Raw genomic sequence first — 72,089 nt, forward strand, 5'->3', positions numbered from 1 at the left:
GCCCAGGCCGAAAACCAACTTCTGCGCATAGGTCACAAAGTTTCAATCGCACTGTAGGTGCGCGCCCGCACGTGGTATTTTGTGGAAGAGCCACACTCAAGGGGCCAAAGAGCCGCATGTGGCTCGCGAGCCGCAGTTTGCCAACCACGGTTCTAGGAGAAGGAGATCATGTAATGGGGCCACTCAGTTAAAATCTAGCTTTTCACAACACATTGACGGTAGAGGCTCTCTAAGAGGACACTATGGCAGAAAAGCCAGCTCTAATTGGCTCATACATTCCAAATAGTTGATCTCCCTGATATAAAACAAAGTATTCTTGCTGTGCAGACTCAGAGTTGCTGCACACCTATCCTGAGATCGCTGATGCAGCTGAGAACACAGTGCAGGAGTGAGGGCCTTAAAGTACACAAACACACAAAACCAGAATATTTATATTATGAAAAAAGTTAAAATGCATTAGGTATGTCATTTGCACATAACTGATGCAGTTGGCATCCTGGAGGAAGTGGGACCCATGGTGCAGTTGTCCAAGGGATCAAATAAATAAAGTTGCATTGGCCCAGAAATGGGGTGGGAGTGATCTTAGGGGCAGCAGGTCTGCAGCTGTTCCCCAACCAACCCTTTTGCCTATTGTCACAACCCATTGCTTGGGACAAGTCTCCACACCCTATCCCAAGAGTGGGTTATGAGGAGACAAGATGGGGAAAAACCCTGCCGTACCCCTGAGAGATTCCCTCCTACAGAATGTAGTCCTTTTTGGTCTGATTTCTGTCCTCATGTTAATTTTTTCTTTCTGGCAGAGGAAATATTCATACATACTAGTATCCTTCTTTAAAGGGAAAACAGCTTCCCTATTCAGGCCGTTTTCAAAGCTAGAGATCCTGGGGATGGAGACTCAAAGCTTGCAGGGCGGGGGTCTCCCCCAAAGCCCTCACATACATTTGGATAGAGTATGGTTGGAGTTCCTTTGCCCCACCCATTTACTCCCTGCCAAGAAGGAAGAGGAGTGATGCTGTGGAACCCAGCCTGACACACACAGCAATGCCAGCTGCCTCCTACCCATCCTGTCCCCACTTTCTCCATTGTGCCGATTGATGCCTGTTCCTCGAAACTTCCTGATCACAAAAGGACAGCCCCACAAAATGACATGCTCTGGCAGAAGTGGCACATCTTGGGCTGGGGTGTCAACTTTCAACCCTTGGCATGATGATCTACTAGACCTCCTCAGTTGTGGCACCTGTCTCCCTGATTTGCACTTCTGCATATTCTTCTCTTTTGGCCTCCTCTCACTCCCAATACAGAACACCCAACCAGCGCCAGTGTCTCGGATAGATTCATGGCCCCTGGCAGACTTCTTAAAAATGAACTCCGCTGCCTCACCCTCTTCAAGCTCCAGCAGCCCTCCAGGTACAGCTTACTCTGTTGCACAAAGACATCCACTGGTGGGTCCAGCAAGACCCCAGTGCGGGAAGCCAAACCCCATGTGCACATTGAACACGTAGAGATGCAGGGAACGGTGCAGCAGCTGTGGCTCCACTGCTGCCCTGGCCGAGTCATCCAGCGCCTCCTCCAGTACCTTGTCACAGCCACCTGCAAACTGCTGGGCTGACAAGGAGCCCATGGTAGTCTGCTAAGGCCACAGACCTGGGCCCCCGGTCAGTTAGCTGCCGGCCCCAGATAAGTCCGAAGGCCCCTCCTTTCATTTTTATTTCTGGATTATTTTCTAACTACATCCTTAATGGTCAAGGTTTTCACAATGATCTAATAGAATATGTATTTTATGAAGAATTTGACCTTGTCCCTTACAAATATAAATGGATTTTTCTCAACATAGAATTGTGTTAAGGAATAAAAATATTTTTTTCTGAAATTGATCCGTATATGTACAAAATGAAGAGAAAAGAGATAATGCTATTTCTTAGCCTTACTAAAAGTTAGTTTCTATTGCTTCTTTTCAGCAGGTCTGATATTTGAATATAGTTGCAACTCTGACTTAATGGCGTAGATTGGCCTTTTTCACAAAGGACAGACATGTAGTTAGACAGCTGGCTTGACATTTCTTCCCACCTCCAATCAAGGAGATTTTAAAAGATAAATGGTGGACTCTTGGGATCATTATTATCAGAACTAAAATATATATAGCTATGAAGAGGCTATTTTCTTGAAAATTATCTCTAGGTGTTAACATAATTCATGTAGATGCATTTATTATGCTTCATATTCAAATGTGAACCCTTTAAGAGTGTTCATGCAAACATCCAGTTCAGTATTATGGTGTATAAGACACAATTTGAAGAAAAGCATGGGCCTCAATTTTCCTTTTGGGCCCTCTAAAACAATATTATCCAATAAAAATGAAATGGCGGCCACATCTGTAATTTTAAATTTTCCAGTAGCTTCATTTAAAAGTAAAAATTTAATTTCAAGAACATATTTTATTTAACCCAACATAAGTAAAACATTATCATTTCAATATTTAATCAATTTTAAAAATTATTCATGAAATGTTTTACATTCCTACTTCATATTCAGTCTTTGAAATTCAGTGTGCACTTGGATGTACAGCACAGCTCAATTTAGACTGGCCATATTTCAAGTGCTGAGAACTGTTACAAGATAACTGAGGCATATTAAAAACTTTAAGAGTTTATTTAAGCAAAAACAAATTTGAATTAGGCAACATCCAATCTAGCCAACAGGAGCTCTGAGGAGCTGTATAAAGTGAAAGATTTTTATAGGCAGAAGAGAGTGGGATCAAAAAAGTTACACTAGGCAAAAAATTGGGTTGGTTATTGTAAGGTTACTTTCTTTAGGGGTAGCAGGTGTCTATCAGGCAGACTACTTAACCAGTGCTGATCAGTTGATTCCTGGTTGACTGGTATAAGATTCCATTTCTGGAAGGACAGAAACTGTAATTCTCAGTCTGGTAATGTGGGACTTAGTATAAGTGACTCCTTTTGGGGTCTGTTGTCTGTTTTAACAAAGCACACAACTACAGTATTAGACAGTATATCCTTAATGGTATGATCTTTATCAGTAACTTTAAAAAAAACAATTTCAGAATGTGTGTTTATTTTAAGGAATAACAGCTTATTGGCTCTACTTTCTCTACCAATGCCCACATAAAAAAAAAAAATACAAGTAATTTGCCTCCTGTTGCCCGGCTTTAACCTGTCACTACTTTTCTTGAGGGCTACAAAAGTTGCTGGATAATAATTTAGAGCAGGAATAATGGTTCTTTGAGAGTTTAGTTCTAATGCCAGTAAAAGTGTACAATTCATATCAATCATATGGAGGGAGAATAATAAAATTTAATATTTTCTAAATATCTATACAGTTTAATATACCTGAAAGATAGGTATTATGTTCAAATCAGGAAACTGTACAACTACTGTTATTCAGGCTTTCTGAGTATGAATTCAGGGTGGGGGGTGTTTATTTGTTTGATTAGAAGGAAAAAAATAGTATAAAACCACATTTGATTTCATTTATCAAATATTTATAGGCTACTTGAGGAATAACAAATTTATCTGAATATACACTAGAACTTTTAAGGAAAATAAATCTTTAAAAAGGGAAAGAAAAAATCTTCATGGAACTATAAATGATATAATATTGGGACATTCATTTTTTCAATCAAAGAATTTCAGAAAGTTACTTCAAATTTTCGTTGTGTCCTATGCTATATGTTTTAGAACCTATAATTTTTTTATTAGAGACTACTTTTCCAGTGACCTCTAAAGACATTGTTAAATTATTAGTGGTTAATAGGGTTTTATTATAGCTTTGTTTAATGTCATAACAATAATAAACATAATATTTTAGTGCAAAAATGATTAGGTTCCATTTTGGGGGGGGGGAGAATCCCTTCTCCCAGTTTAATTAGTTGAAATGAATATTAAGCAAGCACACATTTTCAAAAGAAAATTCTCCTTTTTAAAATAAGACTATTATGGAATATAGTTTATTCAGCCTTACAATATGCTTCTTGATTGGAATTTTCAAAGCAGAATGGATAAAGGGAAATCAGTTATATCTTTAATTTGTCTCTTTCAATTTGTCTCTTTCATTTGGGGTTTTATATCTTTAGGTCTTTAATTTATTTTTAGTTAATTTTTTATGTGGTATAAAATTGGGGTCTGTCTTCACTCTTTTGCATGTGGATATCTAATTTTCCCAACACCATTAGCCCTTCCCCATTGTGTAGTCTTGACACCCTTGTTGAAGATAATTTGATCATATGCACAAGGGTTTATTTCTGATTTTTCTATTCTTTTCCATTGATCTATATGCCCATCTTTATGCCACCAGCACACCATCTTGATTACTGTCATTTTATACTGTTTTGAAAATAGGAGGTGTGAAGCCTCCAACTATTCTCTACTTTTTCAATATTATTTTGGCTAATGCATGTTTGTGGTACTGCAGACTCTCTGAATCTAGTCTAAGCTATGGTATTCTCTTTTTTCAGAGGCCTCCAACCTGTTTCATGTTCCTGTCAGCATTTAGATTCAAACAAGACTTAATATAGTCTCTTAGCCCACTGAAAAGTCAGAATGTTGGATGTATGTTCCACTCTTTCCTTCCCACCCCATTGAGAAGGTAGGCATTGGGATTCCCTCCACCACCACCACCACCACCACCCCCCCCCCCCAATCATGCGGTACTGTCCTGAGGGGAGTGACTATGGAGAGTAAATGTCACAAATTTTTCTACTGGGCTCAGTGTGGTTCTTCTTGTCTGTGTCTCACCTGAGGTGCAGGATCATCTTGACTGGTTTCTGGATTGCTCAAAAAGGCAATTAGTGTTGTTAAGTTGTTGTTTCTGTGAGTAAAGAAAAGTGTGGGGCTTCCTATTTCACCATCTTGCTGACATCACTCTGATGGGAAGTTTAACATTTTAACTATAATGAAAAATTCCTTTCTAGTGAGTCTCTTACTTATTTAGAGACCCTAGAGAATTATATTTCAGGGATTTCCAAGAGATTGCATTGCTGGCAGCTCTTGGCTGTGCAAAGTGCTGCTCTGTAAAGGACTTTGAAGAGGTGTCCAGGCCTACTGATAAGAGTGAAGTGATCAGTTAGTGATACTTGCCATGAATGTGGCAAGAATCTAGGAAGGAGCTGGTCATAATGAAAGGAGTTAAAGCAGAATTAGGTAGGCAGGAAAAGGAGTGGAAGAAGTAGGAGTCGTGGAGCTAGCTGAAACCGCAAAATGATCTGCAGAAAAACAAGATGGATAGCAGAAAAACAGGGTGTTTTGAAACAAGGATTTTTTTTTCTTGCAAGTGAAAAATAAAATGTTGCAAAAATGCCAGGAACCAAGACACTGGGGGGTAGGGGAAGCCAGGGGAAGGTCAAGGGAAGAGAAAAACAAGGAGACATATGCAATACTCTTTGTAATACTTTAAGCAATAAAAAAAAGGCCAGGAACCAATAAGAGAGCAGCACAGATAGACAAAGAGTGTGCCTTTAGCAGATGTAAGGGGAAGGGCAGAATGCTTCCGAGGCAGCCCATTTGAATCCCCTCCCTGAGCAGGGAGACTGTGTTTGTTTGCAATAAACTCCTGCCTTGTTTGAACTCCTCTGGTCCATGGCTTCATTCTTTGATTCCCTGAGACACGACCCCAGGAAGGATTCCTGCTCACCTGTTCTGGTATCAGTAAATGCCCATAGCTGCTATTCCCATTTCCCACTCTTAACATTCAGCCAACCATAGAATGTTATAATACCTTTATAACATGAGAACATGCTTCTGTTAGATAGGTTGTAGTTCACAGAGAAAACAGTAAGTTTAAAATGGTTTTGTTTTGCTTTGTGTTCGAGGCTTATAAATGATGATAAGACCTAGATAAATTCTATATTCCAGTATTTTGTTTCTCTATAACCAGGATTTTAAAATATGCAGGTATCAGCCCATGAAGGGATTAAAACTAGCAATACTCTTTTAAATAAACTGGAATAAAAGAGAATAAAAATACTAGGGAACCTCATGTGGGTAGGAAGAAACTTTCCTCTAGCTTCAAGGTTCTTTGGCTAGTTTGGTGATGTTATTACGGGCAAAGTCCCTAGTTTAAATTCTTTGAGAGGTAAACGTTTCTCATAAACTTGCAGGGTCTCAGTAGCTTTTAGCTCAAAATAATTCACGAGCCAAAATAGTACATCTTAGGGAAGCCTGATTTGAACCTCTTCAATCACATGTGGCAAGGGTAGGGATTGTTTTGTGATACCCTTTTCAATGCTGTGTGTGTTTGGACTGGATGATGATGTACAATAAATTACTCTGATATGTGGTGACAACATTGTGAAAATCATTGGCATCTTTACTTCTGTGATAAAGCTGTAGCATTTGTTTGAACCGACATTGATCATCTCTAATAAATATCTGAGTATTAAACCAGAACAAATGTCTAGGCCCAAATATATCATGTTACTTTTCTGTCTTAAACCCTAGACCAATTTTATAGGGCAATATATGGTTGATGATGTTTCTTACCCTGGCATATTCCTTTGTTTTAGTTGTTGATTTCTTTGACTATTGGAAACTTCCTTGGAGGCCAAGTCCTATTCCAGTTTTATAATGTATGCTAGGTTGACTAGGAAATTGATCATTGTCCAGTGTTTTACATTTTTATGTTTCCTTCTTTATAATTATAAGCATTGAATATTTTACTGTAGTATTTTAGATTTCCATTTATTTTATGAATCCATGGTTGTTGTATCTTCTGGAACTATTATAGATTGCCATTTCCCATTGTTTTTACAATTTAAATTTATTTGTAATAAATCATGTCTGCTGAAGTTGAATTATAAACTTGTGTATATCCTTGATTTCTATCTTTTCTCATCAGATGTCATTCATTGCCCTAAGTGTTGTCTCTATTCTCCTAAAATATACCATTTTCCCACTTACTTGCATGCAAGGGTATTTTCTGGGGTCTGGGACCTCTGAACCTGCCATGGACCAAGCTGTTGTGGCAATTTTGAAGATATGTTTTATGAATACCTCCCATTTCGCCACCTTATTATCAAAGTCGTTTTGTAGCATTTGTGATTGGGTAAATGTTAAAATATCTCCTTGTTCTAAATTACATTCTCTTACTACTTCTGATTTATACCCAAAATGGCCACACTTCTTCACGTAAGTTAAGATGTTATGCACAACTGTTCCTTGCTAAAATTAAAATGATTCCTGCCTAAAAGTAGCCTTATTAAATATTGAATTAAATCATTCTTAAATTGCTTTTGACCCCCCCTCCCTTTTATCCATATTACTTGCTGAGAACAAAAATTAGAAGCTAATGAGCCCTGGCTCAGTGGTTAGAGTGTCAGCCCTCATAGGTTCGATTTTTGGTCAAGAGCCATGTACCTGGGTTGCAGGTTTGATCTCTCTCTCTCTCTCTCTCTCTCTCTCTCTCTCCCTCTCTCTCTTTCCTGCTCCCTCCCATCTTCCCTCCTTCTTTCCTTCCCACTCTCTAAAAATCAATAGAAAAAATATCCTCAAGTGAGGATTAACAACAACAAAAATTAGAAGCAAAGGAAAATGATTATATCAGGAGAATTAAACTTTTCAATGTCTTTAATTAAAATTAATGTCTTCTTAAATTATTCAGTAATCACATAGTACTCATTTGGAGAATAAGAAATTTAACTTTAAAATGCTAACAGGTGCTCCTTTAGTATTTAATTTATTGATGAAAATTTATTTGTGAAAAGGCACAAACACATATGTATGTGTATATGCACATGGACAATATAATTACTTTAGTCAAATAATCAACTTTATGTGTTTAAAATTTATTTCCAAATTATTTATTGCTATTTCAAAGTCCTCAAGTAGCTTAGGTATGATTTGTACATTGCATTTAAATTTATTCTGTGAAAATGCTTTTTCTAAATATAAAAGCCAAAATTATAAAAGTTGTAAATGGGAAGATGGTGGAAAAGTAGCACAGGAAATCTGCAAAAAAAAAAAATCTTTTTGCTACTCTATGAACTCTTTCAAGGTAATAACAATTCATACTTGTTTCCATACCATTCATCTGTCATGTAATCAGAACCAAGTAATTGCCATCTAAATGCAAGAATATATAACTTAATTTGTGAAATTTTAAAGGGTAAAACTATTTTGCTGGGAGCCAGTCCATCCTTGCTGTTTCAAGGGACCTGGCATATATGGCATACGGTTCTTAATATGTTTGCTCACCTTCTTGGCGCTGTGTTTTAACCAAGGTCACCTCTCCGAGAAAGGTTGAATCCCCAGGTAGGGATTTTCCCCTGAAGTTAGGGAGGGAATAAAACCTCTTAACTAAGTGCCAGGCGGGTAATTAATCATTTTAACTATGAACAATCATGCTTAAGCTACATAATCTTTACTCCCTGGAATGGAGATAAGAAACGCCCTAACCTTTGTAATAGAGATTGATAGGATTGAATCAACTGGTATAAATACAGATGTAACAAGACAGAACTTCAGACACAGAACTGAGAACACAGGGCTTGGAAGACAGGACCAAGAGAGACAGAGCCTAGGCACAGAACCTACACAGAACGTTCTCTAGGGACAGAAGAACTTCGCTGGCGAGAGCATGCCGGAGGATCCTGGACAGGGACTTGCCTCAGAGCCTGGAGGCGGAGCCTGGCGAGAGAGCATGGCAGGGGATCCTGGACTGAACCTGACTGCGGAGATTGGCAGGAGAGCCTGACTAGAACCTGGTGACTGGACCTGCCTGGAGAACCTGGACTGAACCTGGCTGGAGATCTCAGACAGAACCTGGCTGGAGATCCGAAGCAGAACCTCTCTGGAGATCGAGACCAGAACTTGGCTGGAGATCCTGGCTAGGCTGCTGATCAACTGAACGCTGTCTCTGTGTCATTCCTTCTTCGCCGACTCCTTCTACACCTTTGGGGACCCCTGGACCCGCTGGGGTTGGACCCCGGCATATGGCGCCCGAACAGGGACCCCTAGGTAAGCCCCACTCTCGGGATGGATAGGACTCCACCATAGGAAGAGGGTGGATAGTCTTCGCCGACTCTGTCCACACCTTTGGGGACCCCTGGACCTGCTGGGGTTGGACCCCGGCATCTGGCGCCCGAACAGGGTTCCCTTAGGTTAGCCCCCCCGCACTCGGGATGGATAGGACTCCACCATAGGAAAAGGGTGGATAGTCTTCGCCGACTCCGTCCACACCTTTGGGAACCCCTGGAACAGGATTCCCCTAGGTAAGCCCCCTCCATTGAGAACCCCCACACTCAGGACGGATAGGACTCCACCAGGGTGCTACAGACCCCCCTATAGAGGATAAATAGGGTAAGAAGGTGGATAGTACAGAACTTAGATTGAGAAGATGTGCCATACTGAGTCCAAAGAAAGAAGACTCCGTATTGATCTTTTAACACATATGCTTGCTAGCAGAGGAGTTAAGGTTACTCCCAGTCAGATGGAACATTTTATACAAGAAATACGTCCATGCTTTTTTGAGGAAGGAAAGGTGCCGGAAAGGTAAATGTAGAGGCATGGGAGAAGGTAGGCCCAAGGAGCCTTATCCTTAACCCCACTGCAGCCTTTCTACCCTGGGAAAGTGCAGGATTGGCAAGCTCTCCCTGGGATGATAGATCAGGACTCAGGTAATAGCGGAAATCGCCAATCCTACTCTTAAAATGGATATAAGAGAGCATTTGAGGTTTTTCTTTTTAATGCCTGCTTTTAAAAAATAAAAAAGGGGGAATTTGCCGGGAGCTGGTCCATGCTTGCTGTTTCAAGGGACCTGGCATATATGGCATACAGTTCTTAATATGTTTGCTCACCTTCTTGGCGCTGTGTTTTAACCAAGGTCACCTCTCCGAGAAAGGTTGTTTCCCCAGGTAAGAATTTTTCCCTGAAGTCAGGGAGGGGATGAAACTCCTTAACTAAGTGGCAGGCGGGTAGTTAATCACTACAAACAATCATGCTTAAACTACATAATCTTTACTCCCTGGAATGGAGATAAGAAACGCCCTAACCTTTGTAATAGAGATTGATAGGATTGAATCAACTGGTATAAATACAGATGTAACAAGACAGCAAGACTCAGAACTTAGAACAGAATCAAGAAGACAGAACCTACACGGAGCCTAGAGACAGAAGAACTTCTCTGGAGAGAGCATGCCGGAGGATCCTGGAGAGGGACTGGCCTCGGAGCCTAGAGACAGAGCCTAGCGGGAGAACATGGCAAGGGATCCTGGACTGAACCTGACTGCAGAGGTTGGCAAGAGAGCCTGACTAGAACCTGGCTACTGAACCTGGCTAGAGGAACCTGGCTATGATGATCACCCGAAGGCTGCCTCCGTGTCATTCCTTCTTCGCCGACTCCGTCCACACTTTTGGGGACCCCTGGACCTGCTGGGGTTGGACCCCGGCACTATTTTGCAATTTGAAGCAAGAAAATAAGGATATAACTTATTATAATGGGCACTGTTTGATAAATTGCCTCTAGAAATGTAGCCTTGTTTCATCGCCTATATTAGTTTCATAGAGCGGCCATAATAAATTACCACAAAGTGGGTGGCTCAAAACAACTGAAACTTATTGTCTCAAAGTTCTGGAGGCCAGCCTTCTGAAATTAAGGTCTCAGCAGGGTCACACTCCCTCCAAAGGCCCTGAGGGAGAATTTGTCCCTTCCCATTTTCAGCTTCTGTTGGCTACAAGCACCTCTTGTCTCTCTGCCACTCCAGTTTCTGTCTCAGGTTCACATTGCCTGTACCTCATCTGCTTGTGTTTTCTTTTCTATCTCAGATATCCCTCTCCCTTTGTCTTATAAGGAGTTTTATTGTAGTATTAAAGGCTGTTGACCAAGTGCAAATGAATCAGGAGGCTTTGGTTAGCTTTTGAGATAGCATAGAGGGACCCGGAGAGTATTATGCTAAGTGAAATAAGTTAGTCAGAGAGATACAAGTATCACATGATCTCATTCATATGTGGAATCCAAAGAACAAAATAAACAGATGAACAAAATGGATCCAGAGATATAGAAGCATGGAACAGACTGTTGAATCTCAGAGGGAAGGTAGGTGAGGGTGGGTGGGAAGTGATTAACCAAAGAACTTAACTGCATATAAGCAGAATCCATGGACCCAGACAATAGTGTAGTGAAGGCCTGAGTGGGAGGTAGGTGCGGGGTGGAGGGGGTAAATGAGTAGGAAAAAGGAACATCTGTAATACTTACTTTTGACAATAAAGATAAGTTTTAAATAAATAGAATAAATAGATAAAATGATGCAATCATGCCAAAAAAATAAATAAATGATAAAAATTGATTCCAGGGTCTTAGTGTTTGCAAACTGGAACCACAACTAGGCAATACCCAGAGTATTCCAAAGAAGAAAGAAAAGCTAAGCGTTTCTTTGTTACTAGTTCTAGACTACGTTAGCTTCTTTGGCTGCATTTAAAAGTTAAAAAACCTGTGGCTAAATACTGTTCCTATAAATGAGATATTTTCCAATATCTAATACGGAGTAACACTTGGTCTCAAAAATAGAGAATCAGGAATTACTGAATTGAGCAAGATGTTTTAGTTCATACATGATTATTATTTTTTTTAATATATATTTTATTGATTTTTTACAGAGAGGAAGGGAGAGAGATAGAGAGTTAGAAACATCGATGGGAGAGAAACATCGATCAGCCGCCTCCTGCACATCTCCCACTGGGGATGTGCCCGCAGCCCAGGTACATGCCCTTGACCGGAATTGAACCTGGGACCCCTCAGTCCGCAGGCCAACGCTCTATCCACTGAGCCAAACCGGTTTCGGCCATACATGATTATTTTATTATAAAACTCACAAAAGTCATTGAGCTTGAGGAATGATCATTGAGCAAGCAAGTTACCTAAATTTGTTTTTTTCTCTTAGATATGCCATTTAGATCATCCTCTTGGTTAATTTTACATCTGGAATCTTGGAATTATGAGAAATGAACAGTAATCCTGGAAATTTTGTCCTGGATGTTAACAGGGGATTATCACTAAGTGCATTGAAAATGCCAAGTAACTTGCTGCTACTAGAATATTTATCACCTAAGAATTTGGGTCATCCCAGAGTATTATCATTTGAATTATTGACAAGTTTGTAAGTTTCTAAAATTTAAAAATAATTTTAAGTATCTCTTATGTAGTTTTCTTTCCAAATACAAAATATGAAATAAAAACTTACGAAAATATATATGCTAGTTATGATCATAGCTGGGTTCCAAATAAACTGGATATATTTTATTTCTGGCCATATTAATAATTAATTATTGCAATACTCTCCAAGTTATTTGACTTTCTTTTTTTTTTCTTTTTTTTTGTTTATGAAAGCTTTTATTTATTTTTTTTATTAAATTTCTTTTTTTTAATTAAATCTTTATTGTTCAGATTATTACATTTGTTCCTCTTTTTTTTCCCCCCATAACTCCCCTCCTCCCAGTTCCCGCCCCACCCTCCGCCCTCACTCCCCACCCACTGTCCTCATCCATAGGTGCACGATTTTTGTCCAGTCTCTTCCCACATCTCCCACACCCCTTTCCCCCCCAAGAATAGTCAGTCCATTCCCTTTCTATGTCCCTGATTCTATTATAATCACCAGTTCATTCTGTTCATCAGATTATTTATTCACTTGATTCTTAGATTCACTTGTTGATAGATGCATATTTGTTGTTCATAATTTGTATCTTTACCTTTTTCTTCCTCTTCCTCTTCTTAAAGGATACCTTTCAGCATTTCATATAATCCTGGTTTGGTGGTGATGAACTCCTTTAGCTTTTCCTTATCTGTGAAGCTCTTTATCTGACCTTCAATTCTGAATGATAGCTTTGCTGGATAAAGTAATCTTGGTTGTAGGTTCTTGGTATTCATCACTTTGAATATTTCTTGCCACTCCCTTCTGGCCTGCAAAGTTTCTGTTGAGAAATCAGCTGACAGTCGTATGGGTATTCCCTTGTAGGTAACTGAGTTTCTTTCTCTTGCTGTTTTTAAGATTCTCTCTTTATCTTTTGCTCTTGGCATTTTAATTATGATGTGTCTTGGTGTGGTCCTCTTTGGATTCCTTTTGTTTGGGGTTCTCTGCGCTTCTTGGACCTGTAAGTCCATTTCTTTCCCCAGGTGGGGGAAGTTTTCTGTCATTATTTCTTCAAATAGGTTTTCAATATCTTGGTCTCTCTCATCTTCTGGCACCCCTATAATTCTGATGTTGGTACGCTTGAAGCTGTCCCAGAGGCTCCTTACACTATCCTCACATTTTTGGATTCTTTTTTCATTTTGCTTTTCCGGTTGGATGTTTTTTGCTTCCTCGCATTTCAAATCATTGACTTGATTCTTGCGCTCCTCTGGTCTGCTGTCGGGCGTCTGTATAATATTCGTTATTTCAGTCCGTGTGTGCTTAATTTCTAGTTGGTTCCCCAATATAAGATCGAGGGTCTTATTAGTTTTCGTGTGGATCTCATTAAGTTTATCGGCAGCTTCTAAACAGTTCTTGAGAGACCTTAAAAGTGTGGTTCTGAACTCTATTTCTTCCATTGACAATTTTGTCCTGTTTCTTTGTCTCCGCATTTTGTTATGCTTCCTTGGTGCACCCCCTAGTGGTCTTTGTTCGCAGTCTTATAGTTAAATCTTGATTGTTGTAGCTAATACCAGGGAGGGTTTGACCTCCAGGCCAAGTGGCCATGAGAATCAGCTGTGTCAGCAATGAGAGAACTTCTGTCCTCTAGGGAGGTGCTAATCTAGCCTTTGCCTGAGGCTATCCGGCAAATGCCTTTGTGCAGGGCTTGGGCGGGGCGGGTGGGTCTCACGGGATCAACAGGGTGGGCCGGAGAGAGCAGTTATGGCGGTTCTCAGTCCTGTCCCCAGGGGCTCTGCCTCTCTGAGTCCCAGCACCCACTGCAAAGCTCAGAGAGAAAGCTGCACTCGCTCTGACCGAAACCAGACAGTCCCGCTTCTCCCGTTTGAGTCTGGGTCCTTAAAGACTTGCCTGTATCTGGAGCTCAGAGTCTGCGACTCCCTCCCGATTGAAAACAACAACCGGGTCCTCCGCCGCCAGCCCACTCCGCGCACTCCGCACCTCAGAATTTGACTTCAGCACTGTGCCTCCTCTGAGTGTCCGTGTGCGTTTCTCTTTCCTCCTAGTTGTAGGACTTCCACTCAGCCATAGTTCCTGTGGTTCTGGGTGATATCCCTTCCGTTTTTTGGTTTCACTTTTGAAGTAGTTGTTCAAAGCAGCAAACTCCGGCGTTAACCTATGCCGCCATCTTGGTTCTCCTTGACTTTCTTTTTTGTTGTTGTTGTTAACCCTCACCTGAGAATATTTTTCCATTGATTTTTAGAGAGAGTGGAAGAGAGAGGGAAAGACAGAGAGAAACATCGATGTAAGAAACACATGGATTGATTGCCTCCTGCACGAGCCCCGACCAGGGCCAGGACCAGGGAGGAGACTGCAACTAAAGTATGTGCCCTTGACCAGATTCAAACCCTGCACCATGCTCTACCACTGAGCCAAACAAGCTAGGGCTCCAAGTAATTTGATTTTGACACACGAGCCATTATCTTGGGTTCAGGGTCAAAGGAAACTAGTCTTTTCTTGCCTTTCCTGATTTCCTGCCCATATTCCACCCTACTAGATAGTGCTGACAGCTCTGCTCCTCTCTCCTTGTTCTACCCTGTTTTCTCATTCCTTGGTCCCTGTCAGACACTAGAGGCAGTCAATCTACCTCAGTCATTTTTCTTCTCCCTCATGTAAGAACAAGCTCTGAAGATTTAGCATGACTACCTCTGCTTTCAAAGCATATGATATCAAATATTTGCAGTGAATATTACAAACCGCATACTTTAGGATAAACAACAAAATGATAATTGCAATAGATTATTTTCATCGGAGGTTCTTGCAGTAAATTTTGCAGTCCTACTAAATAGATGTGGTCCCACATCTATTAAAATTTTTTATCATTTTTCATGTAATGATTTTAACAAATCTACAACTAATTTATATCTTTTCCATACCTGACTCTTGTCAATGACTGGTGGCCAACAAATAATATCATGATATGATATTAGCTCCCAACTATCCTAATATATTAAATTAGAAATCAATAAATATTATATTGCTAAAATTGGTGTATATGTTTTTATAATATAAAAAATAATATTAAAAGGTATATATAACAGTTCCTCAAATAACATCATTTGATTTAAAATCCTTTTGTTATAATGTTGATGAAATGCCATAGGAAATTAATTCCTGCTTATATCAAATAGCCGACAGTAAAATTCATTTCATTATACATCATTTTACCATAGTTCCAAGAACTTATAACAACATTAAGTGAGGACTTGCTGTACATGCAGGTATCTAAACACTGTATTTTCCTGAATCATATATTTTTCCTGAATCGTGATATTTTAGGACATACTTTACTTGTAACTGAAATTCATCATTGGAGGGAAATATTGTCATACCTTTTATATTATTACTTTTAGAGATGAGTCAAATCTGGGTTCCAATGGAAAACAAATGCAATATATAGCAGATGACACCTTACACTATGTTTTAGCATTCCTAACGGTGGCTTTCTAGTCCATTCATTATCATTATTTTATGAGTTAATCAAACATTATTGAACACCTAACATATACAGTATACTCCAGTATTAGGAAACAACTAAAAATAAAGTTATATGTGAGAAAAAAAAGCTATTTTATTTCACAGAACAAATGTGGGGGATATTGAAATTAATGGTAATGATAATAAAAAATAAAAATATATAGTCATGGTTATGTTTAACTCTAGCTTTGCTTTCATTGCAGAGTATTCATGTTTACATAAGAAAGTATTTAAAAATAATGATTACCCAAAAATAATTCAATAAGTAAGCATGGACTACTTATTAAGGCAAATAAGATAGAAAAAGACTTGTTTCCCTCCAACTTTTTATTATGAAAAAATATATAACCTGGTTATTAGTTTTTTAACTATTGAGATATAGGAGTTCCATATATATTCTGGAGATTAACTTTTTATCAGATAGATGGTTTGCAGATACTTTCTCCCATTCTGTTGGTTGTATTTTCAATTGTTTTTTCCTTTGCCGTACAAAGGATTTTAGTTTGCTATAGTCCCACTTATTTATTTTTGGTTTTGTTCATGCTTTTTTAAATGTCATAACCACAAAATCATTGCAAAGGCCAGTGCCATGAATTTTTTATCCTATGTTTTCTTCTAAGAGTTTTATGATTTCAGGTCTTATGTCTAAGTCTGCAATCCATTTTGAGTTGATATTTGTGTATGATGTAAGATAAGGGTCCAATTTCATTTTTATGTATGAATATTCTGTTTTCTCAAAACCATCTGTTCAAGATATTATCCTTTCCCTATTGTGCATTCTTATCACCTTTGTCCAAAATGAGTTGACTGTATATGTGAATATTTATCTGAGCTCTGTATTCTGTTCCAGCTGGTCTCTATGACTGTCTTTATGCCAGTACCATGTTTTGATTACTGTAACTCTGTAATATATTTTAAAATCAGGAAATGTGATGCCTCAAGCTTTGTTGTTCATTCTCATGGTTGGCTATTCCCAGTGTTTTGTGGTCCCATATGAATTTTGGAATTGTTTTTTCTGTTTCTGTAAAAAATGCCACTGGGACTTTTGATAGTGATTGCATTGAATCTGTAGATCACCTTATACTTAAATAAAAATAGTATTCATGTTTACATAAGAAAGTATTTAAAAATAATAAAAATAATAAACATTATAGATAAAATATGTTTCCCTATTTTAAAAAAATCTTTATTGTTGAAAGTATTACATGTGTCCCCTTGTTCCCCTTCTAGGCCGCCATCACCCCCCTGCCTCCCCTTCATCCCAGCCTTCACCACCCGATTGTCTGTGTCCATGGGTTATGCATACATGCATACAAGTTCTTTGGTTGATCTCTTCCCACCCACTCACCCTCCCCAACCTTCCCTCTAAGTTTCAGCAGGCTGTTCCATGCTTCTATGTCTCTGCATCTATTTTGTTCATCAGTTTATTTTGTTCATTAGATTTCACATATGAGTGAGATCATGTGATACTTGTATCTCTCTGATTGGCTTATGTGTTTCCCTACTGATCTTATGTCTGCATATTCTATCCACTATTGAAAGTGAGATATTGATATAGCCTACTATTATTGTGCTGCTTTCTATTTCTCTCTTCAGTTCTGTCAATATTTGCTTTATATATTTAGACCAGAGGCCCAGTGCATGAAATTTGTGCACTCAGAGGGGATCCCTCAGCCTGGTCTGTGCCCTCTCGCAGTCTGGGAGCCCTCAGGCAATGTCCAACTGCCAGCTTAGGCCCACTCCCCATGGATATCCTTAGCCGGTAGTTGGACATCCTTAGCACTGATGCAGAGGTGGGAGAGACTCCCACCACCATCACTGCACTTGTCATCCGTAAGCCCAGCTTCTGGCTGAGCGGTGCTTCTCCTGTGGGAGTGCACTGACCACCAGGGGGCAGGTCCTGCATTGAGCATCTGTCCCTTGGTGGTCAGTGCATGTCATAGCAACTGGTTGTTCTGTCATTTGGTCAATTTGCATATTAGCCTTTTATTATATAGGACTAGAGGCCCGGTGCACAAAAATTTGTGCACTCGGGGTGGGGAGAGGAGGTCCCTCAGCCCAGCCTGTGCCCTCTCGCAGTCTGGGACCCATCGGGAGATAATGACCTGCTGGCTTAAGCCTGCTCCCGGGTGGCAGAGGGCAGGCCCAATCCCTAGGTGCAGCCCCTGGTGTCCTCAGAGTAGGGCCGATTGGGGAGTTGGGGCACCACCCCCTGTCATGCACAGAGCAGGGCAGATCGGGAGGTTGCGATGCCACCCTCAGTCACGCTCAGGGTAGGGCCAAATGGGGGGTTGGGGCACCGCCCCCTGTCATACTCAAGGCAGGGTCGATGGGGAGGTTGCGGCGCCACCCCCTGTCACACACAGAGCAGGACCCATCAGGGGGTTGGGGAGCTCCCCCCGTCACACACAGAGCAGGACCGATCAGACAGTTGGGGCTCTGGACACTGTCACACCCAGAGCCCGCAGGGCGATCAGGGGTTTGGTCGCTGCCCCCTGTCACACTGATCCCTGCTGGGAGGCCTCTGGGCTCCGCTGATCCCAGGGCTGGGAGGCCTCTCGGCTCCGCTGATCCCGGGCTGGGAGGCCTCTCAGCTTTGCTGACCCGGGGGCCTGGAGGCCTCTCGGCTCTGCTGATCCCGGGCCAGGAGGCCTCTTGGCTCCGCTGATCCCAGAGCCAGGAGGCCTCTTGGCTCTGCTGATCCCCCGGGAGGCCTCTGGGCTCCGCTGATCCCCCGGGAGGCCTCTGGGCTCCGCTGATCCCAGGGCCTGGAGGACTCTCGGCTCCGCTGATCCCTGGCCAGGAGGCCTCTGGGCTCCGCTGATCCCAGGGCCGGGAGGCCTGTCGGCTCCGCTGATCCCCGGGCCCTGAGGCCTCTCTGCCCTGCCGCTTCAGGGCTGTTTGGCTTCGCTCTGCTTGGAGCCTGAGTATGCAAATTAACCGCCATCTTTTAGCTTCTATAATTGAAACACTGTATCTTTTGGAGTTGTTGCTTAAGGAGCTCAGAGCCCCGCAGCTGCAGACGGGGAACCTTGGCTTCCTCCATCGCTGGGGCAACCAAGCCTCCTGTTTTCAGCTGCCTGGCTGCTGGCCGCCATCTTGGCTGTCAGTTAATTTGCATATCTTGCTGATTAGCCAATGGGAAGGGTAGCGGTCAAACGCCAATTACCATGTTTCTCTTTTATTAGTGTAGATGCTCTGAGGTTGAGTGCATAAATATGTGTAAATGTTATGTCTTCCTGGTGTATTGAACCTTTTATCATTATATATTGTCCACTTTTGTTTCATACCAATTTTATATTTAAAGTCTATATTGTCCAATATAACTATAACCACCCCTACTCTCTTTTGTTACCATTTGCATGGCATATCTTTTTCCATTCCTTCACTTTCAGCTATGTGTGTCCTTAAATCTAAAGTGTGTTTCTTGTAGATAGTATATAATCGAGTCTTATATTTTTATCCATTCAGTCTCTCTATGTCTTTTGACTTATGAGCTTAATTCATTTACATTTCAAGTAATTATTCATAAGAAAATATTTACTATTGCCATCTAGTTGATTGTTTTCTGTTAGTGTTATAGTTCTTTGGTCTGTCTTTTCTTAGCTTGCTGACTTCCCTTCTGTTTTGTTCATCGTTATATTGATATGTTTTTATGCCATTCTGGATTTATTTTTTGTAACTTCTATTGGTATTTTTGTGTATAGTTACATTGGGGCTTACATAAAATATCTTACAGTTATAATAATGTATTTTAAGCTGAACAAAATTTAAGTTCAAGCTCAACCATGTAGAAAATTCTACATTGAACTTCTCCATGAACACTTCATGTCATTGTCACAATGTACAACTGTTTATGTTTATCTTTTAACATATTTAGTGATACTAATATTTAATACTTTTGTGTTTGAACTTTTATACTAGAATTAAAAGTGATTTACACGTTAAAATTACAGTGATATAGTATTCTGTGTTTGTCTACATATTTACTTTTACTATTTAATTTTATACTCTTTTATAATATCATGGTGCTGTTTAGTATCCTTTCACTTCACCTGAAAAACTCCCTTTAGCATTTTTTGAAGACAGGTCTAGTGGTATTTAACTCCCATAGCTTTTGTTTGCATGGGAAAGTCCTTATCTCACCTTCATTTTTGTAGAAAACTTTTGCCAAGTATAGTATTCTTGTTTGGTAGTGTTTTTTCTTTAAGCACATTGAATATATGATCCCACTCCCTGGTGGCCTACAAGGTTTCTATTAAAAATTCAGCCCATAGTTTTGTGGGTGGTTCCCATACATGTGATAAGTTACTTTTTCCTTTCTACTTTCACAATTCTCATTTTGTCTTTGACTTTTGAAAATGTTATTATAATGTGTTATGATGTTGATTTCTCTAGATTCATATTATTTGGTGTGTGGGGTTTTTTTTTAATATATTTTATTGATTTTTTACAGAGAGGAAGGGAGAGGGACAGAGAGTTAGAAACATTGATGAGAGAGAAACATTGATCACCTGCCTCCTGCACACAACCCCTACTGGGGATGTGCTTGCAACCAAGGTACATGCCCTTGACCAGAATCGAACTTGGGACCCTTCAGTCCACAGGCCGACGCTCTATCCACTGGGCCAAATCAGTGAGGGCTTGGTGTGTTTTGGAGTGAGTTTTCTGGCCCTTTCTCTCTTCTCCTTCTGAAATATATATATATTTATTGGGTCCCATAAGACCCTTAAGCTTTCTCTACTCTTTTTTAAAAATATTTTTTTATTGATTTTAGAGAGTAAGGGGGAGAAAGAGAGAGAAACATCAATGATGAGAGAGAATCATTGATCGGCTGCCTCCTGCATGCCCCCTACTGGGGATGGAGCCCACAACCCGGGCATGTGCCCTTGACCAGAATAAAACCCAGAACCCTTCAATCCACAGGCCAATGTTCTATCCACTGAGCCAAGCCAGCTGGAGCTCTTTATTGTTTTTAATTCCATTTTGGTTTTGCTCCTATGAATGACAAAATTATTTGCAATGACCTGTCCTTGATGTCCTTGATCTTTTCTTCTGCTTGATATAGTCTGCTACTGAATCACTCCAGTGAATCTTCCAATACAGTTATTGTGTTCTTCAGCTCCATCACTTCTGTTTGGTACATTTTTGTGTTTTCTATATCTTTAGGGAAATTTTTATAATGTTCGTTCATTATTTTTCACCTCAGTATCTTATAACAGTTATTTTGAATTCTATGTCAGGTAAATAATATAACAGTTTATTTAAGGTTGGTTTCTAGACAGTTAACTTATTTCTTTGTTTGGAACATCTTTACCTGATTCTTCAACTTCCTTGACTTTCTGTGTTGGTGTCTACACATGAGACAAAACGTGCACCTGTCCGAAAAATCATGGATTGGCCTCGTACAGAAGATCTCTACCAATCTGCCCAGCCAAAGATTCTGGGGGGCCTCTTCCAATGTCTTACCTCCACAGGAAGAAGCAGGTCGCTGTGGTTTTGCCTCTTCACTCTGCACTTATCCAGGTATTGGATACGTATGACATTACCTGTTCAAACTACCACATGTGTCCCCCCGCTCCCCCTAGCAGCTAGACTACATCATACCTATCAGAGTGCCTAGATTCCAGTTCAGATGCCATATCTAAGATGCAAGTCAAATGCCAGTTCTTTAGGAATCTCTGGAGAAACTGAGGCACAGGACACATGGACAAACTTTTCCCCTAGCCCGGGTGAAGCTGAGAGTTGGGAATATTCATCTGCTCACTCTGCTAAGCAAAGGCGATTATCTTATGGCATCTGTCAGCCTCAGCTATCGCCTGTACTGGACTCATCAGAGCCCCAGAGCTTCTGGAAAGACAGAAGCCAGTCTCTGGGGAGCCTGCTAAGAAAAGCTGGAGTCCTGTACAGGTAAACCAAGCCTTTTCCTCTCCTGGGTGGAGCTGAGAGATAGGGAGTCTCTACCTAATTGTATAGTAATGCACCAGGGGAAGGGAATCCAGTGAGTGAGTGTCCTGAATCTCCCCACTGGCTTTCGAGGGTCCCTGGGATGTAGGAGCCTTTCAATTAGTTTATAGATTTCTCACAAAGATAATTTGTTTATTACGTGTTGCTGATTTGGTGCGAGAGGAATGAGAGTCTAGGATTTCCTACTGTACCATCTTGTTGACATCACTTCTTGACACTTGTGGTTGTTTGTGGGGTTTTTTATGAAATATTTTTAAAGATTCAAAAATTTCCTGCATTTAACATCTTAAATATATCCCATTTCACTAATCCAGTAGCTTGTTGCAGTTAATTTCTTGCCAATGGTATTTATATTTATTTCCTTGAAACCATGGAAGATATAATTCCAGTGAGTTTATATAAATTTTTGGTAAAAATAAATGATTTTTAACTGAATAGTGGTACCATACTACCTCAATTAATCCTCACTAGTGTCCTCTCATATATAGTTATAGAAGAAGACCTTGAAGCCAGAGAGGCAAAACTACTTAAACCACATGGCTAGTAAGTGGTAGAACTAGAATAAAATATGAGTTTTTGTAGTAATTGAGCTTTCCAATGAAATAGATGGGCCCCTATATGTAATTATAGACTGAAAAACAGAGAGCTAAAGATAGAGAAAGACCCACACATTGAGAAATTTTTTTCATATTTGCTAAGTTGCAAGAGTATATGGAATGTAATTTTTTCTTACTTGCTTTTCAATATTTTTATGATAGAGCCAATAGTGAAATTAATTTACACACCTAATGGATGGTAGGTATACTTAATTTTAAATATATATATATATATATATATATATATATATATATATATATATATTCAAGCTAATGTTGCTATAAAAATAAAGTTTAATTTTTCTTTATATTTCATAATAATTATCAAAGTTTATTGAGTATCAAGTGCTATGTTTTACAAAGATTGCATTACACTGCTAAATTGAAATTTCATTTTCTGGAAAGTTATCTGAAAAAAATGCATTAGAAAAAAATATAATTGAGTTTTCAAACATTTATCACTCATTTTGCAAATGTTGATATTAAATATTATATTATGCCCATTGCAGCATTTTTATTACAGCAAATACTTTAGCTCTCATTATGTTCTTATTGAGTTTCTGGCTTCTTTCACAATTCCTAAAATGGCACCTTAATCTAATATCATACAGTCTCAAAGTATTTCAACTAATCATATTCACACCCTGAATGCATATGTGATAGGAGGATAAGTAAAACTTCATTGCACAATAAAAAAGCATGTTTTACATTTGTGCTTAGAATCAGTTTATTTCTTCTGATTTTATCAAGCCCAAAATTTAGTTTCACAGTACTTTTATGTGTACCATGGGGTAGACAATACACTATGAGCTTCAAATAAAAGGTATGTTTCTAATATTGGGGATTCTAAAACAGCTTAAAAAATAATCCTGACTTCCTTTTATACACCCAGTAATTCCATGTGGTTAATGTACTGTGAGTACCACTAAACACCATTTACCAAAAGCTGCTCTAGGAATATTTATCGAGCAGGCATGCTGAAAATGAAAAATGTGTACAAGGCAAGACATTAATCACATGAATATCAACCCTGCATATACCCACTACACAAATATGCTGATTCAAACAAAAATAGTGATTTTTCTCTTTTGCTTCTTTCCACATTTGCACAGCTGATCATACTTCCTCACTTCATCATAGAAGTATCTGTTCAGTTTCTTCCTTCTGTACTCAGAAAGGTTGTTCATCAAGCTTTAATCAACTTCCACTATGCTTAGATCTGAATGTATGCTTAGACCAAGTCAAATTAATTAAATTTCAATAAGTATTTAAATCACAAAATTGCTTGAATTAAGCATAATCTATCCAGATTTTTTTTTTTTTTGTTAATCCTCACCTGAGGATATTTTTCCATTGATTTTTAGAGAGAGTGGAAGAGAGAGAGAAAGACAGAGAGAAATATCAATGTGAGAGAAACACATCATTTGGTTGCCTCCTGACCAGGGCCCAGGCCGGGGAAGAGCCTGCAACCGAGGTATGTGCCCTTGACGGGAATTGAAACCGGGACCCTTCAGTCCACAGTTCTATCCACTGAGCCAAACTGGCTAAGGCAATCTACCCAGATTTAAAAGATAGGTATAAGGTCAATACCAAATTTCAGGTATCTGACTTGGTTTTTATTACTCTACTTTTTATTAACATGAATACAAAAACGTAGTGGTTATTATTTTGCACATGATGTAATTTTTCATTCCATTTTATCTGTACAGAATGCCTGAATAATAATTTTTTAAAACAACAATGGTTAATAATTGTTTTAGTGTGCCACACACCATACATTCTCACCACATACTATAGTGGAGGTATTGTTTTCAACCTCATTTATGGATCATGAAACTGAGACAGAGAAATCAAGATAAGATAGGTCAGGTTGTAAGAAGTTGAGCAGAGATCTGAACACAGGATATCTGGCTTCAGCTTGTCTTCATGGCATTTCAAAGCTACCTATAGTTTGTCTAGCAATTTTAACTCTTAGTGCCCATGGAAATTTTAGAAAGCATTTTAATGTTATTGTTACTCATTTTTACTTTAAGTCTTAATTGGGAAGAAAGTCAATGAAGGAATGGACTTCATATCTTGAAGAATACCAAAGAGCTCTGAAAACTGTCATCTGAGATGCAGTGGAATCAAATATAATACAGGACTCCTGAGACCAATCAGTGCCTTTGGGTGACTAACAAGTCTTTTCTAAAAATGTGTAATTTACTTTTAGAATAGTTATTTTGAGATTAACAGGTATCTGACTAAGACATGATCTCAACCAAATATTTGTGAAATATTCTTGATTGTCCAAAAAGCAAAAGAAATAAAACACTAATCCTCATATAGAAGAGGAAATATAGATGAGATTAGTTTCTTTTAGAAACTAAAGGAGAGCTAGATTAGCATGGTGATGATCAGTTCTGAATCTTAATAGCTTTAGAAAATCTTAGTCTAGAAGTTGCAAGTAAAATTATTTATCAAACAAAATAAATCAAACAAGTAAGTAATCAACTCAAATCTTTTGTGGACTGGTTGAGTACTGGTTCTTGATTTCATTGTGAGCATCTTCTTCCAAGTTGTAACAAATCTCCAAGGATTTGTCTAAAGCTGGGCTTCAATCAATAACTCATCCTTTCAACTGCTGGTTCCAGCCTCCGTCAACCTTTTCAATATATTGCTCAAACCTTTGTGATTGTTTTTGCCTGACCCTTTCATCCTTGACTCATTTCTGTCTTCTTCTTTTATTTGATTCATGTAGTCAGCATCCTTTTCAAACAAAAATTCCAGTTCATTGCAAAGTGTTTATTGAATGAAGTTTTGAAAATACATGATATATCATGTAAGTGCAGACATCTAAGGGAATTTTTAAAAATAAAACTTCAGGGTTTGTTTTTCTAGGTTGCTGTAACTATTGCTGATCGTGTCTCTTTTCTGAACTGAGGGAAATGGCTATGGATTATTATCTGCTTCATCTGTTTCTAGTTTAGATTCATGTAAAGAGATCTGCATTTCAAAAATCTTTAGGCTAGAATTGTTCTGTGCAGATTTTGAATCTTTAAATTAATTTGGCTGAGACATCCAAGTGCACATATCATACTCATTATGCTACCAGAATATCTATATGAGATTGCATTACTGCATATCATAAAAAAAAGGAATGGGTGGGAGCAGGGTGAATTGAGTGCAGGGGGTCAAACATATGGTAACAGAAAGACACTAGAATCAGGATGGTGAGCATGCACTAGAGTATGCAGATAATAAATTACACTGTTGTACACCTGAAATTTATATAATGTTATTAACTAATGTTACTTCACAAATTTTTTTAAACGATGCAAAAAGCAGCAAACAGCAAGTGTGGAAATTGGGTGTTCTATTTGGTGTCATCTATACTAATAAAAGGGTAATATGCAAATTGGTCAGGACGCCCTCACAGTAATGACCGAACAGCAGGCTACGTGGGGTGACCAGGCTGGCAGGGGGGTTAGTGAGGGACGACCAAATGACTGAACAGCAGGCTGCATGGGGTGACCAGGCCGGCAGGGGGCGGCAGTGAGGGGGCAACCAGGATGATGGGGGGTGGGGGCAGTAAGGGGCAACCAGGCCAGCAGGGAGGGTAGTTGGGGGTGATCAGGCTGGCAGGGGGGTAGTTGGAGGCAATCAGGCTGGCAGGCAGAGGCAGTTAGGAGCCAGTGGTCCCGGACTATAAGAAGGATATCCCTGATTGAAGAGGGTGCAGGCTGGGCTGAGGCTACCCACCCCCCCGCACAAATTTCATGCACGGGGCCTCTATCATATTCTGATATTTTCTTTCTTGGTTTTCAGTTGTTCTATTTTTAATTTTCAAAGGGTGAGCATTATTTATTTGATTTTTACTTTAATATTAGACTCCCTTGACTAAAGCTCAGAATAGCAAAACTGAAGGCAGAAGATATAAAATCAGAATGTTTTAATAACCCAGCATGGCTCTATGATTCCTTGCCGCCTGTGTCTATGGAAAGCTTTGTTGGTTTCCAGTAAGCTTGAACATCCTGAAGCTCTGCTAAGTGTGCAAACCAGATTTTGTCTCTTTACCTCTGCTTGTTTTATCTTTTAGAAACATTGAAATTAAAGCCTTAATGATTTCATTGCCTGTCTTTTACAAGATTTTGCAATTAAGATGAGCTAAAAATGTTAGTTGTTTTCTAAAACTGCACATGTTCACTGAGTTATTCTTTTTTCTTGGTCAAACTTTCATCACTGGGTATTTTTTAATTTTCCTCTCTGCACCCAACTGGATAATTTAAGCAATGGCTAGGGTAATCATGGATATTAATATTCTACTGCATATTGTGTTCAATAACAGCAGTATGTGTCTTAGCAGAGAAGCACAGAAAAACACCAGTATTCCAGGACATTTGGGGAAACAAGAAAACCTGACTTTCTTCTTTCTGTAGCTTGTCTCATCTCAGTGGCTTCAAGTTATCTGATTTATATCATTCATTTAAGCCTTTACATATAATTATTCAGATACTCAATGTGCTTCTAAACTCTCTTAACATAAATCTGATTTAAAGTCCCAACAAATAGAAGCTCTAGAAACAGATTGTTGGTGTTGCAATACAGCAAAAAATATGTCAAATATCTGCAATGATGGAGTCTTCCTGCCAGGACTCAACAAACTTTATCTGTAATGGGATAGATAGTAAATATTTTGGGGTTTGAAGCGCAAATGGTCTGTGTAACAACTATTCAACTCTGTCGTTATAGTGCAAAAGCAGCCATAGACTGTACTTATACAGATATTCATGGCTACCTTCCAATATGACTTTATTTATAAAAGCAAGCATTGGGCACTAGTGCCAGTTCCTTCCTTATCCTCTTGACAGTAGACATTTTATTTTTTTAATATATTTTTATTGATTTCAGAGAGGAATGGAGAGGGAGAGAAACATTAATGATGAGAAAGAATGATTGATCAGCTGCCTCCTGCACTCCCCCTACTGGGGATCAAGCCTGCAACCCGGGCACATCCCCTTGACAAAAATCAAACCCGGGACCCTTCTGTCTAGAGGTCAACACTATCCACTGAGCCAAACCAGCTAAGGCTAGACATTTTATTTATGTAAGTTACACTATAATTGCATGCATGGCCATATACATATGTGTGTGGGGGTGTGTGTGGGGGTGTATAATTTGAATCATATGATAGCAAAAAAAACATGATTTGTCTTAGAGTTTCTTGGCAGAACTTTTATCAAAGATCAAATCTTACCTAATAATAGACAAAGCTGTAATTTGACTGTACCTTCGCTACACTAACCAGCCAATCAGGAGAGTATGCAAATTAACCTAACAAAGATGGCAGTTAATTTGCATACATAGGCTCCAAGCAGTGGAGCAAAGCCTGATGGCCATGGGGCCGGAGCAGGGAAGGTCCAGGGGCTGGAGCCTGGCCAGAGTGAAGGCCTGGGTCCCAGGTGCCAGAGGAAAACTGGTGCCAGCAGCCAGAGTAAAGGAAGGCCTATTGCATGAATCTCTTTGTGCAACAGGCCTCTAGTAATTAATAAAGCATTATATAGATATGAAAGTGTTATGAATATACAGTTGGATCTGTATTTTAACATTAAAAATGAATTGTGAGGCCCTGGCCAGATAACACAGTTATTTAGAACATCATCTGGTATGCCAAGGTTGCAGGTTCCATTCTGAGTCAGTGCACATACAAGAATTAACCAATGAATGCATCAATAAGTGGAACCTCAATTTGATGTTTCTCTCTTTCTCTAAAAATAAATAAATAAATGAATGAATAAATAAGTTGTGAAATAATTTGTCTTAATTTATCACAATTGGTATAAACTTCTTTCTGCTGTATAGCTATAACAAATAGTAAACTTTCCAATCAAGCATCTACCAATTTTATTCTAGTTCAGAACAGTCCCTTTTAAGTAAACTCACTCTATCTTGGGTTTCTCTCTGAGTTCCTCCCCTATTTTCCTTCCTATAGCCATGTAGGTGGGAATGAACAGTAGAGTGGAGTGTTTTTCCCTTCATGAGAGTGGTATCTCTAGATCACCAGCTGAATCCTGTTACTATCCTTTTGGTCTTTGGTGGTATTTTTCCTTTTAAAACCCAAGTCTGGTGAAAGGCTTGGGCTGTTCTCTTGTCATAGACAAGTTCTAAGGGCTGATCATCAGTTTGACTACAACTTTTTTAGGAACCACAGAACAGGCATGACCTTCCCCCCTTTTTTCCCCCCGCATTCCTCCCTCTCTCCTTCCCTTGTCATTTTCTTCCTTCCTTTCTTTCTCCCTCCATCTATTCCTTTCTTCCATTCTTCTTTCTTTTGCATTAGTTTTCAAATGCATTTCTTTTAATGGAAGGCTAGACAAATTTAGAATATACATTATGAATGATTTTGGTTATTCATTGTATATGCTTAATATCAATTTTGAGAGTAAGAGTTTTGGTACTCTGTAAAACATTGTTTGCAATCCAGAACAAGACAATGTGGCATTTCGATCCATTTTTTTTTAATTTAAAAGAACTCAGTAATAAAATTCTTTGGATCAAGAAATTGATATAAATAAATTAAAATGGTAAATTCGTGGCTTTCCTAGTAATTTTTCAGTGTCCTTTCATAAAATGAAAAACATGTACATGTATGTGCTTAGCTATAAAGAATGTAGGAGAAATTAATTCTTAATAAATTAGATACCAAGCTCATTTCCAAATATTGAGCATCTGCTCTTTGGAAGACACTGTGCTATTGCTTGCAATGCTCAGATTTTTGTGTCTACAGTTGGGAGTGAGATAGCATGGTAAACCAAAGGGAAAAATAAAAAGGAGTGAGCAGACATGAGTCCAAGTGAGGACAGCCAGCTATAAATGTCCCTAGGCATGGCCTTTTGAGCATTCAGAAAACTGTATTTAGTTCAGTAAGAATATAGTTTAAATTTAGCTATCGAGTGGGCAAGTCAAAGGTATTGGAGTATTTGACAGAGGCCAGATCACTTTTTGCAACCCAGGATTGCAAAATGGGTCTTAGCATTTACTCTCCAATCCTCCATAAACTAGAGAGGATCATTTGACTAATAGACCCACGGTAGGTGTTTGGGAACATCTCAATGCATTTGATGAGTTTCCAAAGTAATTGCTTTGCATACTCAGTTGCAAACACATGCTACCTTCCATAACAAAAGAAGGATAACTCCAAAGGAGGTACCAAGAACACAGAGAATGGCCTTTGGAAAACTCTTTGTGAGTATTAGAAATGTAATTGAGGAATTCATGATATTTTCCCAACAGGATCTCATAATGATGTGGTTCAGGAACTGCTTTATACCTTTCATTTTTCCTGTTGTAGTAAAACAGCAATCCCTATACCTATTTTCCTATGCCTGTCCCACTATTATATCTTGGGTGTGTTGGGTCAGATAATTTGTTTCTTTTATTTCAGAGGTCCAAACAGAGAAAAGTATTGTGCCCCAGTTGGTATATATTCTCTGGATTTCTATATATTCTCTGGATTTCTGCCCTCTTCCCACTCAGACTCTCCTTAACCTCAGCAAGTAGAAAGAACTGTCCCTTTGCCATTAAATACACTGAACCCTCATCAGGGGCGTCTATAATAGGGTCTCTACACTAAACAACAGAATCTGCAGGACACTTTACTTGGTCAAAAAATGAGAAAGAATTCCACTCCCCAATTTCTTCACTCCCAGCAGGAACACTTTTCCCAGCAGAAAAATTGGTAAGACTCTCTTCCTACCATACCTGGACAGCCTGACAAGGAAACACATTTAAGTCAATATGTCTTCTTGGTTCTCAGTGTGTCTGCAATCAACATATTTCCTGGTGTCTCTTCTCTAGAACAGTCCAGTCCAGGGTACAACTCTTGGAGGCACTGAGACAGCATGGGGAGATGATGTAGCATTCTCTCAATCCAGCAACAAGCCCCAGTTCCCACTTTTTGAAAGTAAAGGCCCAAGAGGGAAAACTACCTGTGGGACATTGGGGGAAAGAGCTACCGTTTCTTTTTTTCTCTTGCTCCTGTGCTCTGAAGCCCTATTACTGACATGATAAATATCCCCAGACTTTTTCACTCTTTCCCTTCCAGATCAACTGATGTCCTTAATGATCAGTGTTGCTGGCTCTATGGCAGGGGTGGGCAAACTTTTTGACTCGAGGGCCACAATGGGTTCTTAAACTGGACCGGAGGGCCGGAACAAAAGCATGGATGGAGTGTTTGTGTGAACTAATATAAATTCAAAGTAAACATCATTACATAAAAGGGTATGGTTTTTTTTTTTTTTAGTTTTATTCATTTCAAACGGGCCGGATCCAGCCCGTGGGCCATAGTTTGCCCATGGCTGCTCTATGGTTAGTAGGCTATGTGAAGATTCTTTATGCTATGTATTGTTATGTAATATCTATATCACAGATAACATAAGTATTGTCAATGACAAAAGTAACAAATGGTATCTATATATATAAAAGCCTAAGTGACCAAGTGACCGAACGACGGGTCGCTATGATGTGCACTGACCACCAGGGGGCAGACACTCGACGCAGGAGCTGGCCCCTGGTGGTCAGTGTGCTCCCACTGCAGGAGCGCCACTGAACTGATGGGCGCCAGACACAGGGCTCACGGCTGGCAAGTGCTGCTGTGGTGGTGCGAGCCTCTCCTGATCGGGACTGACTAGCTGCGAGCCCATGGCAGGAGCAGCAGGCCTGGATGAGCAGGAGCGGCAGGTAGCATTGGACTGCTTGTTTCGGCCCAATCCCTGCAGGCCACACCAAGGGACCCCACTGGTGCATGAATCTGTGCACCAGGCCTCTAGTTCGTTAAATAATTTTGTTTCTATAATAATAAAAGCGTCATATGCTAATTAGACCAGACATCCTTCCATCTTTCTGGATGAAGCTGGGGCTGCAAGGGAAGCCCAGGTCCCAGGTGCCTGCTGGCAGCCAGAGGGAGGGCTGGGTCCTGGATCCCGGGTGTGTACTGGCAGCTGGAGGGAGGCCCTGGTCCCGGGTGCCAGAGGGAAGCTGGTGCCAGCATTCAGGGGAAGGAAGGTCTACTCTTACACGAATTTTGTGCATCAGGCTTCTAGTAAAATATAAGTACAGCAGAAATTTAACTATTATAAAGGAACACTTGAAATAGGTTATAAAAATACCACAAGATAAACAAATAGCAGACAAGAAGAGATTTCCCCCTATAGAAGAATTTCAGGTAATAAGTTAAAAAGAAGTGACAGAATAAGAGATTTAGCATTCTATAGCCCTTAATGCAGCTTGATAATGGTCATAAATATCAGAGTGCCAGGATTACCAAAAAGGAAGACGCACAGATATTACATCCCTCCTAATGGAAACTACATATCACCTCTATAGTGATCTTGCCAAAGAGCAAGTATATTGAAAAAAAAAATACTAATCTGACCAGGCTTCTACTTATACCTATTGATGATTGTTTTTGCTGAGTGCCAGGTAAACAGGCTTCATTGTATTGTTTTGTGTACTATAGTATATGCTTAAAATTCAATGCAAATGGTTGATTATAAATATAATACCTCTAAATTTGAATACCCAAGTGAAATTATATTTTTTAGAAAAATATAAATTTCAAAGACAAACTATTAGAAATAAAAAATTCTAATGGAAACTTAACAACATCAATATCAAGTCTAAAAGCTCATAGATCAGATCAGGTTTGAAAACCAGTCACATCATATGATCAGGCAAAAACTAATCAACATCATAGGTAATATTTTCCTAATCACACAAAAAAAGGTATAAAATTACTGCAGTTTCACAAGCTAAGTCTCCTTGATACAGATCTGATAGATGAGACCAAAAGAAAATACTTGAGCCAAGACCACTCCACTGTTCAAAGCCAGATACAAAAACATATGATAGGAACACCAAAATAAAAATAGTATGAAATGTAAAGAGAGATAATACACATCATCTGTATATGATTTCTGCATATTGCAATATCGAATAACCTAAAAAATCAGCAACTTTCAAAATCATTCACCTCAGTCCCTCCCTGTTGCAAAGTAATTTTTTTAATTCTCACCCAAGGATATGTTTATTGATTTTAGAGAGAGAGAAGGGGGAAAGAAGAGAAAGAGACACAGACAGAAAAAGAGAGTTCATTGTCTACAGTACCTGCCCCAACCAGGGATCTAAACATAACCTAGGTAGGCACTCAGACTGGGAATTGAACCGTAAGTTTTGGTGTACAGACAACACTCCAACCAAGTCAACTGAGCAACACCAGGCAGGGGTACAAACTAATTTTTTTTTATAGAATAAATTATATGAGACAAAGTCTGACTGTTGAAGAGAAGGAATAGGTCAGCGTGATCTTTCTCCAGCAGCCGCCCAGCTGCCCCGCCCGCCATGTGCTCTGCATTCGTCTTTGACACCGAGGCCGGGACAGGACTTGGTCCAAGCCCTGCAAGTTGCGGAAAGTCAGCGCACCCAGGGTTCGCTGGGATGTGGCATTTCCCAGGAAGCCTTGGGTCCTGAGAAAGGAGCCCAGGCGGAGCCCCCCGGGAGTGTGGTCCGCGGGCCGCCACCAGAGAATACAGGCGGGGTGGGCGTGGGGTCACACAGAGAGGGGCCAGCGCCTGCTTTCAGCCCCAAAAGGCCCTGCAGAGCAATGGTCTGTGGCGACCCCTCAGTTACTCCGCAGGCTCTCCGGGGCCGAGGACATGGGCACGAGGGGTACGTCCCCCTCAGTTACTCCGCAGGCTCCCCGGGGCCGAGGACATGGGCACGAGGGCCATGAGCTGGCTCCGCAGCGGGAGGGATTCCGGCGCCTGAGAGACCTCACGGCGAGGACCATGAGCAGGACCAGCAACCACCGCGTTCGGAAGCTCCGCTGGAAGTGGGGAGGGGGTGCGCAAAGCCCGCCCCCGCAGGGACCCCAGCCACTCAGGGGTGCGAAGCACTAGCCGGATGTACTGCCCCTGGACTTCCGCCTCAGACTCGGGGGTGAGAGGTCTTCCACTTGCGGCGCGGCGAGGTTCGTGGGCTCTCCACTGCTGAGGGGTCTCCGGCAGGGCTGCGGGGCGCCAGGTGAGACTTTCCATGAAGAGTCACAGAGAAAAGAGGGAGCCCCACCCGGTAGCAGCCCCACCCTTCCTTTGGCGACCCGCGTGGGGTGTGAGGTGGCCTGGCCCACACTGCCTCCTGCGCAACGGGCTGAGGGGACGGCGACCATTCTGTGTGGGCTGTTCTGTGCGAGCGGACATGCAGTGGGGGGAGACTGGGGGAGACGGTGTGGAGGTTGGGTGTTGGGATGAAATGGGGGTGCGTGGTAAAGGTTTCAGAGCCCCAGTCGTCATGGAAAGGCCCGTGAGTGAGGACCCAGGGCTAGGGGACCGAGACCATTCTGTGCCGGCCGCCATTTTATAGGGCCGCCATTCTGTGGGAGCGGACATGCAGAGGGGGGAGATGGTGTAGGGGTTGGGTGTTGGGGTGAAGTGGGGGTGCGTGGTAAAGGTTTCAGAGCCCCAGTCGTCATGGAAAGGCCCGTGAGTGAGGACCCAGGGCTAGGGGACCGAGACCATTCTGTGCCGGCCGCCATTTTATAGGGCCGCCATTCTGTGGGAGCGAGCGGACATGCAGAGGCGGGAGATGGTGTAGGGGTTGGGTGTTGGGGTGAAGTGGGGGTGCGTGGTAATGGTTTCAGAGCCCCAGTCGTCATGGAAAGGCCCGTGAGTGAGGAACCGCGACCATTCTGTGCGGGTAGCCATTTCGTGTGATCGGCCAGTCTGTGCGAGCGGACATGCAGTGGGGGGAGATGGTGTGGGGGTGTGTGTTAATGGTTTCAGAGCCCAAGTCATGGAAAGGCCCGTGCGTGAGGACCCAGGGCGCTAGGGGACCACACCCATTCTGTGCCGGCGGCCATTTTGTGCAAGCGCACATGAAATGGGAAGTGGTGTGGGGGTTGGATGTTAATGGTTTCAGAGCCCCAGTCACCATGAAAAGGCCCGTGAGTGAGGAACGGCGACCATTCTGTTCGGGCCGCCATTTTGTGCGATCGGCCAGTCTGTGCGAGCGGACATGCAGAGGGGGGAAACGGTGTGGGGGTTGGGGATTGGGGCAAAGTAGGGGTGGGTGGTAATGGTTTCAGAGCCCCAGCCATGAAAAGGGCCGTGAGTGAGGACCCAAGGCTAGGGGACCGTGGCCATTCTGTGCCAGCGAACATGCAGTGGGGGGAGACTGGGAGGGAGGCCATGTGGGGGTGAAGTGGGGGTGGGTGGTAATGGTTTCAGAGCCCCAGTCATCATGGAAAGGCCGTGAGTGAAGTCCTAGGGCTATTGGTCGCCATTCTGTGGGAGCCGACATGCAATGGGGGAGACGGTGTGGGGGTGGGTGTTAATGGTTTCAGGGCCCCAGTCATGGAAAGGCCCGTGAGTGAGGACTTAGGCCCTAGGACTAGGGGAACAGGGCCATTCTGTGCCGGCCGCCATTTTGTGCAAGCGGACATGCAGGGGCGGGGGCGGGGGGGAGACGGTGTGGGGGCGGGTGTTAATGGTTTTAGAGCCCCAGTCATCATGGAAAAGCCTGTGAGTGAGGACCTAGGGCTAGGGGACCACGGCCATCCTGTGCGGGCTGCCATTTTGTGCGAGCGGACATGCAGTGGGGGGAGATAGTGTGGGGGTGAATGTTAATGGTTTCAGAGCCACAGTCACTATGAAAAGGCCCGTGAGTGAGGAACCGCGACCTTTCTGTGCGGGCCGCCATTTTGTGCGATCGGCCAGTCTGTGCGAGCGGACATGCAGAGGGGGGAGACGGGGTGGGGGGTGGGAGTGGGTGGTAATGGTTTCAGAGCCCCAGTCGTCATGGAAAAGCCTGTGAGTGAGGACCTAGGGCTAGGGGACCACGGCCATCCTGTGCGGGCTGCCATTCTGTGCGAGCAGACATGCAGTGGGGGGAGATAGTGTGGGGGTGGGTGGTAATGGTTTCAGAGCCCCAGTCACTATGAAAAGGCCCGTGAGTGAGGACCCAGGGCTAGGGGACCGTGACCATTCTGTGCGGGCCGCCATTCTGTGCGAGCGGACATGCAGTGGGGGGAGATGGTGTGGGAGTTGGGGGTTGGGGCAAAGTGGGGGTGGGTGGTAATGGTTTCAGAGCCCAGCCATGAAAAGGCCCGTGAGTGAGGACTCAGGGCTAGGGGACGACGCTCCCCTCTGGGCCCTTCCCTCAGCCTGAGGGCCTGAGCAGCGGGGCTGCAGTGTCGCTGAAGGATTTCGGCCTCTGAATCTGAGGGATGTGAGGCCTGGGCGGAGCTTGGCAGGGTCAGGTCAGCAAAGGAAGGTGTCTCAGGCCCCGTGGAGATCCCGAGTGCACCGCGGGGAATTCTTAGGCTTCCACCGACCCTAGGGCCGAGAGTGTGACTGCTCCCTTCTAGTTGGGGGTCTCAGAGAGATGGCGCCTCCATTGGAAGGTGGTGCCTGAGGGAATAGTGCAGCGAGCATATGGCCATCCTGTACCAGCCTGAGGACAGCATTCAGAGACTGAGGGACTAGCCAGTGCCCCGGCCCGCGGGACAACAACGGGGGAACCAAGAGACACCCTAGGAGAATGAGACAATCAAGGGACACGAAAGAATGGAGGCAAGACAAGTCAGTCCTGATCAAGCCTCCAACTTTATTCTCACCGCGGCAGAATATATACTGTTTTAGGGAAGGGGGGTGGGTAAAGGGGTCTATGGGCAGTAACCTATTACTAGAGATTTATTAGGCTCCTGATGGCTGTGCTTATCAGCGGAGATGTGTGCTTTAGCAGGCTCCGGGATGGCTGTGTGTTTATCAGTGGAGATGTGTGATTTAGCGGCTGTGTGAGGGTAGTTTATCTTTAACTGCTGGCCAATTTGCAAGACACAGGTGGTTTCTGGTAATTAGGAGTTTCTGGAGGAACCAGAAACTTGTAGTTTTTAAGATGGCTTTGTCTAAGCCAATATTTCTAATGGCTCCCAACAAGCCAGCGCTTCCCCTGCTGTCAGCCTTGCATGGCCCAGGGACGGATGGCAGCCACCCCTCCCTTGCTACTCTGGGTCCCACAAGGTGAAGAATTGCTTCTGAATAGATTATTTGGCAGAAGGAGTCCTATGCTTTGGCAGGTGTGAGTGATGCCTGAAGGGCAAACTCAGCACGTGAAAGGGTGGCCCAGGGGTCTCAGGGAATCCTTGGGAGATCCCAAGCCGTGACGGTCAGATGAGACAACTAATCATTCTGCCATGGTGTTCACTGGGAAGTGAGGCCTTATGATAATCGGCAAAATCAGAACAAAGGGACAAGTCCCAGGCCATGCCGGGCTTCCAGGTGAAGAACCCATGACAAGACCATCTCATGTTTTGCTTCTCAGTGTCTCAGTGAAAAAAAGCCTTTTCTGTTAGAGTTACATCAGGTATCAGAAGCTAGGGACTGAGCGAGGTCTGATCAATCGCCAGAGTAAATACCTTGACCAAAGGCTGAGAAAGCCGTCCATCCCATAAGTCAGGAGCCAGCATAACTGCTGAGCCTGCTGTTGTCCCTGGGAGGCCCTGGGCAGAGCTGTGAGGCTGAGATATCACCTTACATCCTCTTCCTTGAACTAAGGATGAACATGATTGTTCTGTGGAAGTACTGATCTCAGTATCAATAATTAGTCATGGGAAGGACCCTAAGTGAGGCCTAACTCATGGGGACACCCACTCTAGAGCAGAATGTTCTCAACAGAGCCCTGTCCTATTGTCACACTTGGGAAACTTTGGATGTGACAGCCCGTTAATTCACCCTCAGTGGTCACAGGGACAGAACTGTTTAGTGGGAAAGAGTGACATCAGGTTAGAGGGGAGGCGTCTCAGATAATGTCAAGTTTCAAGGCCTAGCCCTAGACCTTGTTTGAACAAAGAGCTGACCATCCACTTGTGAAGATGGGATCCCTTGGTATGTATCTACCCTGCCCCTGTTGTCATCCCTGGGAGGTTTCAAGCAAATATGGCTAATAGTCTTTTTGTCTTACTTGCAGTTTACAAGTTTGTTATACATGTTTTCAATATCAAAATATTTTTGTGTTTCCTGATTATAAAAAAAATGATATATGCTTGTATGGAAAAATTAAAACAGTACAGCTATGAATAACATTCTCCAAAATACCCCACCTCCACAGACAGCCAGAGTAAATATTTTGGTGTATATCCTTCCAGAATTTTCAATATGCATATACATTGTTTTTAAATATAATGAAATAATGCCTATTGCAACTTTTTTATTGAAATATAATTCACATATAACATATTTTTTAATTTTAGCAAAAGTTTGAAACCGCCACTGTACATCAGTAAGCATATAATATTAAATTATATTTATGTAATTTATGTCTATGTAGCAGAATACCTTGCAGCTACTAAGAGGAAGAGATAGATCTATACACATCGACAATGGCAGATGCTCACAGTACATTTTAAGTGAGAAAAGCAAGGTTTAGACTAGTAAATGGCATTCCAAAGTTTAAGCATCTTCCTTGTCATTTTATCTCATTTTGGTTACTTACATTTAGGTGAATGCAAAACTATGTCAGGTCAGCATATAGGAGGCCAAGGGTACTCATTCTCTGGGAAGTTTTTCTTTCATTCAGTGAACCACTTCCTGTGGACCACCAGCACTCTTCGATTAAATTGTTAGACTGGCCGAAGCCGGTTTAGCTCACTGGATAGAGCGTTGGCCTGGGGACTAAAGGGTGCCAGTTTCGATTCTGGTCAAGGGCATGTACCTTGGTTGCAGGCACATCCCCAGTAGGGGGTGTGCAAGAGGCAGCTGATCGATGCTTCTCTCTCATCAATGTTTCTAACTAACTATCCCTCTCCCTTCCTCTCTGTAAAAAAATCAATAAAATATATTAAAAAAAAGAAAAAAGAAATTGTTAGACTGGCCCTGGGGACCAGTTCCCAAAGGACCTCATCCTCTAGTGAGCTCTCCCTCTAAACCAGCTCAGGCTTGAGACCTCTGACAGAGTTTTTCACCACCAATACCCTGCATGGAAACTGGTAGACATGCAAATTCTGTCCTATCTGGTAAAAGCTTAAATAAATTTCCTTATTCTTCCAGTGGAAAAAAAAAGTTTTGGCTCCCTTTGCCTGTTCATTTCAACATTCTTGATTCTGTATACATTTGTGCTTTGTGACTTTTTTTTTTGAACCAGTTAAAACATCAGTTTGTTTTTCTCATGAGTTAAATACACTCTGTAACTTTTGTTTATTTTTTAACAATGGTAAGAAAGTATGACCAGCTATTAGTTTCCTATTGTGGTTGTAATGAATCAACACAAACTTAGTGACTTACAAAAGCACAAGTCCAAAATGAGTCTCACGGATCAAATCAAGATGTCAGTAGAGCTGGTTCCTTCTGTAGGCTCCAGGAGAGATTCTGTTACTTCCAGCTTCCACAGGCTGCAGGCATCCCCTGACTTGTGGCAGCATCATTATAATCTCAGCTTCCATCATCACATTCTTCTCATTCCTCACTCTGAATCCTCTAGCATCCTTTCTTTATTTTTTTATTTATTTAAATTACAGTTTACATTCAATATTATTTTGTACTATAGGCCTGGTGGGGTCCCTCAGCCTGCCCTGCACCCTCTTGCAATCTGGGACCCCTGGGATGTAGTAGTGTGCAAAGCAGCAGGCAGCCAGGAAGGAGCCTGAACCTGGGCTGGGCGCTGCACGCTTCTGCTCATCCCAGCCCCACTGTGCCTACTGCTCAGTAGTGCTGCTGCGGGGAGTGGGAGAGGCTTGTGTCACCTCAGCTGCGCTTGCCAGCCATGAGCCTGGCGTTTGGCACCCATAGGTCAGCTGAACAGCGCTCCTGCTGTGGGAGTGCACCGACCACCAGGGGGCAGCGTTGAACAGTCAACCAGTCGCCTAAGGTTTTCTATATCTAGATTTGTTTCAGGTGTACAACATAGTGGTTAGATAATCATATACTTGAGAAAGTTTCCCCCGATAGTTCCAGTACCCAAATAGCACCATACGTAGTTATTACAATATTGATTGTATTTCTTATGCTGTGCTTTAGATCCGCATGATAATTTTGTAACTACCTATCTGTATGTGTGTGTGTGTGTGTGTGTGTGTGCGCGCGCGCGCGCGCGCGCGCGCGCGTTTCTGTCTGGCTGGTAGCTATGACACGCACTGACCACCAGGGGCAGATGCTCAATGCAGGAGCTGCCATGACCCACACTAGCCATTTAAAAATAAACAGCACCACTGACCTGGCTCTGACAAACCAACACTTGGCTTCCCCCAAGTGGGACACAGGCCCCGTCACCAACCCAGAGTGACACCCCACCAAATTGCAGCCAATGCTGCCAAGACTCCATGCTGCAAAATGCAGCCCACAGCCCAGCCAAGCCCAGAAATGGTAGCTGTGAGTGCCGGGTAATGACAGCACATAGCAACACCCGGCTTCCTCTCCCTAGTGACTAGCCTCCTTGTAGTTTCTTCAGCCCAGGAACACAACTTGCTTTGTAGCCAGGTGCAAACATTTTTCAGTTCAACCAAATGTTTGTGAAGTGTTTTCCCGTGTCTCATCTCATTTGATCCTCACAAAAGTCCTGGAGTAGGTAGCCAGGAGACTCAGTAGAATCCTATTTTCTTTTCATTAGCAAGACAATAGAGATTTAGGAAGTTTAGAAACTTGACCAGACTAAAAAGAAGTAAGAAATGGTGGAACTTGAAAATGACTTCAGGTTTTTTTCACTGCATAGAATATAGTCAAACACTACTGCAGTTAAATATTTTACCCTTTATTCTCCCTGTGTGATCTACAATAATAATCTGCTTTGTGTTGTTATTTACTGCTGTGTTGCTGACAATTACTTGAAAGAGAAGTTGAGGTGCTACACTGGGTTGGAAAAAATTTAGCTAAATCAGAAAGCAGGTCTAATTAAGCAAGTTTATTCTATTCTAATAAAGAGGTAATATGCAAATTGCTCATCACTCCAACACAAGTTGGCCACCCCTATATGGTAAAAGATGGCTGCCCCCATGTGGGCACAAGATGGCCAGCAGGGGATGGCAGTTGTGGACGATCAGGCCAGCAGGTGAGGGCAGTTGGGAGGGAGCAGGCCTGAAAGGGAGGGCAGTTGGGGGCAATGGGGCCAGCAGGGTACTGCAGTTAGGGGTGACTAGGCTGGCAAGGGAGGGCAGTTAGGGGCCATTGGGCTGGCAGAGGAGCAGTTAGACATTGATCAGGCTGGCAGAGGAGTGTTTAGGGGTGATCAGGCTGGCAGGCAGAAGCAGGGGCAATCAGGCAGGCTGGCAGGCAAGTGATTGGGTGCCAGCAGTTCTGGATTGTGAGAGGGCAGTCAGACATCCCTCGAGGGGTCCCAGATTGGAGTAGGTGCAGGCTAGGCTGAGGGACACACACTCCCCCTGCCTCATGCACGAATTTTGTGCACTGGTCCTCTAAAACACACACACACACACACACACACACGGCTAAGTTGACTCACGCATGCACGATGCATATAGAGCTCTCGCTGGCACCAGTCGCATGCGTGTTTCGGTCTGGCATTGTCGATTGTGAATTTGGTTGACATTTCTATTCTAGAGAAAGGGTGAATAGCAATATTAAAATATTCTAATTAATTTCCTTTCAATGTGCATGAATCTGTGCACCGGGACACCAGTCAATCTATACTTCTCAATCCCTTCACCTTTTTTACCCTGTCTCCCAATACCCCTCCTCACTGGCAACCATCAGTCTATTTTCTATATCTGTGAGTCTGTTTCTGTTCTTTGTGTGGATGGCTAATAGTCTTAACACCTCAATTTACACACTGTAGTCTTTCCCTGGCAGTTTTAGTCTGAAGGGGCCAGGTTGAGATCAGCTTTAGATAGAGTTAACAAGCAGTGCAGATTCCTTAGGGAGATACAGAGTAAGGACTGAAAGGAGATGTGACTTTGCCTTAGCCCCCAGTATATATAGCATAAGGGAGATGATTCACAGTCCGTACGGAATGCCTCGGTAATGAACCTGAGTAAGGACTTAAAGGGACCATATTCCTAAGAACACAAATTGCTCTACAGAGCCCAGCCACACCTGCCTACTGTCATCCCTGAGAATTCTCAACCTGGCTTGCCTTGTTATACCCTGAGGAGCATTGAGTATTTGTCTTTCATGTCCCTGGGGGACACAGCATCCAGGAGGTCAGGTGATCTGTGAGGCCCTGTAGCACTGTTGTCAGGAGAGGACCATTAGAGGTGGCTTTTATCAGAGCCATCACAGTTGAGATTGGAAGCTGAGGCCACTCACATCTTCCTTCTTTCCCTTAGGGAGTGATTCCCCATTGTCTTCCTGTTCACGCTCCTGATTACCACCACCCACAAGAGTCCTCATGGCTTTTCCTCAGAAGGATCCACAATCCTCACCTGATCAACTTCCTCAGACCCACAGTGAGACCCAGGGCCTGGCGGTTGCACAGGAGTCCAAGGCTCTGGAGGAGGCCTGTCTCTCCTCCCATCCTGAAATGCCTGGCAATCTGAAGGAGGCTCCTGATGATGCTATCCCCGGTACCTCTCAGAGCGCTCAGAGTTCCTCCTCCTCAATTGTCACCACAGCCTCATCATCAAGAAAATATGGTGAGGGCTCCAGTAGCGAAGAGGAGGAGGATAGCACCGTAGAGGCAGAGGCAGATCCAGACCCCAAGAATGTGCCCGTAGATGCTGAAGATGAAAATGTGGCTTCATTGGTGAATTTCCTCCTGCTCAAGTATCAAACGAAAGAGATAATAACCAAAGAAGATATGTTGCAGATTATCAGCCAAGAATATAAAGACCACTTCGCTGAGCTGTTCCTGAGAGCATCTGAACGCCTGGAGATAATCTTCGGCCTTGATGTGAAGGAAGTGGATCCCACCAACCACTACTATGCCACCTGCGTCAAACTGGGCCTCACCTATGATGGGATGCAGCATGGTAAAGTTGGTGTGCCTAAGACTGGCATCCTGATTCTTATCCTGGCTGTGATCTTCATAAAGGGCAACCGTGCCACTGAAGAAAACATCTGGGATGTTCTGAAGGTGACGGGGGTATATCCTGGGAGGAAGCACCGCATCTTTGGAGAGCCCAGGAAGCTCATCACAAAATATTTTGTGAGGGAAGAATACCTGAAGTACCAGCAGGTGCCTAACAGTGATCCTGCACAATTTGAATTCCTGTGGGGCCCAAGAGCCCATGCTGAAACCACCAAGATGCAAGTCCTAGAATTCATGGCCAAGGTTCATGGGACTGACCCAAGTTCTTTCCCATCTCAGTATGAAGATGCATTGCAAGATGAAAAAGACAGAGCCCAAGCCAGAAATTAAGCGAGGATTGTCTCGACTTCCGTGGCCACTGCCCGTTCTATGGCCAAGCCTCACAGCTCCTGCCACACTTAGGGAAGTCAGGGATAATTTCCTCATGCATTGTTTGAAGAGGCGGTTCATGTTCATAGAATTTAGGTTTAGTATAGGTTTAATTAGCTTCAAAATCTCTGAATGATATTGGTCATTCATGTAATGCTCTCAGGAGATTTTGTATTAAGAGTTTGTATTTTTTGGAAAACAAAATGTGAAACCATCCATCTTACGTTGTCATCTGGAAAAAGACAAAAATGGCATTGCTATAGCCTAGAAATGTAAAGGAAATGAGCTTTAAGAAAGTTGGGATCAACAAAGAGAAGGAAATTGAAATGATACTCAAATCATTGCTTTATGTTTTTTCTACTTGTGTAAAACTAAGTGATACCAGCATGTATTTGCAAAGCTTTTTCAAGAAGCTACAAGAAATAAATGTTAATAAATTAGACTTTATGGTCTCTGGCTCATTTCCCCCTGAAAACTTCATTGAACACCTGTCTTTTTTAAAGCACTGCACCAATACTGGGAATGCTAGGATATAAGGAATTAGAACCTGGTCATTATATTATAGCATAGAGAAGCAATAATCTTTTAAGGACATGGTGTGATCTTCTAGTCTCCAACGCAGTAGTAAAATGAAGGCGAGAGTAGGTAGGTGGACAGTCCATATGAGATTGTCTATGTGTAAATGCTGTTAAGTATGACAATTTGGGGCATTGACAAACTTCAAATCCTTAAGTGGGGATTACTTTTATATTTAACTGGCTGTGGACATCATGAGCAGGGAGCAACCCAGACAGCGTCAAGGTTGAAACCCAAAGTCTGTAGTACAAAGCTGCTGTTAACTCTTTAAAAAATTTTTGTTTAAAGTATTACATATATCTCCTTTTTCCCCATTGACCTCTCCCTGGCCACTTACTTTGTGTGTGTGTGCGTGCTTTTACAATAACACTGTGTATGTGTGTGTATATAAACATATAACTTTTTTGTATCCTGAGTAAACCAGAGGCAAATTCACAGCTGGTACTGGAATGGAAGGTGTCCTGCATTCCTGTGCCAGTGCAGTGGGACTCAGTGCACAAATTAGTTGTTTCCTTTATATACATCATCTGTGAGAAACAGATGATACTCCCTGGAGACTGAACACCCAGAAACCACCAGGCTGGCGCACTGCCATGGCTGAGGAGAGTCACTGCCCTCTTCATTCCAAGGAAAATTTAAATAAGCGTTATTTAGTGTAATTTGGCAAACGATTAACAAAGGCTAAATTTTTAGTAGGGGTAAGAAGAATGAAAAGGTGTGTCTGTGTTTGGGGGGGGGGCCTTGGGGGGGTGTTAGCTGGTATGGCTCAGTTGGTTGGAGCATTGTCTCATACACTGAAAGGTCTCAGGTTTGATTCCTGAGGTTCTGGGTTTGGTCCCTGGTTGGGGCATGTGTGAGTGGCAACCAATCAATGTTTCTCACGTTAACATCTCTCCCTCTCTCTCCCCCCTCTAAAATCATTAAACATATCCTTGCGTAAGGATTAAAAAATAAGTGGGGATTGCAATGGAAGATGTAGGGGAGGAAAAATAATTTTACCTCTATCCTTCTAGTATCTTGGCTATGAATCCCCAATATATAAAATAATTAATAGAGAAACAAATTTAATTATGTACATAGGTACAAGAGTCACAAAGAGAGACGACTCAAAGAAGTGACTAGTGCAGGAAGTGTTTATATATTTTAGGCAAATAATAAATTTGTTTAGAATTAACAAGGTAAAGGGGTTTGGGCCTAGGGTAGTAAATTGATGAAGAAGAAACAAGGTTTATAAAACCTAGGCCCTAAATCCCATGTCCACTGATAGGGATGACTTCTAGCTTCCTGGCATGGGGAAGTTACCTTTCACATGGGAGATTTATATCCTGCTTTCAGGGGGACAAAGGACGGTCAAAGTATCTCTCCTCCAGATGTTTTTCTGGTACCTTTCTTTCAAAATAAACAATATGCCAAAGTGACACCTTTTGGGGTGACATACTCTAATGTCTTAAAAAGGGCACCTGGGAGGGAGGTGAGGAGTTGATCCTTGACACAGATTCTAGGAAATTTGAGTTCCATGAAGCTGGTATCAATGAAAGGGGCTATGTGCTAACCCGAAAAGCTCAGGAAAGGCCTGCATGGTGGTCTTGCAAACTCAGAGACCTAAAGTAACCACAAAAGGTGGTCTGAAATTAAACTTTAAAAGCAGTTATGGTGGGTAGTTACATCCTAGGCCAGTATCTTCACTGACAAGGTTAGCCTTTACCTTAACTGAGCCTATCTGTCTTTTTGCATCTATAATAACATACCCTTGAAATGTCTGGGTAACTTGTAACTTCCCTTTTTCTGGACCCCTTGGGGCACAACCTAATGTGCTGGGCACCAGGACAGACACCACAAATTACTTCATTATTATGTTAATTGTTCCTGTACCCACCTAAGTATGTGTCTATCATTTTACTTTATATCCAATCCCAGGTATTGTCCCCCTACCCCCGCTTTGCTTTCTCCTGCCTCTCTAGTCTATCACCAATGGATTTCACATAACCCACCTATGTCCCTTCCTTTGATTGTAATCCTATATAATAAAGAGCTAATATGCACAGGGTCGTCACACCCTTGCAACAGGGGACCTGAGGCCAGGCCAGGGTTCTTAAGGCTGCGCCCCCTGCGCCGGGGCTGGGGAACCTGAGGCTAGGCCGGAGGACCTGAGGCTGTGCCCTCCACCCTGGTGCCAGGGCCAGGGGAACTAAGGCTGGGCCGGGGGACCTGTGGCCTCATCCCCCAACCAGGCACCAGGCCCGAGTGACCTGAAGCTGGTCCAGGGGACCTGAGGCCATGCCTACCACCCCAGCACTGGGGCCGAGGGACCTGAATCTGTGCCAGGGTACCTAAGGCCTCGCTCCCCAGCCAGGTGCCGGGGCTGGGGGACCTGAGTCTGGGCCAGGGGATCTGAGGCCGCACCCTCGCCCCAGTGCTGGGGCCAGAGGACCTGAGGCCTTGCCCCACTCCCTAGCGCCCCTTACCCTGGCATTTGGGAACCTGAGGCCAGGCCCGGGGTCCTGAATCCATGCCCCCCAGGGCCAGGGGACCTGAGGTCACACCCTTCACCACAGTGCCGGGTCTGGGGGACCTGAAGCCAGGCCAGAGGACCTGAGGCCGTGCCCCCTGTCCCAGTGCCAGGGCAGGGGAAACTGAGGCTGGGTCCCCCACGCCAGAACTGGGGGACCTGAGGTCAGGCTGGGGACCTGAGGCTGCACTTTCCACCCTGTGGGGCTTAACAGGGGTGGGGCCGGCCGGGTCTGGGTCTCAAGTGATTTTGAGGCACATGCGGGTGGGCGGGGACTTGACTGTGGGTCCCGCGCACATCCCAAACTCTGACAAGAGGGAGATTCTCATATACATTTTACTAATTTTCTTTCATCTTTGACATTTCTGTTATAGAGAAAGGGCAAATAGTAATATTAAAGTATTTCCTCTAATTCTTTTAATGTGCACAAATTTCATGCACTGGGCCACTAGTCCTATCTAATAGTAGACAAAGATTGAAATTGACTGTACCTTCCCTATGCCTCCCATTTGCTAATCAGTGAGATATGCAAATTAACCACCAACAAAGATGGCGGTTAATTTACATATGTAGGTGGGAAGCGGCGGAGCGAAGACTGAAGGTGGCTCCAGCCGCCAGAGACGCGAGAGGCTTGAAGGCGCCTCTGGCTGGAGCAAAGGCCTGGGTCCCGGGTGCCAGAGGAAAACCGGTGCCAGCAGCCAGGGGAAGGGAAGGCCTATTGCATGAATCTTTTTGTGCAACAGGCCTCTAGTCTATATATATAAAAGCCCAGTGACCAGAATGGTGGAACGACCAGAATGACCAGGATGACTGGTGGCTATGACCTACACTGCAGCAGCCAACCAGCCTGATCTGGGTCCTGATCGCCGCCCCCCCTAGCTGGCCCCACCCCTCATTGGCCCCCAATACCCCAATCTGGGGCAGGGCTGGCCTGCCAACTGCCTATGGCCCATCCCTCTGGCTGTGTGTGGCTCCTGCCCCCCGCTGGCCTGGCCCAGTGAGCCCCCATTGGGGTGGGTCAGTCGGACCCCACCCATGCACGAGTTCGTACACCGGGCCTGCAATGTATAAATATAGATGAAACCCGCCATTTTCTAGAGCGTTATCTCAATTCATTGAGGTTCTGCTTCCCAGAATGTGTCAACAGTTTGGCTCAAATAAACTCACAAAAATTCTTTACAGGTTTGGATTTTTTTATGTTAACATTACTTGGTGTAGTCACAGCAGGATTCCAAAGAAGCTCACCCAGGACCATCCCTTGGACTAGGACTTGGTGCTAGGATCCAGCAAAGGGCCCATTGAGCCCACTGGTTCTCTGCCCATTGGGTGAACTTGGGTGGGTGAGTTGTCTCTTGGATCCAGGACCTTCCCTTGCTTTGTTAGAGGGTCTGACTTTATCTGAGCTGTGTTTTAAAATCCTTGAGATGGAACCAGGGTTGACAGAACCCAGGTTAAGGGTTGACAGAACCCAGGCTAACGTGAGAGTGTAGAAAAAAACGGGTGGCTGGTTTTGATTTTGGCTTTTCAATTGGAATTGCTTAGAGTCTGAGCAAAAAAAAAAAAAAACCAAAACACAAACCTTCACCATATAAATGAGCTGGACTCATTCAGCTTCGAATATAAAGGGGCACATCCTCCCTCCAATCTGATTCTGGGGTATTCTTAGGTGACTAAGAATCTTTGTGGAGGTGTCAGAAATGTAGGAGCCCCATAGGGAAGTCCCAAAGCAACTATAATTAACTAAATGGCTTATCTACGGTGCCAACATAAGGCTTGGTCAGCCCAGGCCCCAAACTCTTCTTGTGGTTTTAGACAGCCAAGAGAGAAAATGAGGCCACACTTGACCCACTACATAACATGTCTAGAAAGTTTGCTCAGACTACAGTTATCCAAAAAGAAAAAAATTAACATGGGAAATTTTGCCTCCAAGGCCAAAAACTCCCAAACCCCAGCTCTCATTTAATACTCCTGATCGGAAGCCTTTACTTTCAAGTGCTATACAGAAATTGGAAGATTTAACTGGAAAATATCAACTTAGAAATGGCCAAAATGCAGTTGCTTTGGGGTACCTACTTTGATATTTTGCATGCAGAAATGAGAAAAATGCCGGCTCTGAAATGAAACTGAATGACTATATGGGAAACATATCTTGATTTGGAAATTAGAAACTTCTAAAGAAAAAAAAAGAAAAAAATTATTACAGAAAAGATGGAAATTAGTAAGAAATTTTAGAGACTGTATCAGAACTATTCTGAAGTTAATAAATGCCTATATCCCATTTCCCCCCTGTAGGAAGCATGCCTCTGATTTATCTTCATAGGAAGGAAACAGTAGGTGGCCAGGCCATTACTGGATTCCCCAGAGCAAACAGGATGTGGGGGTGAGGAGAGAGGGTATGAATGGTATAAGTGGCACAGGTCCTAGGAAGATTTCCCCAGACCAAGGGAAGTAGAGGCAAGTAGAAAAGGCCCCAGCCCATTTATTAAATAGTCCGTTGGGAGAATGCTGAGGTCCTAGAGAGGGGCAGTTCACAAACCAGGGACAAAAGACATTGCTTTGGTGGTTTTTAATGCCAGACATTCTGTGGTGTAAACTTTTAGTGTGTTGTGCGCACCTGTATAAGAGTGTTGATGTTTTATGTCTCTTTGTTGTTTGTTTAATTTGTTTAAAGAGGGGGCAAGTTCCGCTTTGGGGAAGCCCAGTTATGTGTAGTAAGGTTGAAAACATGAGAGAAATTGCAGGAACATCCCAGCAGCTGCCAAGAATTCTCAATCGTGGGAGCTCTTCTGGCTCTCCCTCTCAGGGCTTCAGCCACCAGAAACAGCTAGTGAGATTTCTGTCTGAGTGTCTGCAATGTAATTTTGGGTTTCTATCTTTTAGGGATTTGGGTTTGCTCTTCCCTTATTTATGAATATAGGGACAAAGATTACTTGGGAAAGTAGGGATTACAGGCATGGGGAAATGAGCTATACAGGCTGGATTGGGGCAACAAGGTTAATGTTTCCATGATAATGGGCAGCTCTTGAATGATAGTGGACCACATTCCAAGGTTGACTCCCAGGTCCTGAGGGCATGGGACTCCCAGCAAGGTTGGAATGTCCTTTCTTTGAACATAAAGGGCAATCATGGTTAACAGTATAATCCATATTCCCCATAACCATAATTAGTACCCAATGTTCTATTTTTTCCCATAACACTGGGAGGAATAAATCTGTAGAAGTACCCTCTAGCAGTGATTGGGGGCTGGGGGCACTCCTGTTTTATAAAGGAAAATAAAATAATACTTTCACATTAAAGCCACTGAAGGGTGGTGAGTTATCCCTGTTACAAAATTGATCAAGAAAATGCTTTAGGTATTAAGTGGCTTTAAAATCTCAAAATTGTTAAGATATAATAAATAAATGTAACTAAATGAAGGATTTATGATAAAGCCTTTCAATGATAATCCAAGGAATATTAAAATTACATTTTGTCACCAATAGTTGGCCTGATATCTCAAGAAAACTACAAAAGTTAAAAAACTGGAAGAATAGAAGTGTAAAAAGCTAGTAGAGGCTGCTGGGCCTACTTCCATCTCCCCTCTCCCTTTTCTCCAGCCTCATATGCCTAATTGGTAACTTAAAAACTTTGGAGCATTACTGGGTTAAATAGTAATAATAATAATAATAATAATAATAATAATAATTTTTAATACCTAGGTACTATTGTAATGTACCCCACGAATCACACAAGGGCGCCTCAAGAAGTCGATTTAAGGAGTCACATTTATTGCAAATCCAGGACTACGAGGGAGCATTTCATTCTCCCAAATCTCATAGTGCTAAGATGGCCGCAACACCAGATTTATATAGGCAAAAATCACAGAGGTATCGATTACATCTTTGGGTTTGGAATGAGGAACGTGGTTTGCACAAAAAGCAATTTACAGAAGCAGAATTGAGCATGTTAGTTAAATTATAGTTTTGGGTCTCCGGACCAATGAGTTGACAGAAACACATTATCTAGAGCAGGGGTCCTCAAACTACAGCCCGCAGGCCACATGCAAATACAAATATTGTATTTGTTCCCGTTTTGTTTTTTTACTTCAAAATAAGATATGTGCAGTGTGCATAGGAATTTGTTCATAGTTTTTTTTAAACTATAATCTGTCCCTCCAACGGTCTGAGGGACAGTGAACTGGCCCCCTGTTTAAAAAGTTTGAGGACCCCTGATCTAGAGCCCTCGGGTCTTGGGACCACTGAGTCAACCGGAATGCATTATCTATGGCCACTGAGGCAATTTAGGATAATTGTGCTGTCCTGGTTCCCAGGTACAGAAGAATGTGCTTCGCTAACCAGTAAGATCACAGCCAATGGGGTATTCACTTTACAATCAATAGGGTATTCAATCAAATGGGATGATTTATATAATTCAGAAAATCAAAGTAACTTTTCTATTGTTAAACAAAGCAAATAAGTACAGAAGCCAAACAGCAGGGTTAAAGTTAAACTACAGTTTCTACCTGAGATGATTGGTACCATATTTCAGTACTTTAAAATAACAGGATACTGAAACCTTAATTAATCTGAGTTTGCCTTGCATAAAGAATCTAGAGGATAGATTTGATTCTACTAGTTGAATATGTTTTATATTTTATTTGAAATATGTCCTTTAAATTGTGAATGAATTACTAATCTGAAAAATGCTAAGTATTTAACTTGCCATCTAAAATTTGAAGCTTCTAAGAGTTAAAATTTCAAACTAAGTTGGGAGAAATTATATGGTTGTGATAATAGAATGCATGAAGTATGAAAATTCATTTTTGAGGAAAATAATTCTTGTGTTTTCTCTGGAAAAATTAGTAGTTCAAAACATATTATAGTCTTTATGTGTATGTGTGTCTGTGTGGAAAAATTTCAACCTAGGATATAATATTTTATTGGCCTGAAAAAAAGGATTAATTGTATGGTCCGGACCCAATTTTTAATGTTAAAACCAGTTTGAATTTGATTGATGCCTTTTAGAATAATTACAAAGAATGTGTGATATAATCTTTGGATTGTGTATATTTGACAGTCTTTCCAAGTTAAATTTTAAGACTTTAACCGAGAGATAGCTTTGGGTCATTTCCAGGGCTCTAAAATGACTCAAGGATTTATTCTCTCTTCTTAAAAGAAATATATTTTTAAGTAAATTAGGCCAATTTAATATACTTGAAATTACATGGGAAGCTTTGTCAAATAAAGTTAATAACTATGTTCTATTTATATACATATATTTTGTTAAAAATAATATTATAGAAATTTCAGTCTGCTTCAGAAAGGAACTTGCAAAGATTCAAAGCCAAGTTCAAACAGGAAACTTTCAGGGGTAACATGTATCTAGTCAGGGACACCAGGCAAGCCAAGAGTGATGATTCCCTGTGGGGGCGTCTGCCAGTGATACTCTGGGTATTTGTGTTTCACATATTGGGAGTTTATAAATTATTTTCAATGCTTAGTACACTGCTTGCAATAAGCCATGTGCCCCATTTTAAAATCTTACTTTACATGCTGAAATTATATATTGAATCTAAAAGTATACAAATTTGCCCTGACTGGCTTGGCTCAGTGGATAGAGCGTCAGCCTGCAGACTGAAGGGTCCTGGGTTCAATTCCGGTCAAGGGCATGTGCCTTGGTTGTGGGCACATCCCCAGTGGGGAGTGTGCAGGAGGCAGCTGACGGATGTTTCCCTCTCATCGATGTTTCTGTCTATTCCTCTCCCTTCCTCTCTGTAAAAAGTCAATAAAATATATATTTTTTAAAAGTATACAAATTTTATATTATTCTTGATGTCATTTTACAGTATTTTTTACCAAAAAATTATTACCTTGGAATCTTATATTTTATAGAAAAGCCAAGGTTTTTTTTTTTTTTTTTATCACATCTATAACCATGCCACTTTTATTTTTTTATTTTTATTTTTTTTATTGCTTAAAGTATTACAAAGGGTATTACATATGTGTCATTTTTTTTCCCCCCGCCCTTGACTATCCCCTGGCCTCCCCCACCCCCCAGCGTCCTGTGTCCTTTGGTTATGCATATATGCATGCATACAAGTCCTTCGGTTGATCTCTTACACCCCTCCCTCCTGCCCCCCAACTTTCCCCGGCCTTCCCGCTGCATTTTGACAATCTGTTCGAGGCAGCTCTGCCTCTGTATCTATTACTGTTCAAAATTTTATAATGGTCTCTATTATCCATGAATGAGTGAGATCATGTGGTATTTTTCCTTCATTGACTGGCTTATTTCACTTAGCATAATGCTCTCCAGTTCCATCCATGCCGTTGCAAATGGTAGGAGTTCCTTCTTTTTTACAGCAGCATAGTATTCCATCGTGTAGATGTACCACAGTTTTCTAATCCATTCATCTACTGATGGGCACTTAGGCTGTTTCCAGATCTTAGCTATGGTGAATTGTGCTGCTATGAACATAGGGGTGCATATATCCTTTCTGATTGGTGTTTCTGGTTTCTTGGGATATATTCCTAGAAGTGGGATCACAGGGTCAAATGGGAGTTCCATTTGTAGTTTTTTGAGGAAACTCCATACTGTCTTCCATAGTGGCTGCACCAGTCTGCATTCCCACCAGCAGTGCACAAGTGTTCCTTTTTCTCCACATCCTCTCCAGCACTTGTCGTTTGTTTATTTGTTGATGATAGCCAGTCTGACAGGTGTGAGATGGTACCTCATTGTTGTTTTGATTTGCATCTCTCGGATGATTAGTGACTTTGAGCATGTTTTCATATGTCTCTTGGCTTTCTGAATGTCCTCTTTTGAAAGGTGTCTATTTAGGTCCTTTGCCCATTTTTTGATTGGACTGTTTATCTTCCTTTTGTTAAGTTGTATGAGTTCCCTATAAATTTTGGAGATTAGGCCCTTATCAGATATGACATTGAACCATGCCACTTTTAAATTTTGTCATTCATGGACAGCTGTTACTTTGATGCATTTGTAGCTACATTATATCTAGAAAAATCTATGAAGAGGACTCTGATGACTTACTCTAAATTGCAGGCTTCTAAGCAGGTCATATCTTTGAACCGGATAAAGATTTATAGAACTTCAAGGAATAACTAAATTCAAAAAACTACTGGCAAGTAAACAGGATAGACAAAAATAACTATAGGACTAAATGAATTGAGAATAATTATTCTTATGACTCTATTTAAAATATTGTTGATTTTTAAATTTTTTGTTTCCCAAATATATGGACAACTAAAAAGCAGACATTCTGCATTGTAGGAACTAACAAATTAGTAACATTCATTTCACAGTATTCCCAGGAGACAAAGATTTTGTCCATTAGGAAATACAATAATAAAGACTCTCTCCAACACTGTTAAAGGGATCTTACCATATCAGGTACCTAACCACGAATGGACATCTGCCCCTCTCTGACACCCGCCTTCATCTCAAGGATGAGAACTGCCGACTCTGGAGGAGGTAGACAACCATCTCAAGACATCAACAAGGCCTGTATACTCAAATTGATGCTGCTCAAACCTTGTTCTTATATCGCCTCATTGTTATTGATTGAATGTATATAAAATGATTTTTATACTGCCATTATCCTCCATATGGTTTCCTAGTGGAAACAATGTCTTCTTAGACCACTTTCCCTATTAGGCATGAAAAATTTAACTTGGGTACCTGCTAATCTTTCCCACCTACTAGACCAGTGATGGCGAACCTTTTGAGCTCGGCGTGTCAGCATTTTGAAAAACCCTAACTTAATTCTGGTGCCGTGTCACATAGAGAAATGTTTTGATATTTGCAACCATAGTAAAACAAAGACTTATATTTTTGATATTTATTTTATATATTTAAATGCCATTTAACAAAGAAAAATCAACCAAAAAAATGAGTTCATGTGTCACGCATGTCATAGGTTCGCCATCACTGTACTAGACAGTGATAGTCTGATTATCACCTATAATAATGAAGTTAATGTTTTGTGAACCACACACTGGTGGTCTATCCCACCACCACCTTTGGTGCATTTTTTTAGGCTATATCTATTATAAAGGACCTACCTTGGACAAACCTCTCCAAGAACACCTCTCTAATAATTCCCCTGGTAAAATTATATGTAGATCTAATCTAAATGAGTATTTTAGATGAATCGTGTCTAAATATAGGAATAGATGAAACTTCCCAGAAGAAAAATTGGAACTTCTGGATAATAGCAGATACTTGTTTCCCTTCAGATTCTTCCTTGTCTAATAGACATTTTCTGTTTCTAACCAGTGTTACTAGTTTATTATTGTTACTTTTGTTCCTGGTATGTAAATGTTATACTAGATGCAGAAAAACAAAACTTTAAAAACAGCAAAATGATTCAGATCATAGTGACTCAAAAAAAATTAGAGATGATCCAGAATACTTTTTTTTAATGGAATTATTATCATTATTATTATTTTCAAATTTCTTTATTGGTTAAGGTATTACACATGTGTCCTCATCCACCCATTAACCCCGAACCTCCCCCCCCCCCACTCATGTTCTCATCCCCCTGTTGTCCGTGTCCATTGGTTTGGCTTATAAGCATGCGTACAAGTCTGTTGGTTTATCTCTTCCCCTTACCCCGACCATCCCCTACTTTCCCTCTGGAGATTGATAGTCTGATCGCTGTTTCTCTGTCTTTGGATCTGTCCCAGTTCATCAGTCTATGTAGTTCTCTATATTCCACAAATGAGTGAGATCATGTGGTATTTATCTTTCTCTGACTGGCTAATTTCACATAGCATAATGCTCTCCAGTTCCATCCATGCTGTTGCAAATGGCAAGAGTTCCTTCTTTTTTACCGCAGCATAGTATTCCATTGTGTAGATGTACCACAGTTTTCTAATCCATTCATCTACTGATGGGCACTTAGGCTGTTTCTAAATCTTATCTATGGCGAATTGTGCTGCTATGAACATAGGGGTGCATATATCTTTTCTGATTGGTGTTTCTGGTTTCTTGGGATATATTCCTAGAAGTGGGATCACAGGGTCAAATGGGAGTTCCATTTGTAGTTTTTTGAGGAAACTCCATACTGTTCTCCACAATGGCTGCACCAGTCTGCATTCCCACCAGCAGTGCAGAAGGGTTCCTTTTTCTCCACATCCTCTCCAACACTTGTTGTTTGTTGATTTGTTGATGATAGCCATTCTGGCAGGTGTGAGATGATACTGCATTATTTTTTTGATTTGCATCTCTCGTATAATTAGTGACTTTGAGCATGTTTTCATATGTCTTTCAGCCTTCTGTATGTCCTCTTTCAAAAAGTGTCTATCTAGGTCCGTTGCCCATTTTTTGATTGGATTGTTTATCTTCCTATTGTTAAGTTGCATGAGTTCCCTATAAATGTTGGAGATTAAACCCTTATCGGTGATATTGTTGGCAAATATGTTCTCCCATGCAGTGGGCCTTCTTGTTGTTTTGTTGATAGTTTCCTTTGCTGTTCAAAAGCTTTTTATTTTGATGTAGTCCCATTTGTTTATTTTCTCTTTAGTTTCCATTGCCCTAGGAGCAGTATCAGAGAAGAAATTCCTTTAGCATATGTCGCCATTTTTTTCTTTACCCCTGTGTTCCTTCTTCGTTTCCTATTTTTTCTTTTTACAGCAGACCCTTTAGCATTTCTTGCATTGGTGGTTTGGTGGTAATAAATTCCTGTAGTCCTTTTTTTGTCCACGAAGCTCCTGATTTCACCCTCAATTTTGATTGATAGCCTTGCTGGGTACAGTATTCTTGGATTCAGACCCTTCCTTTGCATGACTTTGTATATTTCATTCCATTCCCTTCTTGCCTGATGCGTTTCTGTTGAGAAATCAGTCGCTAGCCTGATGGGTGATCCTTTGTAGGTAAATTTTGTCTCTCTCTGGCAGCTTTTAAGATTCTTGCTTTGTCGTTAGTGTTTGCCAATTTAATTATAATGTGCCTTGGCGTTGGTCTTTCGGGGTTCATTTTATTTGGGACTCTGTGAGCTTCGTGGATTTGTGTGAGCTTTTTCTTCCCTATATCAGGGACGTTTTCTGTCATTATTTTTTCAAACAGGTTTTCTATTCCTTGCTCAGTTTCCTCTCCTTCTGGCACCCCTATTATGCGGATGTTGTTTTGTTTTGTCTTGTCCCAAAGTTCTCTTAGGCTCTCCTCCTGCTTTTTAATTTTTTTTTCTAGAAGCTGCTCTGCTTGGGTACTTTTCCTACCTTGTCTTCTAGCTCACTGATGGGGTCCTCTGCTTCTTCTAGTCTACTGTTGATGCTTTCTATTGAGTTCTTTATAGAAGTGATGTCATTTTTCATTTCTTCTTCATTTCCTCTTGATTCTTACACATATTGTTTAATTTGTCTTCCATTCTTTTCATCCACCTTACGGCCATTTCTCTGAATTCTTTCTCTGACAGGTTTCTTGCCTCCACTGCCTCCATTTCGTTTACTTCCTTTTCTGATGATGCCTGTTTTTCTTTCATATGTGGGCTGTTTCTTTGTCTCCCCATGATCTCTCTTTTCCAGGTGTTTGGTTATGTAGTTCTCTCTCTGCTTTCCATGAGGAGGAGCAGGGCTCCTCTTAGTCCACGTATTCACGCTGCTTTAGATCCAGTGTTTCTGGGTCAGTAGCCAATTCCTGGATCCAGAATAGTTTTTAACAAGCATATATAACATCTGCCTGCATCCCATTTACCTGCCATTTTTTTAATAATAATTCGCTTTAAATGCCATCTAAGGTTATGATTTTGTCCCATCCCCAGTGGTCCACCCTGTTCAGCAAGACAACCTAACACTGATACATCCTAGGAAGGAGCCTTCCTAGCACCGTGGGACTCCATTATCCAACCAAAAGTGTGGTCATCAATGCATCCTTTTGTTTGATTTATGACCAAAGGGGGATGTGTGGAGGAAAGGGGCTACATGCTAACCTGACAAGCTCAGGGAAGGCCTGCATAGTGGTCTTGCAAACTCAGAGACCTAAAGTAACCACAAAGGATGGTCTGAAATTAAACTTTAACTAAAAGCAGTTATGGTAGGTAGTTACATCCTAGGCCGGTATCTTCACTGACAAGGTCAACCTTTACCTTAACTGAGCCTATCTGTCTTTTTGCATCTATAATAACATACCCTTGAAATGTCTAGATAAGTTGTAATTTCCCTTTTTCTGGACCCCTTGGGGCACAACCTAATGTGCTGGGCACCAGGACAGATACCACAAATTCTTTCATTATTGTCATGTTAATTGTTCCTGCAACCACCTAAGTATGTGTCTATCATTTTACTTTATATCCAAACCAGATGTTGCCCCCACCCCCACCTCCCTGCTTTGCTTTCTCCTGCCTCTCTAGTCTATCACCAGTGATTTTCATGCAACCCATCTATGTTCCTTCCTTTGATTGCAATGTATAAATATAGATGCAACTCACCATTCTCCAGAGCATTATCTCAGTTCATTGAGATTCCACTTTCCGGCATTTGTTGACAGTTTGGCTCAAATAAAATCACAAAAATTCTTTACAGGTTTGAATGTTTAGAAAACTCACATACATATACACAGATAAGGGTGGAAGAATTGGAGATCAGCATAATCACAGTAAAAACTCTCATTCATTTAAGTTTTAAAACACACAAGGCACTCGTGGCATATGCTTTATAGACTTCAATACATTCCAACACTCCTAAAAAGGCAGAGCTTATCACACCAAATTCACATATGAACATTGTCAGGCTCAGAGAGCTTGTGCTTATCCCTGATTTCACATGTCTAGTGTGTGTCAGAGCTAGAGCTAGACCTGTTCTCTGAATACCAGAGCCCATTCTGTTCACTCTTCCAAGCCTGAGTCAGACTTCCAGTCTCCTCATTTATTTCCCTTCTCCCTATTCATTAATGTTTCTTAGGATATAAAAACAAGGATGTTCTAGCTAAGGATCTTAACACAGGTTTAAAGAAGGAAGGTTGAAAGAAGAAACATAATATGGGCTTCATTTAACTAGGGCTGTGCATCCCTAAGTCCCAGCACTCCTGAGATCTGACTCTGCCTAAGAACTGGCATTTTTGTCTCTCTCTGCATTACAGTGCCCTTCCCCTAGCCCTTCCCCAGGGTGCCCTCTTGTCCAAACTGGAACCTGACGTGATCAACTCTTAACTCTTCCTCTGAAAGCTGCACCTTGCTGCCAGTAGAAGAAATAGGATGAAAATCACCTGCCCTCCTTCTGACTTAGAGCATTCCAACTCCCCAGGGATCCCATCCCTCACCATACACCCTTGTGAAAGCAACAAACTGCTTTACATAAAAGGTAACTTTGACATTGAAATTTAAACCTGCCCACCCACTTGGTGTTTCTACCACATTCTCAAAATGTTTTCCCTAAGAACTAGTCACTGTAGTCTGATAGATCATAATGTTGTATCGTAAATCAGTGAGATAGATATGAGACGCCTTAATGAGCCAATTAATTAGGAGTCTTTATTCATATGGGCCCAGAGGGAGGTGTTTCCCAAATCTCTGAGCCCCGACATAGAGGAAGTTTTCTGTATTTGTACCTTTTAAGCTTCTTTGTCTGCAGATTTCACAAAGAGCTCTGGTAGGTTATTGTTACAGACAGTTTTTAACCTTGAATACATAATGAACCAATACTTGGCATAAGAATATGGGAATTATTATCAGTATTAGTATTAGCCTGTTATGTCAGATGGCTAGCTTGCAAGGTCAGACAGCTAAGTTTTTACGTTTTTCTATTATTCAAACTAAAATAGTGATTTTACAGAATAAGAGACTACCTAAAAATAACAGAGTTGACCTACAGAATAAGAGACTGTCTAAGAATAACAGAGTAGTTCAAACAGCAGTTTTCTAAAAGAGGAATTACTATACTTCAGTAAAACTCACTTATTTGGGGGATATAACACTGACATTGGAGAGCGTATTTTGAAACCACCCTGATATTTTCATTAGAATTTTTAAAATGAGCTATTTGTGTGTGTTTGTGTGTGTGTGTGTGTGTGTGTGTGTGTGTTTGACTGGATGCTGAACACACACACCTATGAGCTTACCTATGTGATTAATGACCAAAGCTTCTCTCATAAGTGATAGTTGAGGAAAGATCGAAGAACATGGAACTCACTGCTTGGGAAACATCTACTGAGGATTAATTTCCTAAAATCCCTGGTATCTTTCCAGGAAGTGAAAAATTGTTTATTGACAGGCGTGCCATCTTTGGTCAGCAAGATTAAAAATAATTAATTGACAGTCTACAGCCTCTTGTCTAACTACATGACCCAGGTGGAAATCCCAGTTTTTCCGTGTGCTGAATGACACCTATACAAGTGTTTCATTACCTTGAAGGTGGCTGAATCTCACATATTTTGTCCAGGCACCAAAAAAAAGAATTCTTATTCTATTCAGATTTTACAGGATTTTGCTTAGGTCAATGCAGAAAGGTACTACAGGTTGAAGTAGGTCAAACTTCCCAGCTAATATTTTATAGGATACTTTTGAAAATTGGACATGAGCCAGTATTTGGAAACAACTGTCACATAATAAGCTCAAAAAAGTTGGAAAATTTCAAGGAAATGTGGCCTCCTCAGCAACTGTATCAGGAAATAAAGAGGGTGGTGGTGATAAAAATTCTAACATCAACATTCTATTGAGCACCTATATGTAATAATTTATGGGGGAGACTGCAAGTGCTCATCCACATCTTGTCTCCCTTTCCTTCCTGGGCCCATGGAGAGACTATAGTACAAAGTGCATTAGTAGTTAGAAATGATCCTGTGGCCAGTCCTTGCCATTGGTGTGTGAGCAGAGGCAATATTTGTCATTTCCAGGCCAAAACATTTGACATCCAGTTTCACTCTGTTCGTGTGTTTTTTCTCACATTAATCAATAAACGTGAAAATCGTGTGTTTATAGAGTAGACCTACAAGAAGCAAGCATCCGGGACACCTGTGTCACCTGTTAGTACAGAATGTCTACCAAGCCACATGGAGAAATAGACTTTTATTATATTAAGCTGTTCATATTTCAGGTTTGCCTGTTACATCATTTAGCAGTAACTTTTTCTGGTTAAAACACAGCTTTTGTTTCTGACTTTAGGCTTATTTAAATATTTTAATTGCTAAGATAACTGTGCACATATACTCGTTGCAAGACTTTCTAACGGTACTGAGAACTGATGGTTGTCCCCCTTTACAAATAAAAAATGCTGTCCCTTCCTCAAAGGTGAAACACAATTAACACTGAATATATATTATTTTAAAGCTGATTCTAGTTTTCTTTTCCACATATACATGTATTATAAAAATCTATTGTGATATTTTTCATATACATGGGTTCACTAATCTTTTTTTATTCTCTCAATATTTGAAACCAATGTATATTTTTATCTCAGACTTCAACGTTTTCACCTCTGCAGGTTAATTTGGGTTTTTTTTATACGTTCTACATCTCTAACCAGTTTAATCTGTCTTGTTCTTTGAAAAAAAAATACTGTTATAACTGTTTGTCTACTCCAGTGATGGCGAACCTATGACACGCGTGTCAGAGGTGACACGCGAACTCATTTTTTTGGTTGATTTTTCTTTGTTAAATGGTATTTAAATATATAAAATAAATATCAGAAATATAAATCTTTGTTTTACGATGGTTTCAAATAGCAAACATTTCTATATGTGACACGGCACCAGAGTTAAGTTAGGGTTTTTCAAAATGCTGACACGCAGAGCTCAAAAGGTTCGCCATCACTGGTCTACTCCTTGTATCATCTGGATCATTTCCAGTTTAGATTGATTAATTTTCTCCTAATTATTGATTATACATCCCTGCTTCTTTGCATACCTGGTGACATTTGAATTGATGCCACACATTGTGAAATCATGATTTTACCTTGTTCATTCTTGTCCACAACAAATGAACTTTTTAAAAACTGTTACACCAATATTCTCCAGCTCTGTTTTGTCATGCTATTCAGTTACTTAAAAACAAAATAATACTTCTGAGTTTTTGCTTTCAAGCTTTGTCAGATGGAACCATAGCAGCATTAACTAAGGCTTATGTTACCACAATGCTAAGACAAGCACTTTTGGGGGGAACATTTTAAAGTCATTTGCTTAGTTATTCCATATGTACCTTGGTACAATGGATTTCTGTCGTTTCACTGAGAAATCTGAGGGGACAACTCAAACTACAGCGGCCATCAAGTATCAATGGAGTCATTTCAGGAAAGCATGAAAGTTTGAGTTGCTTGAGTCTTTATGACTCCAGAGGTTGTATGACTCCTGAGGCTATCACAAACACCTGAAACCTTGTTAGTGGGTGATAACTGGCTTATTATTATTATCAGTTTAATAGAATATAAAGAATGGACTAGGAATAGAAGAGAGAATATCAGCAAATCACATAGTGAATCTATGTATTTTTTCATAATACATATATACATATGTATTTTTTCATAATACATATATATATACGCAGAGAAAAGCAATCTTGGTTGATATTTCTCTTTTTAAAAATTTAAATTTATTTTGAAAGTATTACAGATGTCCCCCTTTTAATTTTTCTCAATGACCCCCTCCACCCTGAACCTGCCCCTCTCAGGCCTTCACTACACTATTGTCTATGTCCATGGACTATGCATATATGCATATGAGTTCCTGGTTAATCTCTCCCCATCCACCCCTCACCCCTATCTTCCCTGAGATTCGTCAGTCTGTTCCATGCTTCTATGGCTCTGGATCTATTTTGTTTAATAGTTTATTTTGTTCATTAGTTGCCACATATGAGTGGGGTAATGTGATACTTGTCTTTCTCTGACTGACTTATTTCGCTTAGCATAATACTCTCCAGGTCCCTCCATGCTGTCTCAAAGGGTAAGAGATCCTTATTTTTTACAGCTGCAGAGTGTTCCATGGTGTAAATATACAACAGCTTTTTTTAGTCACTCATCTCCTGATGGTCACTTGGTCTATTTCCAAATCATAGCTATTATAAATTGTGCTGCTATGAGCATAGAGGTGTATATATTCTTTCTGACTGGTGTTTCAGGCTTCTTAGGATAAAGACTTAAATGTAAGTTGAGAAACCAAAGTTCTTGGAAGAAACCATAGGCAGCAAAATCTCAGACATCTCTCATAGCAATATGTTTGCCGATACATCTCCTTGGGCAGTGGTCAGCAAACTGTGGCTCGTGAGCCACATGCGGATCTTTGGCCCCTTGAGTGTGGTTCTTCCACAAAATACCAACTTCTGTGCATGGGCCACGAAGTTTCAATCGCACTGTATGTGTGCGCCCGCACATGGTATTTTGTCTAAAAGCCACACTCAAAGGGCCAAAGAACCGCATGTGGCTCACGAGCCACAGTTTGCCGACCACTGTCCTAGGGCAAGGGAAACTAAGGAAAAAAATAAACAAATGGGACTACATCAAAATAAAAAGCTTCTGCACAACAAAAGAAACCATCAACAAAATTAAAAGGGAGTCCACTGTGTGAGAGAACATATTAACCAATGATACATCTGATAAGGGGTTAATTTCCAAAATACATAAGGAACTCATACAACTTACCATAAGGAAGGGAATCCAATTTAAAAATGGGCAAAAGCCTGGCTGGTTTGGCTCAGTGGATAGATTGTCGGCCTCTGGACTGAAGGGTCCCAGGTTGGATTCCAGTTAAGGGCACATGCCCAGGTTGTGGGCTGGATCCCCAGTGGGGGGGGGGGGGCGAGCATGCAGGAGGCAGCTGATCCATGATTGTCTCTCATCATTGACGTTTTTATGTATCTCTCTCCCCCTCTCCCTTCCTCTCTGAAATCAATAAAAATATATTTTAAAAAATGGGCAAAGGACCTAAATAGATGCTCCTCCAAAGTGAACATACAGAAGGTCAAGAGACATATGAAAAAATGCTCAAAGTCCTTAATCATTAGAGAGATGCAAATTGAAACACAATAGCCATTGATAGCCAGAATATATGCACCTCTATGTTCATAGCAGCACAATGCACACCTATCTGAATAGCTATCATCAACAAATGACAAGTGCTGGCAAGGATGTGGAGACAGGGAACCCTAATACACTGCTGTGAGAATGAGAATGGTGTAGCCACTATGGAAAACAGTATGGAGTTTCCTTAAAAAATTAAAAATGGAACTGCCATTCACCCCAGTGATCTCAATTCTAGTGTATTTTTTAATATTATATATAATATATCTATATCCTATCTAATAAAAGAAAAACATGGTAATTAGCCGTACATCCGCTACCCTTCCCATTGGCTAATCATGGCGATATGCAAATTAACTGCCAGCCAAGATGGCAGCCGGCAGCCAGGCAGCTTGAAGCGAACATGAGGCTTGCTTGCTTCAGTGACGGAGGACTCCAACATTCCCCGCCTGCCGCTGCCGGCCTCTGAGCTTGCAGTTTGAAACATTGTTACAAATATAGAAGCTAAACAAAACCCCAAAAACCTGCTTTCAGCCAGCCGGGATCTCAGAGTTGGAGTTGAAACAGTGTTTCGATTATAGAACCCAAACAAACCAGAAACCTGCTTTCAGCAGCCGAGGCCTAAGAGCTGGAGCCAAGCCTCAGAGCTAAAGCTGGCCCAGAATAAAAAGAAAAAAGAAAAAAAGGAGCGGTTGGGAGCTTCAGTCACCCGCCAGCCTGAAAACAACCCTCAGCCCCTCACCCAGACTGGCCAGGCACCCCAGTGGGGACCCCATCTTGAAGGGGGTGTGACCAGCTGCAAACAGCCATCATCCCATCATCCAAGATGGCCAGGCACCCCAGTGGAGACCCCCACCCTGATCCAGGACACCCTTCAGGGCAAACCAGCCAGCCCCCACCCGTGCACCAGGCCTCTATCCTATATAGTAAAAGGGTAATATGTCTCCCAGCACCGGGATCAGCGGAGCCGTGAGGCCTCCTGGCACCAGGATCAGCGTGACAGGGGGCAGCGCCCAAACCCCCTGATCGCCCTGCGGCTCTGTGTGTGACGTGGCAGGGCCACAACCTCCCTAACCGCCCTGCTCTGTTCGTGACAGGGGAAGGTGCCCCAACCCCCTGATCAGTCGGGTTCTGTGCCTGATAGGGGGGAGCTCCCCAACCCCCTGATTGCCCTTCGGCTCTGTGTGTGACAGGGTGCGGTGCCCAACCCCCTGATCAGCCCTGCTCTGTGTGTGACAGGGTGCGGCGCCCCAACGCGCCCCCCCACGGGCCCTGCTCTGTGTGTGACAGGGTAGAGCCATAACCTCCCCATCAGCCCTGCCCTGAGTGTGAGAGTGGCAGCGCCCCAACCCCCTGATTGGCCCTGCTCTGTGGGTGATAGAGGGCGGCGCCCCAACCACCTCCCACCTGCTCTGTGTGTGACGGGGTAGAGCCATAACCTCCCCATCAGCCCTGCCCTGAGTGTGACAGGGTGCGGTACCCCAACCCCCTGATCTACTCTGCTCTGTGTGTGACAGGGGGCGGTGCCCCAACTCCCTATCAGCCCTACTCTGTGAGTGACAGGGGGGAGCTCCCCAACCCCCTGATGGGCCCTGCTCTGTGCATGACAGGAGGGAGCTTCCCAATTCCCTGATCGACCCTGCTTTGTGCGTGACAGGGTACGGAGCCCAACCCCCCTATGGGGCCTGCTCTGTGAGTGACAGGGGGCAGCTCCCCAACCCCCTGATTGGCCCTGCTCTGTGCATGACAGGGGGTGGCGCCGCAACCTCCCCATCGACCCTGCCTTGAGTGTGACAGGGGGCAGTGCCCCAACCCCCTAATTGGCCCTACCCTGAGCGTGACTGAGGGTGGCATCACAACCTCCCGATCCGCCCTGCTCTGTGCATGACAGGGGGTGCCGCCCCAACTCCCCAATCAGCCCTGCTCTGAGCCTGACCAGGGGCTACACCTAGGGATTGAGCCTGCCCTCTGCCACCCGGGAGCAGGCCTAAGCCAGCAGGTCGTTATCTCCCGAGGGGTCCCAGACTGCGAGAGGGCACTGGCCGCGCTGATGGACACCCCTCCCCCCCCCGAGTGCACAAATTTTTGTGCACCGGGCCTCTAGTATATATATAAAAGCCTAAACTACCATTATGACTGGTCAACTGGTTGCTATGACTCACACTGATCACCAGGGGGCAGATGTTCAATGCAGGAGCTGCCCCTGGTGGTCAGTGTGCTCGCACAGCCAATCTCCTGCAACTGGCCAACCTCCTGCAGTCCCTCCCCCTGGCTGGCCGGCCCCACATCAGCCCCGATTGCCAGCCAGACCAAGGGACTCCACTTGTGCACAAATTCGTGCACCAGGCCTCTAGTCATGTATATATTCTTATTATGAATGATGGTTAAAGAATCACTCTGCTAGACAATGCAATGTACTAATAAGATAATGTCAAAATTTAGGGCCTCAGCTCTGGCCAGCGTTTCCCAGTGGTTAGAGTGCCAGCCTGAACACTAAGGGGTCACATGTTTGATTACTGGTCAAGGGCAAGTTCCTGGGTTGCAGGTTTGATCCCAGGCCCTAGTGCGGGAGTGTACAGGAGGCAACCAATTGATATGTCTCTCTTACGTTGATGTTTCCCTCTCCCTCTCCATCCCTCCCTTGCAGTCTTTCTAAAAAGCAATGGAAAAAATATCCTCGGGTGAGGATTAACCAAAAGAATTTAGGAGCTCACAAAATCTTGGGCATCAGTCTTTTCTTTGTATTATGTACATCTTTAAGAACAGAAGGTCCTCTGCCCTGCCCGTGTGGCTCAGTGGTTGAGAAAGGTCAGGGTTTGATTTCCAGTAAGGGCACATGCCCAGGTTTCAGGCTTGATCCCCAGTAGGGGGCTTGCAGGAGGCAACCAATCAATGATTTCTCTCATATCATTAATGTTTCCAATTTCTCTCTCCATCTCCTTTCCTCTCTGAAATCAATAAAAGTATATGTTTTTTTTAAAAAAAAGAACAGAAGGTCTTCAAGAGATTAATTCTACAGGGTAAATAAAAGGAATAGGTCACTGTGTTTTGAGATTCATTCATGTTGTGTGTCTCAGTACTTTGTTCCTATTTGTGTGTATTTTAAAAACATAAATTTTTAACTTTTTAGTCCTTAAAATATTTTTTTTTAAATGAAGAAAAGAGACTGGCTGGCGTGGCTCAGTGATTGAATGTAGACCTATGAACCAGGAGGTCATGTTTTGATTCCCAGTCAGGGCATACACCCAGGTTTCAGGCTTGATCCCCAGTAGGGGGCTTGTATGAGATTGTCAATCAATGATTCTCTCCCATCATTGATGTTTCTCTCTCCCTCTCCCTTCCTCTCTGAAATCAATAAAAAAAATATTAAAAAATAAATAAACAAAAGAAGTATTGGAGTTGTCAACAGATCCAAGGAAGGGAATATTCAAGAACCTCATAGGCCCTGCCTTACAATGAGTGCTTGTGCAGCAACCCTGTCACTAACAAGGTAGCATTTTGGGCATCATATCTATTGTTCAAGTAGAAAATTAAAGAGGTCATCAGAAAGCTACTTTTGCTGACAAATGTCATAAAGGACTAGGACTGTTAGGTCGCTGAAGGAGGAATGCAGGAGGCCAGAGTGGTGAGGGATTACGAATTTATTCGATCATCTGCACACCAAGTGGCTGAGCCTGGATGGCTCCAGCATCCAGTGAGGGGAGTCAGCGGCTTTTAAAGGATTTTTGGTGGGCTTTTCCCTGGGAGGAGACTTCTTTATGCATACCTGGAGGGGAGAGAATGGAATGTGATCACCACAAGTGAAATGTGGTCTTCAGCAAAGGGAATGTCCATAGTGAAATGACCTGAAAAGCCAGTTCCTGGGGGACGGGCATCAACTCAATTGCTCCATCAAACCTAACAAGGACGACTTTCCTGAAGTCAGGAGAGCTTCTGAGTAGATGGAACTGTTTTTTGTCTTGACTTGAAGTGTTATGTTTTAATAAGCTAGTTTATTAATATTAATAATATAAGACAGCAAAGGGGAAGCCATACATTATAAGCATGGTTATCTGGGCAGCTTCACCAGGAAATGATAGCTTCATGCTCCCCAGGCAATCAACGCTGGTCCATTCCCTGCAGATCACTGGGGGAAGGGAATCGAACAAAGGGGGAGATGGGCTCATGTGCAGTGAAGTCTGGGTGACATAGGGAAGATGTTTGCCTGTCAGTCTAGCCTTGGGAAAAAGATCATTGGCTAGAGGATGAAGTCTCTGCAAGCGCACAAAACCTTGGAAGGTAAAAATCCTCAGAGAGAGTTCCCCTTTCTTGTCTTCTGGTCCTCCCTTACTCTTTCTTGCTCCATGACCCACACTTGCTTGCCATGTGGCCTTAAGCAGCTTCATGGCCTATGGCCATGCAGACCCCACACACAATGAACTGCAGCTGGGAACACAAGCTAACTTAGCCAGATGCTGGTCTGGACTGTACTTTAATATGGAACAAATTCTGGCCAGTGGCCCTAATTCTGGCCCTACTGAAGATAAGATTAGACTGCTTCCATGGCAAGACAGACAGATATGGAACCTTGGAGGGGAACCCCCTTAATTTTACATCATCAATAAAGCTTTGCTCAAAAACTCGTCCTCCAGAAATTCTTTTCCCTGCAGCACCCCAAGGACTCCACTTCCACTGATAACAGAAGAAGGTTGACTCCACCAAGCACTTCCATGCCTTTACCAACAAAATGGACCTTACCTTTGATGGGAAGCTGAGTAATGACAAAGACATGCCCTAGTCTGGCCATTTGATGACTATTCTGGATCATGATATTCAGGAAAAGCAATAGAGCCACTGAGGAGGAAATCTGGGATCTATGCTGAAAGGAATCACTTAATCTATTGAGAGCCTATGAAGCTCATCTACAGAGATATCACTGAAGAGAAGACCTGAGGTACTACCGGATTCTCAACAGTGATCCTGCATGCTATGAATACATGTGGAGTCCAACAGCCTATGCCGAAAACAATGAGGTCCTGGATTTTTTTTTTTAACCAGGGTCCTTGCTACAGTCTCCATGACCCTCCCTTCCTGGCATGTAGAGGCTGTAAGAGATGAGGAAGAGAAATCCCAAGCCAGAATTGGAGCCAAGGGTGGCTTTCTGCCAGAGCCAGTGCACATGATAGGACCAAGTACATAGATTTGGTAATGAATTTATCAATATGACACAAAAACAGAACAATAAAAGAAAACAATAGATAAATTAGACTTAAAATTTAAAAAAATTATATATCACAGGATATTAGGAAATTTAAAAGGCAACCTATAGAATGGGAGAAAATATTTGCAAGTCATATATCTGATAGGATATACAAATACCCAACAAGCATATGAAAAGAAGATTTATTCAGTTGTCATCAGGGCAATGCAGATCTAAATCACAATGATGTATTACTTCACATAATTTAAAGAAATGGCAAATAAGTATTGGTGAGGATGTGGAGAGATTGGAACCCTTGTAAATAGATGGTGGAAATGTAAAATGCAACAGCCCCTGTGGAAAAACGGTTTAGCTGTTTCTTAGAAAGCTGAACATAGAATACCATATGGCCCAGCAATTGCACTTCTCGGTTTAAATACAAAAGAAGTTTAAAAAGATACTCAAACAAATTCTTGATACAAATGTTCACTATTCTCAAGAGCCAAAAGGTAGAAACAGCCCAAATGCCCATCAATGGATACATAAACAAATTGTGGAATTACTGTGCAGCCATAAAAGGAAAAGATGTACTGATACATGCTGCAATGTAAATGAACCTTGAAAATATTAAGAAACCAGACATAAAAGATCAGATATTGTATGATTCCATTTACATAAAATACCCAGAATAGGTAAACCCATAGTACAGAAAGCATATTGGTGCTTACCAGAGGCTGGAGGAGAGAGCTTTAGGGAGTGACTGCCTAATGGCTACTAGGTTTCCTTTGGCAGAAATGACACTTTGGGAACTTGAGATAGTGGTTGCACAACATTGTGAATGTACTAAATACCAATCAAATGTACACTTTACTAATGGTTAATTTTATGTTATGTTGATTTTACCACAGTTGAAAAAATTCCCAAGTTAAAAATCTTTCTGGCTGTACTATTTTGAACAGAAATTGGAGGCGTTCGTTGCACAATGGTCTGTGCATTAAAGCAGACTCACAATTATTTCCTAAGAATTTTGGCTCCATTTACAGGAACTTCCTGAGTGGGGTTGGTTGCCTTCCACTCAGGCATAAGTCCTTATTATGTTCCTCAATTTTCACATGAGTTATGTGAACTCAACCTTTGACTCAACTATTAATTATGGCATATTGTTTGTTTACTTGTAACTTAACTGCTATAATTTAGTGGTATACAATAGTTACTATTTAAGATGTGATTTATGATAGACACTTTACAGGGCACTTTGTTTTATCCCAGGACATTTTTGGTTTCCCGTATGAAATTTATCTGGGTCATCTCTCCTCTGCCAATAACCACAGCTCTTTTCCTAGGCGCTTTCTCTGGGTGCCAGAGCCTACATAGCCTCTGAAATAGGCTTTTTTTCGTTTTCTTTTTAAAAATGAGAAAACCAAGGCATAGAGAGGCTTAGCAACTTTCTCAAGATCACAGCACTATTAAGTGATGTTGATGTTATAAAAACTCTATAGCCCATGGACACAGACAATAGGGGGGTGAAGGCTTGGGGGGGCGGGGGTGCAGGGTAGGCTAAAAGAGGTCAATGGGAGAAAAGGGGGAACTTAGGCAATACTTTCAACAATCAAGATTTAAAAAATAAAACAAACAAACAACAACAACAAAAAACCACACCAAAAACTCAAGACTTTAAAGTTGGGTCTCTGAATCCCTTTGTACACGGCCTCTCTAAGCAGGCAGAACACTATCTCACTAATACCTACTGAAGAAGTAATTCTAGTAAATGATTAGAGGAAAGACTTATAATGTATGTTTTCCTTTAAGTGCTTTAAAATCTACTCAGTGATTAAATCGAATGACCAAAAGCCTTGTGCCTGAAATTTACATCCTCCCCTAACCACACTAAGATTGCATTCAGTGAATTTCACTATGTCTTTTTATTTTTTTTATTTTTAATTGCTTAAAGTATTACAAAGGGTATTACATATGTATCCATTTTATCCTCCTGCCCTAGACAGTCCCCTAGCCTCCCCTATCCCCCAGTGTCTTATGTCCATTGGTTATGCTTATATGCATGCATACAAGTCCTTTAGTTGATCTCTTACCCCCCTACCTCCTGCCCCCCAACCCTCCCCGGCCTTCCCGCTGCAGTTTGACAATCTGTTTGAGGCAGCTCTGCCTCTGTATCTATTATTGTTCAAAAGTTTAGAATGGTCTCTATTGTCCATGAATGAGTGAGATCATGTGGTATTTTTCCTTCATTGACTGGCTTATTTCACTTAGCATAATGCTCTCCAGTTCCATCCATGACGTTGCAAATGGTAAGAGTTCCTTCCTTTTTAGAGCAGCATGGTATTCCATCGTGTAGATGTACCACGGTTTTCTAATCCATTCATCTACTGATGGGCACTTAGGCTGTTTCCAGATCTTAGCTATGGTGAATTGTGCTGCTATGAACATAGGGGTGCATATATCCTTTCTGATTGGTGTTTCTGGTTTCTTGGGATATATTCCTAGAAGTGGGATCACAGGGTCAAATGGGAGTTCCATTTTCAGTTTTTTAAGGAAACTCCATACTGTCTTCCATAGTGGCTGCACCAGTCTGCATTCCCACCAGCAGTGCACAAGTGTTCCTTTTTCTCCACATCCTCTCCAGCACTTGTCGTTTGTTGATTTGTTGATGATAGCCAGTCTGACAGGTGTGAGATGGTACCTCATTGCTGTTTTGATTTGCATCTCTCGTATAATTAGTGACTTTGAGCATGTTTTCATATGTCTCTAGGCTTTCTGAATGTCCTCTTTTGAAAGGTGTCTATTTAGGTCCTTTGCCCATTTTTTGATTGGATTGTTTATCTTCCTTTTGTTAAGTTGTATGAGTTCCCTATAAATTTTGGAGATTAGGCCCTTATCAGATATGACATTGGCAAATATGTTTTCCCACACAGTGGGTTTTCTCATTGTTTTGTTGATGGTTTCTTTTGCTGTGCAGAAGCTTTTTATTTTGATGTAGTCCCATTTGTTCATTTTTTCTTTAGTTTCAAGTGCCCTAGGAGCTGTATCAGTGAAGAAATTGCTTCGGCATATGTCTGAGATTTTGTTGCCTTTGGATTCTTCTAGAATTTTTATGGTTTCCTGTCATACATTTAATTCCTTTATCCATTTTGAGTTTATTTTTGAAATTTCACTATGTCTTAATGTCATCTACTCACAGCAGATGACACAGAAATACTAGGGATTCATTATAACGTGTAGGTAGGAATGTTATCAAAGACTTTCTTGTTACATTGCAGTCTTTTAATGAAAACTTTGGGAGAAATTGCTTTCAGATGATAGTATCAGGAAGAGCGGGTTACTCTTAAGCAATTAGTTTTTATCCTATGGAACATGATTGTGTCACTCTTCATCTTTCCTCCATACACAGCCTGCTAGAAATGTACTTTGGTTTATCCAGAGAAGTACCATGACCATACTATATCTCATCACTGCCTGCAGGTGTTGTTCCTAATCTTGTTTCCATTTCCTAAAAAAAGTATTTGTAATTAATCCTTTCTTGTGTTTTATATCTTTGTGATACCTTTAAAAGTTTTTGTAATAGATGAGGGCATAAATAAATGCACTTATGAGACAATTAGCACCATAGTTTATTTCAAAGCTTTTGATTGCTGCAGAACTATCCTACACATGGTGTGGTAAATAAATAATAGTGAATTGTGGCTCTCAACTTCTTTTGGATTTATCCTGTCTTGGTTTAGGAATAGCACTATCCAGGCAAGAACATGTACAGATTACAATAGGAACATAGCAAACCAAAGGAACTTTCAGTTGAGCATTATGCAAGGTAATGTATCGAAAAGATTATGTTTCAGGGATCCATACAAATCTTAAGGCCTGCCAACTACAAAAAGTGAATGGGATAGGATGGGGTGTTTGGATGAAGATTCAAAGATGCATCAACAAGTCATAACTATATATTTATGTTTTTGATTATCTGTTTGGGGAATTTTACTTGTATGCTGGTTGTGGCATTGAAGCATGGCAGAATGCACTCAGTTTCTTGTTCTTGGATAACCACTATGTGTAATTATTTAAGTACATGAACCCTGTTTTATCTTAATTTATTCAAGTATGTCCTTAGTGGGGGGGGGGGGGGAGAGGTGGGTACATTAAGTAATAAATGTGTGCTTATTTAAAGGCCTGACTAGGTAGACCACATAAAACTTTGTTTATAATAAATGTACAAGATTTTTTTGACAATCTATTTAGTTATAAGTGTTCAAAATGTGTTACTTATATTATCTATGGTAATCACTGATGAGGTTTATTTACCTCAGCAATTAGCAAAAGGCCAGGAAGTTACACA

The 72,089-nt window shown here is 41.9% G+C and overlaps 1 protein-coding gene and 1 pseudogene across 1 annotated transcript; one reads left to right on the forward strand and one right to left on the reverse strand.

Annotated features, from left to right (window-relative positions):
* Positions 1-1,119: 1,119 nt before the first annotated feature.
* On the reverse strand, positions 1,120-1,621 carry LOC132223624 (protein lin-28 homolog A-like; annotated as a pseudogene).
* A 39,917-nt stretch (positions 1,622-41,538) lies between these two features.
* LOC132223625 (melanoma-associated antigen B16-like) lies at positions 41,539-42,579 on the forward strand. Its single transcript, XM_059678708.1, is given in 1 exon segment — positions 41,539-42,579. A coding segment is annotated over 1 exon segment (1,041 nt).
* The last annotated feature ends 29,510 nt before the right edge of the window (positions 42,580-72,089 follow it).

This window comes from Myotis daubentonii, chromosome X (genome assembly GCF_963259705.1).
Source record: "Myotis daubentonii chromosome X, mMyoDau2.1, whole genome shotgun sequence".
In the NCBI taxonomy this organism is placed as follows: Eukaryota; Metazoa; Chordata; class Mammalia; order Chiroptera; family Vespertilionidae; genus Myotis; species Myotis daubentonii.